The sequence below is a fragment of the Xenopus laevis genome, chromosome 5L (assembly GCF_017654675.1).
Source record: "Xenopus laevis strain J_2021 chromosome 5L, Xenopus_laevis_v10.1, whole genome shotgun sequence".
Taxonomy (NCBI): domain Eukaryota; kingdom Metazoa; phylum Chordata; class Amphibia; order Anura; family Pipidae; genus Xenopus; species Xenopus laevis.
In genome coordinates, this window is record NC_054379.1 from 137449418 (window position 1) to 137521506 (window position 72089).

The window sequence follows — 72089 nt, forward strand, 5'->3', positions numbered from 1 at the left end:
TGTTGTAACCTATACAAAGTTATGCACAATACCTGAACTCTTGGGAAGACATGTTGGAAGAAACGCTGAATTTGCTAAATTTATAAATGAATAGTAATTTGGGGTTCGAGCTTTTTCTGTGATACAAAAATCTACAATTAGTACAGATATTGGAATATAGTTTATGTGAGTGTATGAAGGGGTCAGTGTAAGTGTGTGTATGTACAGTATGTGCGCTGGGTTTCATTTGAAGTGGTTGAACTTGAACTTTTTTCAGTCCAGCTTAACAATGTAACTATAGGCTATTATGATACTAACTATGTACCTGTTTTGGGCTAAGGTTGCAGGTATCATGCTATTACTAGAGCAAAAGTTGTTTCTATCACTCCTCCTTTTTATAAGTTTTGTACAGAACATTTTGTACAGAACATTTAAATGGTGACACTGGAAAATATATATATATATGTATATATATATATATATATATATATATATATATATATATATATATATATATATATATATAGTCAAACACAAGAGTCCTCTGCACTCAACCCATTATCAATATATTTAAGACAGAGACATTTTGTGCATACTGCTACTAAAAAATGCCTTACCCTTTAAACAAAACAGGGATTGTTTGTCCATATATTGCAATATATTTAAGCTGGCCAACTACGTCAAAGTCATCCCATATCTGGCCAGTCCTACGCTTAATTTTCATCGGATTCATTAAGAATTCTATTGCTTCATTATACATTTTACAAAGGGACTAGGTTTTACCTGCAACTTACTAGCACACAAAAGGTTTCAAAACACACAAAGGTTTCACAATGTTTTTCAAGAATAAAATGTGTTGTCCTTAAGATACTTGGGGATCCCTAAATCAAACATATCAGTACCCCTCTAAATTGTTTAATCATTGCAAATGGCTGCAGAATTAAGTATGTTGCACACATTTATCAAGTTGAGCTGTTGGATTCTGTGCATCCTATGCAATCAGTTTGGGTTGCTATTCCCCAGTAGCTCTGTTTTGCCGTTTCTAGGAAAAATGATTATTCCCTGTGTGATTAAAAGAATAAAGATAGTCCTGGATAAATGTAATTAGAGTGGCCCAGGGAGAACTTATTGAGGACACTAGCTAAGGAATGAATGAATTGCCAGGGTATGGGGTGACTGGATCATTCTTGCTTACATTAGAATCTGAAGTAGGCTGGAGTTATAGGTTAACATCTTTCTATATTAACTACACAGAAATAACAACATTTCCCTTAGTGTCTAGGGACTGAACCGTGGCAGGGAAATAAAAGAAAGCTGTGAAATATGGATTTGGTCACAAGTCAATGTAACAATCACTGTTTTTGGACTGCAGTCAAGGTTTTCAAGCTGGGAAACGAAAATATCCATGTCTTACACCCTACAGAAACCTTTTTGGCCAGAATGTTTATACTCACTCAGTGTTTCCTTTAGGTCATGGCCCATTTCAATGATCAGCATTCAGGAAGCAACAGTTTAGTCAAGTGTATTTCCCAATACCCAAACTGTGGTATTCCTTGGATGGCTGTATGCCACCCAGTCAATGGTCTTATGCTTCAGTGCCAGTTTTGTGAGATTCCCTATTTGTAAGGACACCCTAAAAACCTTGAAAGCAAGTTGAACTTTTATTCCAGCAATTAGTGTCTGTCTGCAATCTTGTATAGAGACTATTTTTTATATCTTGAATAGAATAAGTGGAAGAGGTCTACAATTGTATAAAACAATAATTTAGTACTGAACATACGTTTTCCTATTTTTAAGCTAAGCAGGGCTAACACGGAAGAAAGAAAAAAAAGAAGGAAAAGAAAAATAAAAGAAGGAGAAGGAAAGTCCAAATCAGTGAGTGGTGCCAGACCAAATCAATTTTGTTTTGTGAAATTAGCATGTTTTTAATTTCATGATTTCTATAGCATCCAGATGCTCTGATGTGTGAAGAAGCTAAAGAAGATTTGGTGGTGCTCTTATAGAAATGCTCTGGCCCTGTGTAGTTTTCAGCATAGAGGAGTACTAGCCTGGTGAATCAGGCAAGTTATTGTAATCACTTGGGGGGTTACCTAACTAACATTTGACACCCCCTGTGATTTCAACTCTCCTTCTGCTTTAAGATACTCCATTTATTGTTCCTGTGAGGCAGATAGATTAACAGTGCGCTGAAAATTCAGCTGCATAATGGACTTTTGCCTTTCTCTAAACTAAAACAGTCAAAATAAATAATTGAACAGAGGGTTTTTTATACAGAGCCCATTATCTTTAGTCACACAGACTCGCCTACGGTTGATGTTATAGGTATGAAAGCAACAGTTACTATTTTATAATTAAGTAAACATATGGACTATTTGAATCAAAAAGAAAGGTAGAATGTATCTTCTTCATACGTTTTATGTTGCTTTTTAGAAAAAAAGGTGTATAGTGCCCTTTCATGTTTGATCCCTGATCCACTTATGCCCCACCCACTTTCTACTTAGACATGTCCCCACCCTACCTAAGGGACAACCATATTTATATAATGGCCTGGGATTAAGGGGAGCCCTCACCATCTCTATGAAGTTTTGAATACTAATGTGATGGATAAAGAATGTATATGATTAAATTATTTGTACGTTTATGTGGTCAGGTTCTTGATATAATAAATGCACATTACATAATTGACGCCTTTTAATTGTTTGCCCTTTGAAACACTGATACTTAAAGGGCAGGTAAAGTCTAAAATAGAATAAGGCTAAAAATTCTGTATTTTGTATACTAAATATAAACATGAACTTACTGCACCACAAGCCTAATCAAACAAATAATTTATGCTTTCAAAGTTGGCTGCAGGGGGTCACCATCTTGTAACTTTGTTAAACATCTTTGCAAGACTAAGACTGTGCACATGCTCAGTGTGGTCTGGGCTGCTTAGGTATAGTCATAAACAAAGCTGCTTGAGTTCTGCATGGCTGGGAAGTAAGGCGGGGGCTCCCCCTGCTGTTCATAAGTATGATTGTTTCTCTGCTCAGCAGTTAGGGACCGTCTGACAATTCCTATCCACAGCAGTAAATGAAGGGAGAATTTCACTGCATACAGTCAGGTTTCTTATAAAAATGGTACACATTTTTTAATTAAAGTATATTGGAGATAGGTTTCTTTTTCATTAAAGAAAGTAAAAATGGGATTTTATCTTTTTGCCTTTGCATGCCCTTTAAAGGAACAGTAACACCAAAAAAATGAGTGTTTTAATGCAATGAAAATATCTTGTACTGCTCTGCACTGATCTGTTTGCTTCAGAAACACTACTATGGTTCATATAAACAAGCTGATGTATAGTTATGATGGAAATTGAAAAAAGGCTATATGGCATAGGTTAAATGGTGGATAACAGATTTGTTATCTGTTCTACAGAGCTTTTTAGCTATCTGCAGTGTAACCTGAGCCTTTTCTCCTTTGAATGGCTGCCCCCTTTGGTACACAGCAGCTTATCTATATAAACAATAGTAGTGTTTCTGAAGAAAACACAGCAGTTTTTCAAGTGCAGGGCAATGCTGCATTACATTTTTATTACTTTAAAACACTTTTATTTGTTGAAGTTACTGTTCCTTTAAGTCCTCTAATAATTTAAGAGTTTCTCTAGCACAGGGGTCCCCAACAGGGATCCCCAATCTTTTTTACTCGTGATCCACATTTAAATGTAAATAGTGTTGGGTAGCAATACAAGCATGAAACATGTTCCTGGGGGGTACCAAATAGGATTTTGACTTGCTATTTGGTAGCCCCTACGTAGACCGACAGAAGGCTCTGTTTGGCTGTACACCTTTATGCAAAACTTGACTCCTAGCCTGGAATTCAAAAATAAGCATCTGCTTTAAGGCCACTCGGAGCAACAGCCAAAGGGTTTGTGAACAGCAGGTTACACCTGTTGGGGACCACTGCTCTAGAATATAAAATGACTGCTTAGCCCTGAGTATAAAGGGAAGGTATGCAGACCTGGATTTGTGGGCAGGTCACAAAGGTCTGGGCCGAGGGTGGTCTGGGGGTGGCATGAAGCCTGCTGGCTGGAGCTGCACTAGGGACTGGCCAGAAGATTTTGACTCTTAAATCTCTCAACCACCTAGTTCCCAGGCAAGAAGATCATATTGGAGCAGGTGGTGGCAGTGATGGTTGGAGGGTGGTGCGAGCAGCCAGGAGGCCTAGGGGAGCACAATTTTTAAGGACAAAATGCCGGCTTGGAGTTGCCGGAGTATCGCGAGAGCTGCGGCCGAGACGCCACAAGGAAGGGTGAGCTCCGTTTTAATCTTTCACAACCCGTGTTTCTCCTGAGCACAATTTTTAAATCTGACCCTGAAGGTACAGCTAAATCTGTTGCCTAGCCTCGAATACATTTAACCTTTTTTGCCGTTTACCAGACAACCTACTTATTGGCTTGGAAAACATTGATTCTTTCTCATAGCTTGACACAGTTCAATGCTGGGCCAACAGGGTTTTTTGTTTGATTAGAGATATACAGAATCTAGGATTTCACTCAAAAAACCAAATCAAATGCTTTAAAGTTATGAGTCGACTGTTGTTAAGCAACCACTGTATAGACATGCAATGAAGATATAATTATTCCATAACATTCCAAAGAATTTGTATCATTTGAAGGTCTTATAAAGGTACCTGAATAAAGTAATCAGTTTAAAAGGCAGAGCTGGGTCTCAGCAGCCGGGGCTCGCTTATACTGGATGAACTGAATGAAGGTGCAGACAGGCGCTACAGACAAGCTACGGCAACTGGTTATTCATATTAAAATATGTTTTAGAATTTGTATCTCTCAAACCATTATTCCAACACAACCTTTATAATATATTTGAGGCTCTGGGATTTAATTTTCTTTCGAATTCCAAAGCGTATGTAATGTTATTCATATGCAAGGCGATTTCCTAGAATAATGCCTATATATAAATAGGCATAACAATTTTGCATAAAGGCATGGGAATTCTTCTATGGTTGCTTCCTTCTCCCCAGGGGAGTTTTATCAATTTGATTCTATGTAAAACATGCTGGAAAATAAGTCAGTGAAATATTCTGTAAATGTATTAGGGGTATGTCAGCACCTGTGTCCCATGGGTGTCTAATTAAATGTCACCAACTAGTTCTTCCCCTTACAGATGATGCATTATGGACCTGGGAGACTGGATGAGGAAAGCAAGCACTGCAAGGGGTTACATTTACATTTCTGACATGTAAACTCATAGTTACCCATAGTTAAAGGGGATCTATAGTCAAAAAGACATTATTGTTTTCCCCACAGCTAAATAAATTTACAGGTATTGCTCCTGTATAGAATGCACAGGGCCTGGGATTTTCCAGGTAAAGGGTCTTTACGTAATTTGAATCTCCATACCTTAAGTCAACTAAAAAAATAATTTAAACTTTAATTAAACCCAATAAGCTTGTTTTGCCTCCAATAAGGATTAAGTATATATATAGTATATATAGTTGGAATCTCATAAAGGTACTGCTTTGTCATTACAGAGAAAAGGTAATCACTTGAATTAATTGATTAAAATAGAGTCTATGGGAGATGGTCTTTCCATTATTCAGAGCTTTCTGGAAAATGGGTTTTCGGATAATGGATCGCATATCTGTGCCAGCAATTTTCTTGTATTAAGAATTTTGCACCTTTAAGGAGTAACAGTCTCTTAAATGGTGGAAAACTTGAAATACAAGTAAATTGCTGGTATTCTTATTTAAGTGCAGGAAACACAAACTAAAGATCCTCTTTAAATGGACAGTGCAATCTAGGCAGTCTAGAGTTTAGTCTAATAAAGGGCAGGACTACATTGCTGATTCAGCCTGCCATTTTGCGCAGCGCGTTGGATCGCGGCTGAATCGGCCATGTAGTCCTGCCCAAAGGGTGTTAAAAGCACTCAGCTTTCTCAGCTGTCCAGGCCCGGATTTGCGGCAGGTGACAAAGGCCTGGACCTAGGGTGGCATAAATAAAGGGTGGCATGCTGCCCAGCTCCACAGCCTGATCCAAGAGTGCTCGGCATTTAGTGCTGCGGTAAGGAAGGATACACATGGGCACGATCCTATAGGAGGGAGGGAGTGCCAGCAGATGCTGGCCTCCAGGCGCCCTTGGGGGAAATCCATCCCTGCAGCTGTTGCATTCATTTATAGGAAAGTTCATGCTTAAATTTAATTTTATTATGACTTGTCTTTCTATTAGGCTCTCCCCCACTATTTATTTTATTCTGTCATTCAAACTACTGCCTATTTGAACTGGAGAGCTGCAGAAGGAAATATTTAACAAAAAATGTCAGGAGCATTTGCACTCCTCTCTTCTCCGGCAGAAAATCCAAGATGCGGCGCCCATGGTGGATGCGTGCGTTGCATCGGCTTAATGATGTCTGTGAGATTCCAGGTAGCAGGAATCATGGCCACGGCACTTTTTGTACCACAGAATCAACACACAGAGACTTAATTCAGTCCAATTCAGCCTGCGCTGCTTTATTTGAAGCCGTTCACACAGACAGCATAAGCAGAAGGTTTCCGCAGGTTGAAATTAAGCAAATAAAACTTATCACACTTACTGATTCAGCTCAGTTTCCTCAGTGTCTGGTGTGCAAAGCAATGGCTCCAGGCTTGTAGTTTAAACAGGCAAATCTGTAATGGTATCTCTGTGTCACTCTCATCTTGAGTTCACAGCAGGCTCCTCAGCCCCTCACACACACTGAAATTAAACACCTGATTCATTTATGAGTAGGTGACTAACACCCACTACACTACACCCAGGTCAGTCTGGAATGGAATGGAAGGCCCGCCCAGATCCTTCCCTCCATTCCAGCCCTGGATACCTAAAAAAGAATAACAATACAGTTTATTAACATGCATTTTCCTTTTACCATATCACATGTCATTGAAGTGGCGCATGATGTCATCATGCTGCAATTTGGTGCTAAATTCAAAATAAAAGACACTGGCGTTCCTGGGTTCAATGCCCGGATATGGGTTCTACTTCCAAGTTGAACCATAATTCCTGATTGACTGTTTTCTGGCTTTTAAGTTGCCCGCTTGACTTCTGATTATAACTGCACTATTTCTCGTCAAACCAGTACACCAGCTGCCTCCTTGGTCCCAAATCTAATCTTTAAAGCTGCCAGATAAAAATTAATTTTAAGTGACTGTGTACTAAATATACTTTTACAAAAACAGACTAAATCTTACTAGTTCTTACTGATTTGCACTGTCAATGTCTATACAGATAAATATGCCGAGATATTTGCTTAAATAATGTGTTTTTTCATTCAATAGTGTTGTGATTCAATGCATCTTCATTATGTTTTGCTGAAGCTCAGCCTCATATGGTTGTTTGAAGTGGTTTCTTAGATGGTTTGGATGTCTTTATAGCTGATTAACAAACAAGAAATAATAAGTTAAGCATAGAGCCATGGGTTATCCCACAAAGGTAACTGAATATATTATATATTTTTCATGTTGAAGCTGCTGACATATTTCCTATTCAGTCAATTATAAAAATGAAAAACCCATATTATCCATTCAGATATAACTGCTTCTTTCTTCCTAAGCCCTTTTTGATTGTGTGACTTACGGCAATGATCCTCCGCATTTCTGGGTGAACTGAATAAAGCTCTCCGTGATCCATATCAGACATGTTACACTTTGCCTCCTCTTGCAGCCTGGCCATGAAGTGTCCCCTTTGTACATGGCTGCTCTCCTAAAGAGCCGAGGACTTGAATAAAATGTTTCTGTTTCACTGAAATGTACCTGAATATTCAACAATGAATTTATGTAATAAATGCTTGTGTGTGTGTGGGGGGGGGGTCCGTTATCCAGAACCCCATTATCCAGAAAGGCCTTCTCCCATAGATTCTGTGTTATCCAAATAATCCAAATTTTTAAAATCTATTTCCTTGTTCTCTTTAATGATAAGACAGTACCTAGTAGTTGATAATAAATAAGATATAATTAATCCTTATCGGAAGCAAAATCAACCTATATGGTTTATTTAATGTTTACATGATTTTCTAACAGACTTGGTATGAAGTTCCAAATTACAGAAAGTAATTTGGAAAACCCCAGGTCCAGAGCATTTTATATATATGTATATATATTCAAAACATTGGTTGTCAGTAGTCAATATTTACTTTGAATTGTGTATTATGTACTGTATATTCAATAAATGGTACTTATGAACTGCCTGTATTTCATTTTTAGTTACCTAATTATTTATTTCTGCAGCTTGACCCATAAAGAATGTAATTGGTAGGTGCATTTTAATGTCACACACCTTCAATTGAAGCAGAAGAAAATATTTATTGTACATGGACATTCTTGATTAACAGACATGGGGTAACTGGTCAGGTCAGTCATTATCACAGCTATTTATTTAAAAGGCCGCATATAGGTCATTGTTTGGAGATGCCATATTCATCTCTGATAGGAAGGTAGATAGAAGCACATTAGAGATTCTTTCTTCTGCTAAGATGTTTGCGGAGTTAGTCCCCCTTTTACTCAAACACTTGTCAAATGTAACAATAGCTTGTGTGTATGTCGGCACCAGCTAAAAGCTTCAGAGAAAAAGAAGACCTTTAAGACGAGATTTGCTTCTGATTTTATTTTCTGTGCATTGACATGTCTAGATAATTAGAATAACACTGATAAAAGGCCAGTCAGGAATTATAATTTTAAAAGTTTCTCTGAAAATGTTGGCAGAACGTACTATATATTTCAGACACACAGGGAGCAGCATAAAATGTAGGATCAATTATGGCTTTGCTGAAGGGTAGTGATAGGCGAATAAATTTGCCAGACACAAATTCACCGCGAATTTCTGCATTTTGCCACAAGCGAATTAATTTGCAAAACTGTGGCGACAATTTGCTTGTGAAAAGTCCGCTGCATCAAAAAAATTGACGCCCATTGACCTTTGCAAGCATTTCGACCAAATAGTCGCGCGTGTAAAAATTGTCTCTCGCGTCAAAATTGTTTTGCCCATCACTACTGAAAGGCAATGTGTAGTAAATGCGGCTTTATCAGAAATACTTTATATGACCCCTCTCTTTTGTCCCTTATATGTTACGGTGTTGCGGAGGTTATTCAATTTGCTCGTTGAACAAAATGCCTAAATGTGTATAAATATATTGCTTTAAGAATGTGCAGAGGATCTACATTGGTGTGCAGCCCCGCTTCTTAATTTAAAGACATTTTATAGAGAATACACCTTTCCTGCTGCTATGAATCTATAAAGGAGAAGTGTCTAGCTCCTCTTTGTAGTATTCCAGTCTACTTCTGTCAAGTCATCCCTGTGGTTCCCAGTAAACAGGATAAAGTACATTTGGGGGGTTATTTAATAAAGGTGAAGTTATGTTTTTATTTTAAGGTATTTTCACTAAAAAAACTAGAATTTTTCAAGATATATTATGCCCCTAAACTGCTAAAATCCCAAATCCAAAAAAAACCTGTCGAATTCTTGTAAAAGTCAATGGCAGAGCTCCCTTTAACCAATTGAAGATGTGTTGTTTAATTCTCGTTCGAAAACTCAATAAATTTAAGATATTCAAGGTTTTTTAGCTTATAAACTAGATAAATTCGAGGTATTTGAGTTTTTCCCACATTGCACTCAATTGAGATTTTTACATTCAGATTTTTTCATAAATAAGTAAACATTTGAGTTGTAAGTTTATTCGAGGTAGAAAAAACCTCACAAACCACACAAACTTGACCTTTGATAAATAGCCCCCTATCTATCTATTCTGGGTTTTACACAATGTCTAAAATGGTTTTTATGATTACTGTACTAGGGCTTTTGAAATACATACAATATGCAAACTTTGTTATGTTTTCAAGGGCCAAACTATCAGCACTAGGTGCGGTATGTGTTCCGTAGACACGTAGATCCCTTATTTTGATGTAGCCCTGCCAGTTTTCTTGGCAAATAAGCTTATTACCTTGTTTGTGGCTTAATATTCACTGTTATTCTAAGAGCAACAGCAGTGTAAATGATAATGTGCAGAGGAAGTGGAAAAAGGGAAATCTTCTAAAGCAGTGCTGTCCAACTTCTGTGGTACCAGGTGAGGAATTTTTCTGGCCTTTGTGGTGGAATGTCGATAATGGAAGTCAGTATTGGCCACTCCCCCTTTTAAAGAACATACCTACATTAATGGTGGTAGAGTATGGCACAAACAGGGTGCATAGGGCAGGAGAGTATGGCACACACAGGGAGCATAGGGCAGGTAAAGTATTGCACACACAGGGAGCATAGGGCAGGCAGAGTATGACACACACAGGGAACATAGGGCAAACAGAGTATGGCACACAGGGAGCATAGGACAGGCAGAGTATGGTGCACACACAGGGAGCATAGGGCAGGCAAGGTATGGCACACACAGGGAGCATAGAGCAGATAGAGTATGGCACTCACAGGGAGCATAGGGCAGGCAGAGTATGGCACACACAGAGCATAGGGAAGGCAGAGTATGGCACACACAGGGAGCATTGGGCAGGCAGAGTATGGCGCACACAGGGAACATAGAGCAGATAGAGTATGTCACACACAGGGAGCATAGGGCAGGCAGAATACCACAGGAGAAATGGAAATTTATCAGGACCACTCTAAAATGAACAGTTCATACTGTGTTTCATACAGTGATACAGTTGGTGCCCCTTTGTCAGAGGTGTGAACAGGTGAATAATGTGGGTACTTTCAGTCTGGGTCTGAGGTGTGAACAGTACAGTTATGAACAAAAGAGGTGTTAGAAGTATGAACAATGCAGGGGGGATTACAAGTGTGAAGAATACAGGGGATTATAGTCTGAATTTGAGGTGTAAATAATGCAGGGGCCAATTAATCAGTACTAGAAAATACTTCAGCAGCACTCCGATTATGGTGAAAAAATTGGTACTTTATTCGTGCCTCAAGCTAAGCACGAATAAAGTACCAATTTTTTCACCATAATCGGAGTGCTGCTGAAGTATTTTCTTGTATGTGAACCAGACCTGGGCAGACAGGGTCACAGACGGCACCCGACGCTGCAAAGAGCGGTGAGAGTGTGTGTGTAGCACTACTTTGTGTTTGTTGAATTAATCAGTACTGATACCTTTTAAAATCTTACACAAGGTAAGCAGTCACAGCAGGCAGACTTTCATGTGGGAGCCGCACAAGAGGGGGTCCAAATGTGGTCTGCGGGTCGCCAGTTGGACAGCACTGCTCTAGACTAGAGAAAGGATGAAGAAAAAAAGGGCCTGAGGAGAAAATTGCTGAGAGCTGCTGGAAATTTCTGATAAAGGCCAGTGTAAGCATACTGTAAGGGAGACAACAGAGATCCTCCTGCACAGTTTTGGAAGCAGACTGAAACCCATCCAGAGCCTTCCCAAGCCTCCAGCTCAGTATTGAGAGTTTGGGAGTGAGATCTGTAGCCTGCAAGCAAGTTTATGAGTATCAGACTCTCCTGCCTCACATCTCAGTAGTAAGTGTGCAGCAGTACTGAGATACAGCTAACCAACTGGGATTGACTGTACAATTTAGTTCCCCTCAGACAGACTCTGCAGGAAAATTCTGTGGCATTTGCTACAGGAGACACTCATTGCACCAAGCAACTGTGGGGTTATTATTGCTGACCAATACAAAGTGCAGTACAGAGCCAAGGATAACTACATTTAAAGTCGCAGTTTACATTTAAATCTATTATACAAAGCTCAGTAATCCTGGGAGCCCCAACACTGCCAGCATTTAGGACCTTAGGGAAGCTCCCAAATATACATATATTATATGTCAGGTGCTTCTTTACCTTTATTATTAAATTCAAAAACGTATGTGGACTTAAAGAGGTGGTTCACCTTTAAGTTACCTTTTAGTATGTTACAGAATGGCTAATTCTAAGTAACTTTTCAATAAGTCTTCATAATTTTTTTTTTTTTTTAGTTTTTGAATTATTTGCCTTCTTCTGACACTGGCCCCATTTAAAACAAATGCTCTGTAAACCTACAAATGTATTGTTATTGCTACTTTTGATTACTAGTCATCTTTCTGCTCAGTCCCTCTCCTGATCATATTCCAGTCTCAATGCATGATTGCCATGGTAATTTGGACCTTAACAACCCGATTGCTGAATTTTCTACATAAAAAGCTTAATTACTCAAAAACAATAAAAAATGAAATCCATTTTCAAATTGTCTCAGAATATCTCTATCTACATCATCATAAAAGTTAACTCAAAAGTGAACAGCCCCTTTAACCAGTTTAAATTGCATTACATTTGCTAATGTTGACCATTTACAGTAGATTTTCTGCATTTAACTACCAATTCACTTCAGCCCAGTTCATGTGTAATAAATCTGGGTTCACTTTTGACTGGTGGTTAGTGATGGGCAAATTTGGGGCGTTTCACCGAAAAATTTGCAAATTTCCCTAGAAATTTGCATAATGGCGAAAAATTCTCGAAACTACGCCGGCGTCCATTTTTTTGACCAGGGAACTTTCGCAGCAGTTTCACGAATCTATTTGCCGTTGGCAAATTGCGGGAATTCGCCGTGAATTCACGCCTGCCAAATAAATTCGCCCATCACTACTGGTGGTGATATTTACTGGGAATCATGGGTAGGTGACACAGAAAACCCCAGGTCCCAAGCATTCTGGATAACAGGTCCCATGTAACTTTTGTTTTTTCTGCAGTCTTCAATAATACTTCCCTGCCTTCCGTTTTGACTACGAATCCCCTATGCCACATGTGCAATCAACTGCAGAAAAGAAATACAGGTACAAGATCCATTTCCAGTATGTTTGGTACCTGGAGTTTTCTGAATAATGGATATTTACGTAATTTAGGTCTCCATACCTTAAATTTACTAAAAACACATATAGGATTGTTTTGCCAACGATATGGATTAATGCAGCTTAGTTACCATCAAGCACAAGGTACTGTTTTTATTATTACAGAGGAAAAAATCATTTTTAAAAATGATTGGCTTATAATGGTGTCTATAAAAGTTGAACTTCCTATTCTTTGAAGCTTTCTGGATAAGTTGTTTCTGGATAAGGGATCCCATACTAGTATAGTATTATACTGGTACTATAATGATATCCACATCCTCTGCACGGACTATGCTGCGATGCAGTTGTGCGGAATACTTAGAATAATGTCAGGAGACAGTGACATCTAGTGGTGCGTTTCACTACTGTGCTGTGCTGCTGGATTGGATTGACTTTATTAATTACTTTCCCTGGCCTGAGGAATTCTGCATGCATCCCACCAGGGGTGCTTCGCCAATGAGGCAAGTTGAGGCTATCGCCTCAGGCAGCAGCACCCCACTAGGTACCAGGGGCAGCAAAAATGCTGCTCCTGGTACTTTAAGAGCAAATTTCCGGGGGAGGGGGGGCAGCAGCAACTGCTGCTGCCTCAGGCGGCAGATGGGCCAGGATCGCCCCTGCATCCCACACTGCAACCAGCAGAAAGTGTTTGCTCTGTACAACTTTCTATATTGTAATGGCGACATCTAGTGGGTTATTTATGTATTTTCAACTACCTAGAATATATTAGGGCCATGGCATCACTGATACTTGTTTTTGCTATTTATTCATTGCTACCTGTTTACTGGGATTGATTTTATCTTCAACCCTTGCTTTTAACATCTTTTAACTCTTTTACTTTAGTCCAGGCAGAGGGACTTGAAGGGGTTCTAGTATAAGAAAATCACTTATACTGCATACATATACCCTGTATTAAAAGGGAGATGGATTCACAGGAGGAAAGGGTTATTCCACTGTATAGAGCACTGGTAAGGCCCCATCTAGATTATGCTGTACAGTTTTAGTCTCCAGCTTTCAAAACGGATATTATTGAATTGGAGTGGGTCCAAAGAAGGGAATTAAGCTGGTAAAGGGTAATAAAAGTATCAGTTATTAATAAAGAAAGACTGACCAAGTTGGGGTTGTTCACACTGGAGATAAGACACTAAAGGCGAAATATGATAACTATGTATAAATATATAAGGGGGCCAAACAATAAACTTTCTAATGCTTTATTCACCAGAAGGCCCTTCAAACACAACGGCACATATTTTGATTAGAAATAAGGAGGTTCCATTTTAGAATGCTAAAAAGGGTTTTGTTGTACTGGCAGATACATTAGTTAACTTCAAGAAGGAGTTGTCTTTTTAGCAAGTAAGAAAATACAAAGTTTGGTGTTGATGTATAGACTCTACGGGACTGTTTGATGCATACAGCTGGGTTCCACCCTCCAGTGGGCAGATACAGAATTAGTAAACCCAAGACATGAATTGGGGCTAATAGATTCTTACTTAGCCCTCTCTATTTATAGTCCCCCCAAAGCCATGAGAGGTCTGCTTCCCCCATAGTTATGCCGCTGCTGTATATTAAAGGGGTGGTTCACCTTTAAGTTAACTTTTAGTATGTTATAGAATGGCTAATTTTAAGCAACTTTTCAAATGGTCTTCATTATTTATATATTTTTTTAAATTATTTGCCACCTTCTTCTAACTCTTTGTCGTTTTCAAATCGGGGTCACTGACCCTCATCTAAAAAAACAAATGCTCTGTAAGGCTACAAATATATTATTATTGTAACTTTCTATTAATGATCTTTCTATTCAGGCCTCTCCTATGGATAATCCAGTGTCTTACTGATATCAATTCATGGTTGCTAGGGTAATTTGGATCCTGCTGAAACTGCAACCTGAAGTGCTTTTAAAAAGCTAAATAGATCAAATAAAAAAAAAGAAAGCCAATTGTCTCAGGTTTTTCTTCTCTACGTCATGCTAAAAGTTAACTCAAAGGTGAACAACTCCTTTAAATACTGCACAATCCTTCAAAATCTTTAAACAGCAATAGAATGCTTCATATACTCCCAGCTTGTTTTGAAATAGGTTCTCGCACTGAACAGCTAAAGCAGCTACTGTTCATGTAGGCAATAATATACAGTAATGTTCAGACATTTTAAGGTAAAATACACCATGTTTACAGATATTTCAAGCTGATTTGTGTTCCAAGCAGTATCATATGAACCATTCAACTTACAGACATATATAGTAAGTACTAGTGATGGGCGAATTTATTCGCCAGGCACAAATTTGAGGCGAGTTTCAATGCCGGAGAATAATTTTGCGAATTTGCAGCGAAATTTTGCGGGTGTCAAAGTTTTTTTTCACGCCGGTGACGGAATCTACGTCGGCGATAATTTAGACACCGGCGTTGATTAACGGACGCCCAATGGGCGCTGACGAATTGTTGCCAGCGTCAAAATCTGCGTTTCGCAAAGCATTTATCATTTTCAAACTCAGCACTGCCATTGTGCTTTATTAACCCTCAAAGCACTTGCTAACCATTTGAACCATTCATATGCTTTCATAAATGGTGCGTTTGTGAGCGTTAGGACAACCAAGGGAGTGTTTAATTAGTGTGATAAAATTCCTACTGCTGAGATTTCTGTAGTATTCCCAAATATTTGAGAATAATCTCCTTTAGCCCAGATAACTGTATAATATCTTGTTTCCTCTTGTGTTACATTTAACCACATGCAGGCTTCAGTTCAGCAGCTGAAAGTAAATACCGGTAAGTCATGTGTGAGTTCAGCAACTGTGCTACTACGTCTAGGGCTAACAGAGAGGAAGCGTGCAACATATCCAAAAGCAAGTCTGATCATATCTTCCAGTAGTAGAAGATTCAAGTAGAGCAATACAGATTTCGGAAAACACTCGGAGGAAATGCCAGCATACTGAAGCATGGAATGCAGCCACCACAAATGGTGAAAATCAAGGTTAGTACTATTTTCAATGGAGGGCTGGTGTGACTAAAGCATAGCACTGAGTTCTATCCCACAATGAACCTGCACAAAGAAATCTAAAACACAAAACTGCAGCACCCCAGCAGGTGTGTGTTTGTATTTGTGCCACAGAACAGGCGATGTTTCCAGTTTTACTACTACACTTGTGCAGTAGGGTGAAGGGCATCGATATCAAATCCACCTCCCAGTGTGAAAATCTACCATCACATCCAGATCTGTCCATTATTGTAAAATTCATTTTAAACAGACAAGAGCTCATTTACAATACACCATGAAGTGTGCAAAGTGCCACAATTTTTATTTTTCAGTTTGCATGGTGCCTGTTGCATTGTGCAAATAGTCGCAAGCCTCTGAGCTCCGTTTAGTCAGCAATGTATTAACAGAGATGGGCTGGGGTGGCACGCACCACCTGTCCCCTACCTTGCACATTATTTCACCTATGTTTGGCATAATCTGGATCCTGCTTTCTGCACTGAATGTTGGATTTTTTTATCCAGTGCTCAAATGCAGAGAGCAGCTACCTGTGAGCACATGTGCTCTATAAGTGGGCACTATTGGGCAGGCTCTTGTACCCCTTAGCACCCTTGTACTTGCACCCTCCAGGCAGGGGCGCTTCTATAATGAGGCGGCCTGAGAATCTCGCCTCAGGCGGCAAAATTTGGATCAACACAAGGGGTGGCATTTTAGCCGCTATAATATCTGCAAAGTTGTACTGTGTAAAAAATAAAGTGTGCAGTTAAGGTCCTATGTGGAAAAAAACCTGCTTGTGACACAGTGATAGAGAGTAGAATAAATATGCGCATAATGCGCCTTCAGTCAGCCCCCTCCTGCGGTCCTCATTGTCCAGTGCTCACCGCTCCTCTGCTCTGCTCTGCTCTGCATACATCCGCACAGCTCCGCGCGTATCACGTGAACTGGATGTTGGCTGCCTTTGGAATGGACGGACCTCGGGCACTGCTAACAATGCTCCAGTATGGCATCTTCCCCCATCATGCCTTGCCTGAACTTGCCCGGTTATAACCTGAGGCAGCAGGTGAAAAGACAGAAGGAAGGGCCTTTTCTCACCTGCCAAGCACCACTTTTTGGGGGTTCTGGCCACCCCAGGAATCATCCATCTACGTTACAGGGTTAAAGCTGACCTCATGTCGGCATTTGATTATGGTTAAACAGTGTTGTTGGAATATATGTTTTTTTACAAATAGGGCTTTAATCTGTCCTATATTATATATATATTTGTGTATCTTTTTGTCCCTCCCCTCATAAAAACATGTAGATTCCACCCAGTTGGACTTAATGTCCAATTCTTTATAATCCCACACCATTTCCAGCCCCACAACTCAATCCCTGTCTCTAATAAGTGTTCATTGGATCCTTCCTGCACATTACTTTTAAAGCAAACTTAATTTTAACCCCTAGTTAGCATATATATATATATATATATATATATATATATATATATATATACACTCATTCTTGCAGCTGGAGCCCTCTTAATCCATTAGGCAATTGCCCGGGTGCAGATTATAATCAATCATACATAGAGCAAACAAAAAACCGCACACACAGGACTTATGAAGTGCAAAAAAAATAAAAAAAATTTATTGCAACGTTTCTGCTCCTGTACTCGAAGAAGGCTTGAGTACAGGAGCCGAAACGTTGCAATAAATTTTTTTTTATTTTTTTTACACTTCATAAGTCCTGTGTGTGCGGTTTTTTGTTTGCTCTCTATATATATGTATATATATATATATATATATATATATATATATATATATATATATATATATATATATATATATATATATATATATATAAAGCAATTTGGAATTTAGATATATATATATATATATATATGTGTGTACATATGTTTCTTTCCCCTCCCTTCCACAACCTCAATGTTGGAATTGTGATACATTTTCGGTTTTTTTTGGTTTTATTGTACATAGATTTGTAAACATAAGATTTTTGGCCTAAGATATTTGTACATATTTGGCACTGTAGCTATATTTATTGAGAATTCTATACGGCATGTTTAAAGGAAGGCGATGCACAGTCCCACGGTTGCTGCCAACATGCACACAACAAAAAAAAAACAAAATGGACTTGGCATCATGGTTCTGAAATGGTGAATATTTTTAAAAAGAATAAAAATCTTCAATGTGTAAAATGGGATTTGGCAAGTTAATGATGTATATACCATGAGAAAGATCTCGGGATATTTCCTATTGAGTCGCATCTGCGTGTATTGAAACAAGGAATAGGATGTCAGACACACAGCAGTAGAGAGTGAATGAAGTTTATCAGAGCACGAGTCACATGGCAGCTGGGAAACTGACAATATGTCTAGCCCCATGTCAGATTTCAAAATTAAAAAAAATCTGTACACAGTACACAGTAGCTATCTACAAAGTATCCATATACTTTATTAACTTTAGGAACAGCATGGTAACACATTATGGGTAATGTACCTATCCTGTATGAGAAAGGCATGGTGAGTGGGGCGTGACTTGAGGTGTGTGGCTTGGGGTGTGGCTTGGGATGTGGCACAGAGCGTTGCAGGGGCGCAATGCCATGCTTCGCCTCAGGCAGCAGAAAGGCCAGAATCACCCCTGCCTCCAGGGTTTGTATATAACATATATTTGCACGTCACCAGCACTCAGAGCACGGGTCACACAGGGGGGGAGGAGTGTTAGTTTAGAATGTAGTCATTTTAATTATTGGTTTCACACTACCGAGTGTTATCACACTTAGGGGCAGATTTATCAACGGTCGAGGTGAATTTTCGAATTCAAAAAGATAGAATTTCTAGCTATTTTTTGTGTACTCCGACTAGGGAATAGTGCAAATTCGATTTGAATTTGAAAAAAATTAAAAAATTCAAATATCAAAATGTATAATTTACTGTCTCTTCGACTTCGCCCATTCACCATCTAAAACCTGCCAATTTGCTGTTTTAGCCTATGGGGAACCTCCTAGAACCTATCTGGAGTCAATTGGTGGACTGCTAGGGTCCAAATTACCCTAGCAACCATGTATTGATTTGAATAAGAGACTGGAATAGGAGAGGCCTGAATAATTATATGAGTGATAAAAAGTAGCAGTAATAATACATTTGTAGCCTTACAGAGCATTTGTTTTAGAAGGGGTCAGTGAGCCCCATTTGAAAGCTGAAAAGAGTCAGAAGAGAAAGGCAAATCATTCAAAAACTATTAAAAATAATAATAATAAAGATCAATTGAAAAGTGGCCATTCTATAATATACTCAAAGTTAACTTAAAGGTGGACCACCCCTTTGCTGGGGAAAACAGCAAGCGTAAGAGTAATAGTCCCATCTGTGTCTGGTGTACTTGCTAAAGAGAAGGGAAACTCAGTGCACTTTTAGACTTAATACTAGTAAAGAGTTCCAGGTTCAATGAACGTATTGGTTCTTATGAAATGTGGTTTCTCAGTATTCTTCTTTTGAGGTTTTTGAAATCTTACTTCCACAATTTAGTCAGTTTCCTTAATCTCATGACTCCCCTTGTGTACATTATGACTCAATTCTCACCCTGACCTTGAACTGGGTATCTCTGATCCTTTATAGATCCACTGGTTTTTGCAGAACTTGGCTTTGACTTTGAATGTTATTCCCCTCTTCACTTGTCACCGCTTTTCTACATTTACCTTACTGGCAAGTGGGTTGCATCTCCGCCAGTTCCTTCCCTATTCCCAACTCTGCAGTCTAGCTGTTGCCTAACTAGTTTGGGGCCTGCAGTTCACTGTATCAACTGGCATTGCTAGATATTATTATTATTATTAACATGTATTTATGTAGCGCCAACATATTGCGTAGCACTGTAGATAATGCTGACTCTCTCTCAGCTCTGTCTCCCAAAGCAAATAAAGCTCCCTGAACTTTTCTTTGAACGTGAAGTATATCTTCAGCCTGTAATGTGGTGTCCAGTCGTGTATATCTCAGCCGACCCTTGTTCACACCACCATTACCATCTTTTGGTAATGGTGGTTATAGTAAATACTTTGAAGCAATAAACAGAAGGTTGCACACTATTCAGTTGAAGTCAGGAATATCTCTTTATTAGTCACCTGTTAAGCTTCCACATTGATACACACACAATCTTCCCCAAGGAGTCCCAAGTCACCTGGTCCCACCAACTACCTACCCTCCCTGCCTACCTTCCTTGCCTCCTCCTTAAGTAAAATGACTAGACTTTCAGCACCAGGGTCCATTGAAGTACTAGGCTCTGTCTACCATAGTAGCATGTCCTCTGGGCAAGGTACCACCAGGACACTGGTCCTTCTCTCTCTCCTCATTGCAATAATAAATCCTATTACTCCTTACAAATCACTAAAAACCTACCAGTCAGTTTCTCTAGTAACCTTTGCCTGCTCCTCAAACTAATCTGGTTTGTCCATTATTGCCTAACAATCCCTGGAGAAAGTCTGACAGTCTCTATGAATAATGCTGGTTAATTAAGTCTCTGGGGGTCATTATATCCATACATAACATATGGTTATGCTAGCGACCTAAGGGAAAAATAATCTTGCAAATCTTTTCCTATTTATTGAAATCCTCTAATACTTTTGGCATCTGTCATTGCAATAGCATCCTGTTTGGCTAAACAGTGTATACTGACTCGGACAACCTCAAAGTTCAACTTTCAGGGAATACAGTTCTTAATCATGCTGGTAGTAGAACAAGTCTGTAAAAGACTAACAGATGTCCGTCAACTGAGAGCAGATTATTATAAAGGCAAATCCCTTTGCATTGAAAATAGTCATAAACTATCTGTATGTATCACTGTTTTGCAGTGCTCATTTCTGCTACTTATGTACTCTGCATTCTCAGTATCATATGCAAAGTAAATAGGTAATCAATATACATGTTATAACAATATCTGAGAAAGTTTAAGACCTGTGGCACATGCTGCAGTTTGGCCACAACATTGCTCTTGGGAGAACTTCTACCTGTAGCCATTTCCCATTACGTGTTGGACAGATGCACAAAGGACCCATCAAAGAATCAGATGTCTAACTCTATCTGTGGCTAGAAAGAACCTTTGCCATCCAAGTGCCTCCACTGCTAACCTAAAAGACTGATGAGAAGCTACTACCTACCCTCAAGTCAACCCTACCCCTTGTTTGCCTGGCACTAGTCCAGAGAAGCACCTTTGTGGCTAAGGAAATCACAAGTGTTAGCATATTAACAAAATGCCCATTTAAGATGATTGGTGGTTGGTTCAGGTGAGCAGTAGAGATGCTGCATTTTAAGTGGCAAACAAAGTGCCACCTGTGCTATAAATCTATACAGACAATATCAAATATTAGTATCAGTCAGTAATGTTCAGCAAATGCCAGTATAAGGCTGACTATAAACAAAGGGAAAGTTGTGCTCACCTTTTGTTATAGTTTATACAGCGGTCAGCTTTTCATCTTCTGATTCTGTAAGGTGACTTATGTACTGTCCAAATAAAAAGGCAACTGTTTTTTAACTACGAAAAAAATGCAGGTAAAATGTAGTCCTGTGAAAAATGTATAATTAAGCAGAAGAATTCTTAAGAAGATAAAGAGAGTATAGGAATGGCACAACTGGACAGCTTGAATATATTGCAATATATAGACAAACAATCCCTGTATTGTTTAAAAGAGAGGGTATACTTAGTAGCTTAATGCACAAAATGTCAGTGTCCAAAACCTATTGACACAGGGGGTGCAGAACATTCATGTCTTTGTATAAATATAAGGCTGATTCTCATTATCAGTTGGCCCAGTCATTGCACATTCTCCACAAATTCTACTCCGTTTTCAAATGAAAACTAAGGAGGCACAATTTCAGGAAGTAAAAGTAATACTTACAACGGAAAAATGAATTACTTTTTATAGCTTAAAAACCAACCTTTACAACAGAAGGATTCATTTTAAACTGGCAGTCTCTATACATAGACCAAATTCTTAACCTACCATGTGTTTTATAACCCAAATCTGGGCTGCCAAGCCGTTAACATTGGGTCATTATTCTCTATTTAAGTATAGTTGAATAAACTTGTGTATGAATAGTAATTTCATAGAGAATTTTGGCAGCAATTATATATTTTATACAGAACTTATTGTACCAGCCTTGAGGTTCATTAGCCCTATAATAGCAATAATCTGTGTCACCCATGGGGAGCTCTCCACAGCAGCCCCCACATTGGATCTTGTTAGGTCATCTTTTGAGTGTCAGTAAAACATGCTCAGTGTGCTCTAGTAACTGTCAGTTTTGGACTGGCCAGTCAGCTTACCAGGATTTGCCAGATGGCAGGCCTTTCCCCCCTTTCTCCAGTAATAAATCCAGAGGAAGAAACATTAGAAAAATTACTTGTCTGATGGGATTTCTAAACCTGTTTGAATGATATCTGGCCCACCCATCAGTGGACCCCATATATGGGCCAAAAAGCTTCTGACACAGTCTAGAACAGGGGTCCCCAAACTTTTTTATCTGTAAGCCACATTCAAAAATAAAAAGAGTTGGGGAGCAACACAGGCATGCAAAAACTTCCTGGGGTGCAAAATAAAGGTTGTAATTGGCTATTTGGTGGCCCCTATGTGGACTTGCAGCCTTCAGGAGACTCTGTTTGGCAGTACATCTGGTTTTTATGCAACCAAAACTTGCCTCCAAATCAGGAATTCAAAAATAAGCACCTGCTTTGATGTCACTGGGATCAACATCCAAGGGGTTAGTGAGTAACATGTTGCTCTCGAGCTACTGGTTGGGGATCACTGGTCTAAAAGAACAGAGTCAGCTATCATGGGCCTGTGCATGGCCACATTTTTGTTTATCTGGGGTCAGATTGAAGGCAGATCAAATTAATTTTGGCAAGCCTGTCAGTTAATAATTGATGGTTTGTTTAGGAATAAGCCTGTTTGGTCTGGGTTAAGCAATCAGTATTTTTGCAATGGTATTCAAAAATAAACTACTAATATAGCCACTTAAAGGGGCTGTTCACTTTTGACTTAATGTTTAGTATGATGTAGCGAGTGATATTCTGAGACAATGTGCAATTGGTTTTCATGTTTTATTTGTGATTTTTGAGTTATTTAGCTTTTTAGTCAGCAGCTCTCCAGTCTGCAATGTCAGCAAGTTGGTTGCCAGGGTCCAAATTACCCTAGCAACCATGCATTGATTGGAATAAGAGACCGGAATATGAATAGGAGTGGCCTGAATAGAAAGCTGAGTAATAAAAAGTACCAATAACAATGCATTTGCAGGTTTGTAGAGCCTTTGTTTGACCCTCATTTGAAACCTGGAAAGAGTCAGAAGAAAAACTCTAATAACTAAAAAAAACTATAAAGAAATAAATAATGAGAACCAATTGAAAAGTTGCCTATAATTGGTCATTCTATAACATACTAAAAGTTAACTTAAAGGTGAACCTCCCCTTTAAGTACCATCTGAGGCCCATTATGTTGTATTCCGAGACCAGCACCCATACCCACATCTGCAATTTATTCTAGCAACCCTCTAAATACCTGGATTTTGTGTGTAATCCACAAGTACCTGGGCCTCTGCAGGATCCTAGTTTTAGGTAGGATCCCCTGCCTTTGCTACAGCTCTTCAATAGGGATCCAGTGGTCTACAACATTATATAAATAGTGTCATATATGCAACTGAGCAGTGTTAGTAAGCAAAACTACAGTACGTGTGCCGCATGTCTGGGTGTGGAGTGCAGACAGTACAGGAAACCATTTTCATCTATATTTCATCTATATTTGCCCAGTATTACTCATACAGGGCCATGTGTATGTACTAGTGCAGACAGATCTCCCCAAGCATAATTAATCCCTTGTTTCCTCTTTAGAACAGTGTAGCGCAGGCCTGGGAACTGTATTGATCCATTCCAGGAACCTGCTTGGGGTTTTCGTGATTTCTTGTTTTTGGCCCTTGGACAGCCACATATTTAGTATTATTATGATAGATTATTCTTTGACATTGCTTAATCTGTGTTTGTTTTAGAGGAAATAAGAGTAATTCAACATAAAATCAATTACAGTCAAGGAGACCCCTAACAGTGCAGGAAACCATAGACCTTCATTTTGGAATATGGGGGATTTATGGTGGATGTCTTTGGATTGGGACAAGGGCAATAAAACATTGTACTAACGTTCACCCTGCAAGTGGGAGTGACAGAAGAAGCATTAACCATAAATCTTACTATTTGTGTTGATTTGGGGACCTATGAGATAAAAGGTTCAATTCCAAACTGTGAGATAAGTCGCCTAGGGAGCCCAAAGCAGTGGATCGGGCCTGAAAGCCGCCAGTAAGGAGTGGGATACAGAGTTAAGGCGTATTGCTGCCATGGATGCTCCTGGGTATAATGTAGGTTGAATATGGCAGTGGAATCTAAGTGGCCTAAGCAAGAAAGAAGTCCAAAAAAACACTTCCTATTTTAGACAGATCAGAATATTCAATAGCTCCACTGCAACTGTTATTGCTGTGCCCAGGAATGGACATATACCTTTATGCATTTCTCACTATGATGGGTTTTCTGCATTAGCAGTCCACACTGGTGCATCTAGAACTGTTCTCAACCAATCAGATCTTTGCTTTTGTTTTCTAACTGCTGATTGGTTGCTCTGGGTAACATCACTGGTAATGCTTCACTCCACTATTTACGCAGCATGATAAATAGGCCCCTTATTAAATGTTCCTATACAGTGTTAAGAGACCTGAAAGTAAGAAAGGACAAAGAAAGCCCCGTAGAGTTACTATACTGTGAAAGAAATTGGGATATATTTCTCATGTCAAAATAAGAGTAATACACACTCAGGAAACATGTGCATTTAATATACAAATTCTTTCCATGTCAGTATTACTGTGCCTTTAACTATTCCAGCATTGCACAACATTGCCCAAGTGTTTGCACAATATAGTTTTACACATTCCCCTCCTGTCTGGGGATTGGCTCACTTACTCATTTTCCAAAGCCCTGCCTGGCTGTAATTCTACTTTTCTGTCAGATCTAAATGCACGATGAGAAGGAATGGTACAGACTGGCAACACCACTACAGTGTGGGTGTTTTCTACCACAATATATATCTGTTTCTGAGGTCAGTTTTATCGACAGCACAGCTGAATCACGTTCTGCATTGAGACTGTGATACAGGACGGCACTTCCTTTTCAGACTTCAGCTTTCATGAAGGGAACTTAGCACACAGAAGACAGGCCTGGGGGAGGCTTTGGGCCTGAGGTAAGAGATTTCAACTTGATAATGTGCGTGTTTGTTCAATATACAATGTACTTGGTCGCTGCTCTTCAGGCTGCCCCTTGTGCCAAGGGTGGTAGAGCTTCTGTCTTCATTTCAAAGGTTACTACTTCCTTCTGTGGCAGGAATTCTGCAAGATGACATGCAAGAGGGATTTTTTGTTAACACAACTGAGGGTGCTTAGACATACTTACTTAGAGTCAGAGATGTTAAAGGGTCATGTATTATCTCATTGCATCAAACAGTAAAACAGAAGTCGCTTTCCTTTTGTACACTGAAGTTCTTTGTCCTTGTTATAATGCATGTGTAAAGTTACTGGGATGCTGGGAGTTGCTGTCCAACCATAGCCGGAGGGCACCTTGATATATACACTAAAACATCTATCTCTTGCTTAACAACATAATCATTTCTTCACCCCTGCATCTGTGAGTCTGGGGTTTCAGGGCAAATGCCCCCTCTGCTTAACCCTAATACTGGCCCTGCTTTATATCTCATTCATGTTCCTATTCTCTGCCCTTTTCATGCTTAGGTGTGTGTCTGCGCTCTCCCGCCATCATTGCTTGCCTCTGAGATCTTTAGCTTCTCTCTCAGAATTATTCTTGTCAACCTATGTCTCCCTTCTGCCCAGAGTCACCACACTCCTCTAATTTACTGTCTCCTGTAATTCTTCCACCTCAGTCACCTCCATTCTCATATCGCCATCTATATGATAAATCTGCAATGCTTCCGTTTTTTTTCTTTATCTCTATTTCCTTCCTTTCTCTAGAGCACCCTTACCTTCAACTCTTTACCCCTCTTGTCCTTTATTTCTTTCTCAGACTATGCTGAATGAGAACTTCCAAGCAGAGGCATAATGGGAAGAGGAGTTTAATGAATACATGAGATCGAGAAGGGTGTTAGTTGTACTCCTACATTTTAACAGCACTGCTTTGTATTTGTCTTATGTAAATTTAAGACCATGTAAAATTATTTTCTTCACACCTTATCTCCCCCAATTTCCTATCTTCTTAATGGATCAGCTTGTACTTTCAGCCTAGCCAAAATGTCATTGTCAAGATGGCTGGCCACAATCTTTGTTCTTACCAGTGGTCACAACAGGAGCTGGACCACAGGGCCTGCTTCCTCTATAGTTAGATAGAAACTATCAGCATCAGAAACTCAGCAGCTCCTACATGAAAGCAAATGAGAGTGCTAGCAGGAGGTCTGGAAGGTGGAGAGCCGGGTAGGGTTGCTGGGCCCTGCACTGAGCATTTATGTCATTACACAAAACCCTCCCTACGGTTTTTCAAGTACCGATTCCCCTGCACGTAAAGCCAAATTCCAGGGAACAATTCTCTTAAAAGCACACTGACATTCAATACATGGTTTTATTCAGGGCCAGAACTAGGAGTAGACAGAATAGGCACCTGCCTAGGGTGCAAAGATTGGAGGGGGGCTGGGCAGTTGTCTGCCTACCCCTAGTCCAGGCTCTCTTGCTCCTGCAGCTCTCCATGATCTTGCCCACTCACTTGCTAACTCCCCTTGCACACAATGTCATAGGGCAGGTGGGCGCACATAGGAGGAGGCAAGGTGGCTGGTTGGGTTGCCTAGGGCGACTGGTTGGCTTGGCCCACCTCTGGTTTTATTCTTCAGTAGTAAAATACTCACATCCAGATGTCACACACTATACTGTGCACATTCACTGACAGGCTTAAATCCACGTTGTCATACACAGTTTACATGCATATTCACTGTTCAGGCATACTCACTGACAGGCATGCTAGACATTCCACTAGTGAAACACAACATAAGTTGCCATAGACACACATCCCTTTCCATGACCTTGCACCACTTTCTGGTCCTAGCAGCCTGACGTACACTCTATCTATACCCCTCTGCCCTACTCTGGATAGGAATTTACAATGTCACCACCCCCCCTGGTCTTAGCAGTTAGGCTTATGCGTTATGCCCTTTTGCCTTAATTCCCTAGGAATTTTCTTGTCCCTGCTTCAGGATATATCCACTGACCTGCAACTGCCACTTCTGTCACTGTCTCTGGCTTAGCCATGGCCTCTAGGCCACTTCCTCCTTGTTGGGGTCTGGCTACCCATATTAGCTTTCCTGTCTATCTGAAGTACCTAGTACTTCTTACTGGGAGACCCTCTCTCTACCTGTATCTGTCTGTGAACTGAAGAACCCTGCCCTGGGTGTGTCTTCACCTTAAATACCCTTTGCACTCTAATGGCTGGGGTCTAAACTACAACTGAACTTACATTGTCTTAACACTATTGAAACCTAGTGGCCAATTTAACACATTACAAATATTCCCCATAGTTTTGTTTTAACTAAACATATATCAAATTGACCATGTTCACTTTACACCATTCTCACACATTCAGTTTACAGTGACATTCACAACAATTACCTGGTCTACGACCCTTACATACAAAGCCACCCTGCCCCCTCTTCCACCATCCCCTCCAGACTGCCTAAAAGCATTTGCCTAAGCCTGTGCACCAAATGGAAAACTGGCACAGGGGTAGGTGGCTGCCATGTTTGTCTATGACACTTCTTGTCTCTGGCTCTATTAAGCTTTCCCAGTCAAGGCAATAGGGTAAGAGTTGCCATTGCCATAGTCATACTGAAAGCAAACAGTTGCCACACAGAAAATGACAAGTTCCTCTGTGGTCACAGCATACAGCTCTGCTGACTGCACATGGGAACACTTACTTTACAAAACACGTTAAACATTGAGTTCTTTTTATCAGATCAAGACCAAATGGTACATGATATCCGTTTGAGAACTGGTGCGCATCCCGTTGTGTGATTACACATATACTTCTGTTGTTCCTATTAAGTTTATTAATATAATTTGTCCTTATCACAGCCTGTATTCTGTGTAGAACAGATGCACACAAATCACAAACTATTGTAAAAGGAATGTTGTTCCATTCTTCCAGCAAGTCCATCCACAGTGACTCATGTCATATTCAAATCTGGGAGTTGTGCTGGTTGCCTTACGTGCTCCAAAACATATTTCATCAGCACTTCACTTGTTGCACAAATAAATTATATTTTTACTGAACCGGAGTGCTGCTGAAATATGTTTTGGAGTTTGGATAGGACCTGAGCAGCCAGAGTCACAGCTGGCACCCGGCGCTGCAAAGAGCATGAGAATGATTGTGTAGCACTACTTTCTGTGTTTGCGAGTTGCCTTACGAGGAAACCTCAGGAGATTCTGGAAAACAAATCGCTACGAGTGCCATCCCGCCGGCGATTAGATTCTAGCCGGCGGGAAGGCATTGCGGGGAGATTAAGAAAAGGCACACTGGCACACAAGCTGTGAATGCAGGTGAACACCTTGCAAAGTTTTATTACCGGAAGTGCAACGTTTCGGGGCAAGCCCCTTTGTCAAGCATACTACTACTACTTTGTATTGCGGGGAGATTAGTCATCCGAAGAAGAGGCGATTTGTCGCTGGGCAACTAATCTCCCAGAATCTCCATGTGTGTCTCTGCCCTTACAAGTAAAAGAAAGACAAATCCTTAACAACAATGAGGGCTTGGAAATTTACCCCAAAGGGGGGATACTTTATCCCCACCATTCAGGAACTATCAAAAAACACCTACACTGGATGTGATATGAATATACTAAAACACATATAAAAATACATAAGCAGCAGGACAGTAATTTTGTCCCCTATATGTACACTTTTACCAAAACATGAAAACCAATATTCAAGAACCACATTTGAGCTTATGTTATTAAGCACTGGATTTAATGACATAAAATCCATGGGAATCCAGCCTGGATTCCCATGGATTTTATTTGCTGCTTTTATTATTTTGTTTTCCTGGTTTAATCTTAGGAAAATGAACTAATCGTTTTTTCTGAGCTTTGCTAGTGATGCCACTGGTCCAGTCACAAAGGTCCTGAATGTTTCAATATTCACATCACTATCAGGTTCATTTCCACAAAGGGTTGTTATGCATGCAGACTGTAGGATGGCACCTGGTAGCAGTAACATAAGGGGGCAAGTTGATAAAGAGGTGAGAGGTAGGGGTGTGGTATGGTAGGTCATAGGAAGATGAGTGGAATCTGATGGATTGGGGGTGGAACCGGGCAGGACAAGGGTGGATCAATATGCACAAATATGCTAGAGAGAGAAGTCTCACATACACTGAAGTTGCAAACAATGTTTCACCTATTTATTCAACCACAGAATTTTTAAAAAGTAACATTTCGGGCAGGAAAACAGTGGCTTTCCCCCTTAAACATTACTGTTCTTTTGCTCCTGTGTAGAACATCGTCATTGTATTACTGTGTGGAAATCCCTGCTGGCTAGTGATCATGTGCACCACTCACAGAGACTATTCCTTCTATAAAAGGAAGAATGCTAATGTCTCATACGTAACTTCAAATGACTAAATTAAGAAAAGACTGGACACTGAATCACTTCTGAGTAGGCCTATATGGAAAAACTCAACACTTTCCCATTCCCCCCTCAACCAGTTCCACTTTATGTGTAAGAGCATAGGCAGATATCAATTCAGAAAAACCAAAAGATTGTTGTCTAACACCAAACAGTCAAGTCAGCGGCTCACTATATGAATCATCATGTTTATTCAGCTTCCTTTAAAAGAGCAGATGTGATCTAGTGTTTGGTGAGTATAACTTTTTGCTATTTCCTGAATTGATTTCTCTTCCAAGCTACGGTCTTGGGGCCAGCTTACCTGAGCCAGACAACAAAAGTTGTGAGAAGAAGGCACAGGGCTCAGAGCACCCAAGCCACGCAGTTTAATAGGTGAGTTAATTCTTGGTCACCCTAAGTGACAGCTACAATTACTGGACACAGGCGTCTGCAGAAAATCCGGGGCAAGGGCAAGTAAGTTAATATTACATAGAGTAGCATCCCACTGAAGATGAACCTATTGATAACAATGCAGAAGATAAAAGAATTAAGGCTTGGATTGGGGCAGGAAGTATACAAAACGTTTTGTGTTGTTGGGAATTAAATTTACAAACAATTTCTACTAGTTTCTAACTAGCTAGAGAAGTCAGGGTGGGACAACTGTCCTATTTTGACCCCTTCTGAAGACACCCATTTCATTGGTTATTAAAAGGATTGTAATGCATACTGTAGGTTAAAAGGAAGTACGAGTAAACTCTGATATAGAATAAACTGCAGGTGTTAGTAGTAGACTAGAATTTAGGTGCACAGGTATGGGACCTGTTATACAGAATCCTTGGGGCCTGGGGTTTTACGGATGAGGGATCTTTCTGTAATTTGGATCACCACAGCTAAAATCTGATAAAAAAAAATGTAGATATCAAATAAGCCCAATAGTATTGTTTTGTCTGCAATAAGGATTAACAAATCGTATATTTAAACGATCATTTCGAGATAATTGTGGTCTCATGATATAGAAAAAGATCTTTTAAAAATCTTTATATCTATGGCCAACTTTTCTCTCATTCATTTATATTCTTTTTCAGAAATAATTTAGGTAAAGGATGAAAAAGATGTGCAAAAGAGTTTACACTTTACAAATTGCACCTTTAGTGTTAGTGATGTTTGTTTTTTTGCTCCTCCTTTTCCCTTTCATGCAGATATATTATATACACATCAGTCTCTTTCTCAGCTCTTCTGAAAGGGTAGATCTTGCGGTTTATGTGTAAAGTAACACCTAAAGTGACACCCTTGCCTTTGTATTTTCATTTTAACTAAATGTCCTGTGCCATCGGGTGATGTTTACCCCGTCAGTAACACTTTATTACGTGACTATTGATTAGTAAAATTCATTATTGAACTCCGTGATCCAGCCATGACAATATATAGGGGCATAGATTTGCATTTCTTGAACCATTTGCCTAAGGTTATGAGTTGAACTTGAAAGTGAAACAAGTGGTAGAGGGCAGTGTGATTGTCAGGGCAAAGGTAATACAGATCTTGAACCGTTCTGGCATTTTATTGTAGTAGATCTATTGCTGGGAATCAGGATTGTAATGTACGGCGCAAAACCAGTTTTTCTTCTCCGCCTTAGTAAAATATAGTTATTATTCTGCTCATTTATTGCTGCAAATGACATCAGTCTCTTTCCAAGCCTACAACAAGCACAAAATAGAAACAATCTAGTTGGGATTTCAGGATTTCAGTTTGCCTGCCATGCTAAGGGAAGTGTTATATGTAAAGGATGTTATATGTTACACTATACATTGCTGACATGTTACCCAACACTATACAGAGATTGTTTAACATTCACATCAGGCCCTGCCCAATGGAACTTACAATCGATAGTCTCCATCAGGGAACATAAGGTGGCCCTGTTAGTATCTAGTATCTGAAGACCACGCACACTAGAAACCAGACCTGGACTGGGTTCTGGCAATGCCAGAGGGGCTGCTGTATTATTCCATAGAGAGTTAACATATAGTGGGCTGATATAGGGCTATTTGGGCCTCTGTGTACTTGGAATGGCAGGGCCTATTTTGACTCCCAGTCCAGGCCTGCTAGAAACAGACATGTTAGTGAAGCAGTCAAGGATTTCCCTTTTATAGTTCTTTCTCCATTTAGAGTATAAACAACAGGATTTGAGATTCTGCCAGCAACTGACTAATATTTCATGATAGAATACCGCTGTTTAGCTCTTAAGTAATGCTTGTACTTGTTCCTAAAACACCTCATTCATGTAATATTGGCCAATTTAGCTGTACATTTAAAGGGAAATCAAAGAGAAGTTGCTAAATAAGAAAAAGACTGTTGGGAAACAATTTCTATGAATATAAGACTTTGAGTGAGAAATTTTACATCTTTATTTGCATATGTAAATTAGGAGCAGGGAGGGAACTCATGTGACTTTTTGTCACAAAACAAGGAAGTTAAAACATTTTTTTAGGGGCATGAAAGGAAAAAGTGGAAAAACATTTAGGATTCGGATTAGGTTTGGTAATCGGTTGAACCTTTTCACCGATCTCCGGCAGACGAAAAATGTCGGGACTCTCCACACACAGTCCGAAAATTGGATTGTTGCGTCTATGGCCAGCTTTAGTCTGAAGGGGCTAAATGGACAGATTAAATATGTCTGTGCTTTATACAATTTAGCTGAAATATGCAGCCAAGAATCAGCCCCTATGCAGGCATTAGTCTTCTGTGCTGCCTGCCCTACACGGGCAATAGTCTCCTGTCCCACCAGCATCCAAGACCATTGTGTCTGCTTAGGTTTAGGCACGCAGTGGATTTCGGTGAAAGGATGTGGTGGCGGGGGAATTGCACCTGGGCCCACATGCCCCTGGGGCCTGCCAGAGACATGGAAAAAGGCAAATTGAGGGCCAGATAATTTTTTGTGGGAGCACAATGCACAGAGCAAAGAGCATAAGTTTGTCAGGAGGAGGGTCTCGGCAGGGGGCCCAGGTGCACATTCTGCACCCAGGTCCAGGCTTCATTAGTTACACCGTTGAGAAAGGTGGACTATATCGTGTTTCTTTGTCGAAGAATGTGCCAGCACTCGAGTCAGCACAATGGTTCTGGGTGCTGGCAGGACAGGAGTCTAATGCCTGTGTAGGGGCTGATTCTCAGTGTGTGTATCTCAGCAGGCCAATTTCAGCCTCATGTGGCATTAAGAAACTGACACCAGAAATTAAACTCTTTTTTACATCTATCATAATATTGCCTTTGAAAGCTACTTATAACTTTGCCATAAAGTATTTGCACAATGCTTTTACATTACCTGTCTGATGCCATATATGTGCAGCAGGAGTCTGTTAGCATTAGAAACTTTAACTGACAGGCTGAGATGGGACAGTCAGGTTTAGGAACTTCAACTAACAATTACTTACAAAAACAAACCTCTCAACAAAAAAAAATCAAAATGACCTATAGGTAACTTTTGCTCATCCTGGGCATGAGTAGTTGCTGTGAGAGAGGGAGAAGCCACTGTTTAGCAGTTATAATTGGAGAAAACCTGTAATAGTTTTCCATGGAAGTGTTTCTTGGATTGCAGTGTTGCAATAGTGGATGTACCTGCTTACTAGAAATGGATGTGGGTGGAAATAAATAAATGAGTCTGGCCAACACCCAAGCAACTCTAATTGACCCTGATTTATTAGAAACATTGTTTTCCTGTTTAACAGCAAGGCCCAAACCCCCACTAAACACCTGTGTAAATAAATGAGTATTTAGATAACATCAACATCTGGGACTACAAATATATTAACCATGTCAACTACAAAAAAGCAACAGTAGCAAGGAACTGTAACACCTAATAACAAAAGTGTTTAAAAGTAATGAAAATATAATGTACTGTTGTGCTGCTCTGGTACAAACGGTGTGTTTGCTTTAGAAACTCTAATATAGTTCATATAAACAAGCTGCTGTGTAGCCATGGGGGCAGCCATTCAAAGCTGAGAAAGGAGAAAAGGCACAGGATACACAGAGGATAACTAATAAGCTCTGTAGTCTACAATGGCATTCTTCAGAATTTATCTATTTACTGTGTATCATGTGCTTGATGGCCACCCCCATGGCTGCACAGCAGCTTGTTTATATAAACTATAGTAGTTGTTCTGATCCTAACACACCAGTTTTACCTATGTAGTACATTTCTTTGTCATTCCTTCAAACCACTTTTTTGGTGTTACTGTTCCTATAAAACACTGTTTACAGACCACTTCTTTCTTTCTTTTCATTCAGTATGGAACCCATTCCTTAAAAAGCTCCAACTTACCCGTCTCTGTCATTATGACTTGGCTATAGAAAGACTGCGGTGATATATTATGTTTTTTGTTGTTCCCTGTACAGGGAGGTGAAATCTTTCTCTAAGCCTTTGCCATGTTTCTACTATATAGAAACCTCCTGTGGAAACAGTCTCCAATGAGGATTGGGTGGGAGATTTTGACATTTGAATTTCCCATCTGCTCAGTACCCAGTGGAAGAGATTGCAGCAGAGCAGAGGAAGCAGTGGCAGTTAAGAGAAACTCCAAGAGGTGGGTGGGTGCAAGCTGTAAGCCTCGGGGTGCAACGTTTTTAAACCTGGGTGAGAGAGTCTGCAACTAGTGATGGGCGAATTTATTCGGCAGGTGCAAATTCCCGCGATTCCCAACCGGCAAATAAATTTGCGAAACTGCAGGGAAAATTTGCCAGCATCCATTTTTTTGGCAGCATCTGTGCGCCGGCGTCCAAAAAACGGACGCGGTGTCAAAAATGAGACACCAGCGACATTTCGCAAATTTTTCGCCGTTTCACGAATTTGACAGGAAATATTGCGAATTTTTCAGTGAAACACCCCAAATTCGCCAATCACTATCTGCAACACTCCCCCCAGCAAACTTGCACCCCCCCTTCTGTACAGAATCATCTTCTACTTTAACTGGGAAATACAGTGAGTGCAAATTGTGTTTTTGGTTATTTCAACAAACCAAGTCCTGTCATGTGAAACACATATTCATTATGCTTGCTGATTCTTAGCAGGAATTAATAAAGGGCATTGTTCCTCTTTATAATTACTCTAGAATTACTGTGCATATTTACCACTACCTCCTTCAAAAGAAGCATTCTATTCCTAAAAATAGTCATCAGCTTCTTAAACTTGCCTGCAGGGCGATAATGTGAAATTTCGAAACTTAAATGCAATACTTTTTTTTTTTTTTTTAACTAGTTTTTATTTAAAGATCGTTACATAATGGTTATGCAGTCATGGCTATACAGTAGATTTCTGTGCTGTTCCGCTAACATTATGTATCTGCATTCTTGTAACATTATCATAACTGTAATAACAGTATAAATTTGCAGCTCAATTGACAAGCAGTCATAAGACCCTATTGAGGGTTTTAAATGCAATACTTTAATTAAGCTTTTGCATTTTCTCGTCCAGGAGATTAGGCCAAATGTGATTGGCTGAGCATATTCAGATATTTTTATAGGTTATAGAAACAGGGATAAGTCATGTATACTAATATACTGTATAAATCTGAGATCTGTAGATTTATGTTATATAGCATATCTGCCCAGGGTTCGTTACTTTTTACTACTGCGCCTTCCTGCATAATGTTAAAATTGATTAATTGTTAACTAAAGAATACACAAAAAATGTTATTATAGACAGAAATATACAACGAAACTTCTACCTAAGGAAGAATTATTTATGTAAACTTTGTACTCAGTGGGTGTGTGTATAATGAGCCTATAAACCTGTACAAGTTCCCTCTTGTGTTTTACAGAAGAAGAAGGAAATATGTACAAGTAGACAGTACATTAAAAAAATTGAATGCTCTGCTCGCACTTCGGCGTGCATATAAATAGATAAAAATTCGCAATGTTTAAGTTCTTACTAGAGAAGTATGTGCCACTGGTTTGGAATAAATGTTCACAACAGATGCTTCATGGCTTTGACAAAATATACTTAAATTATTTAAAATAGCAGTCAATGGTTCATTTACTTATGCCAAACAGTATATTTATGAACCTCCAAACTTAGATAGAATTGACACATCATCTTGCTCTGAAAGTCCCCATGGCTTTAATAGAGCAAAACCCGAATATAAATAGACCATGTTTCAGAATAGGAGGTGAGATGTTTAGGGGACTGAGAGTTTTAAGGTGTAAACATGTACATACATTGGAGGAGGAAAAGGTCCATGGCCACAGAAGACTCCTGAGTCAGAACTTTTACAGTTTCTTTATCACTTGAAGGGAGTTGAAAGGGGTCTGGAGCTAGAAATTAAATATCCCAACTTGAGTTGGATGTTGGCACAATTAGGCTTGCTAATCAATAGCTTGCTATCTGGCCAGAAAAAATGCCAATGATAATAGAGGAGAGAGACTTTTTTTTACAGGAATGGTGGCCAGCACTGGTAACCCCAATTTGGCTATATAAGCCTTGTCTAGCTAGGAAAGGATAAATCATTGGTTATATAGGACTCTAGTAACACCTAGTATGGTCCTTCGCAAATGGGAAGGTATGAAGGGGAAAGGTAGTTAAACTACAACTCTGTTGTGACTGAAATAAAGTATGCAAGGAGGTTCTTGCAAATGACAAGAACCTTGTCTTTGCACTAGCGGAGCCTAATTTCCAGTTTAAAACAAGAGGCCGCTTTCTGCCGCCCCTTGTAACTGACCACTCGCTGCCGCCTGAGGCAAGGTTCTCATCTTGCCTCATGGCAGGAGCGGCCCTGGTTCACCTTCTAGATTCCCAGTGCCTCATGTGTTCTAGATCCCATACAGCAGAAATGGACCAAAGAGATAAACTAAGCCTGATTCCATATTAAGTACTATGACCCCTTCAGTTAGGCAATCAGAGTCTAGGAAGCAGCTACTTCTTGCTATCAATCCTTGTTGGAGTATAGGCTGCTCTTTCTGGATAACTCTATGTCTCACTTTTCTAGAAAGTGCTATTACATGAAATAACCTGTAACTGCCTAAAGCCTCACTTATTAAAGGGGATATCCCTTTTGACCAGAACAACTTTACTGGGCCTTGTTGATCCCTGGCTCCCAGGAACACATCCAGCTGGGTCTGTAACTAAATGCCAAAGAGGAAAGACCTCCCCTTACCAAACACTATATTAAAGTGTGACAGGAAGTGGTCATAAGCCTAAGTGCAAATTACATACATATGGTAATAAGCAAAACTAGGTACATCTGCATCTGCCAAACAACTAAGAAAATAAGGAAGTGTATAAATTTAAAGCTATAGGGCAGTGCTGTCCAACATCTGTGGTACAGAGGTCCCCTCTGTGCCCAACTCTTTTTACTTATCCTTGTGCTCCTGCACATGCGCGTGAACGCAGGCTCGTGTCAACTTGAGCATGCACACGTTTGCGACGATTTGCACAGGAGCTAAAAAAGAAGTAAAAACAATCTTTCTTTCACATGCGCACGCAGGTGCCATCATGCGCATGTGTAGGAGCCCTAAGCCGCTGACGCATAGGCCGGCTTACCTTGGGCACCTGTGCATCGCGGCCCGGCCCTGCCATTAGCAGTTTGTATGAGTGTGAACAGGTAAACAATGTGGGCACTTTCAGTTTGGGTCTGAGATGTGAACAGTACAGGGCTTTAGAGTGGGAACAATAGGCGTATTACAGGTGTGACAATGCAGGGAGATTACAGATGTGAACAATGCAAGTTTATAGTCTGAATTGAAGCTGTAAACAATGCAGGGTACAGTTAATCTGATACATTTTAAAGTTTACACAAGGTAAGCAGACACAGCAGGCAGACTTTCATATGGGGGGCCACACAAAGTGGGGTCGCGGGCCACCACTTGGACAGCACTGCAGAGGATATATTAACCCTATGAGTCCTTACTGATGCAAGAAGGGTCAACAGTCAGAATAATGGAGGTGAGCAGTCATGGGAAAAACACACAAACCTCACTGTGTTAGCGCTTATCCTGTACAAAAAGAAAGTCATATCTAACATGTGCTTTTCTTTTTACAAAGTTGATGAGAATAAAATTGCCTTTAATGGTAATCAGCTGTTTCTTATTTTCTTCAGCTATGTTGATGCTTCTGGCTCCTGAATGTACAAGCCACTTGCCATCCATTCACTTAATACCCCCTAGTCAAGTCCAAAGCGTTTTCCTTCGGCAGCTTTAACTAAGGACAAATAAAATGTAAGTGTCCCTTATCCATGAAAACAATGTTGTTTTCTCCTTTGTCACTTTATTTAGTTTCTTGTGTAACTTTAACAAATTTCCTCATTTTTGACAGGATGGCATCTTTAAATCAGAAAATCCCATATCCTGTAACAGTGTTACCATCTTCCACTGGTAAGATCATTTATATAATTGTATTTTAACTGCTTTCGAGTTGCATACTGTGGTTGACAAGGGGAGTAGCATAGGATATAGTTTGCAGGGTCCAATTCTAGGTGGATAAGAGAAGACACTTGTCTTTTCCCCTAGGGAAATGTTGATGTTTGGCAATAATTAGATATACCCCTGGGTTGCCAGACCACTGCCTCTGTCAGATTTTTATAAGGGGATTGTAATATACTAGGAGGACTATGTGAAACAATAAGGTGGTTTGTGTCCAGCCAGCCTGAGAACACAGTGATGTAGACAGGACTGAATCTGCAGACAGAGGCCTAGATACCTTGATTATACTTTCAAATTGGTAAGTCATCTAAGCCATCTGTTTGCACATTTACATTTATATAACATACAGTTATTATGGGGTGATGCCATACACGAGTGATCCCCAACTAGTGGCTCTTGAGCAACATTTTGCTCACCTACCCCATGGCTGTTGCTCCCGATGGTCTCATAGCAAGTGCCTATTTTTGAATTCCTGGCTTGGAGGTACTTTTGGTTGCATGTGTACTTCCCAACAGAGTCAGAGTCTCCTGCTGGCAGTCCATATAGAGGCTACAACATGGCCAATTACAGCAATTATTTTGCACCACCAAGGAACATTTTTCATGCTTGCATTGCTCCCCAACTCTTTTTACATCTGAATGTTGCTCATGGGTAAAAAGTTGGGGACCCCTACTATACACCATAAAGACTTTTAAAGTGTATGCCAGTAGAGGGGACACACAAGCCCATATAATTGGTCTGTCGAAAATCGCCGCAATTTGTAGTTCTATTTGGCTAAAAAAAAGTCCTATTTTAAATCAGAACAGACCCCTGTGTTTATATACTAGAAGACAGAATTAAAAAACATACTAAACTAAAGCTACTAAACTTTGAAAGTAACCATATCAGCCTTTTTTTGGATAGCATTTATTATACAGAAATAATGGAATTTCTAAAGCCGATCGCTGGTCGTTAATGGCAAAATACTAAAACTTGTGTAGCCTGTGTTTTTTCTTATTGGGGAACTAGATCGCATCCATTTTAGAATTTACATATGTTTATTGTTCTGAAATACAATTATGTTTGTTAACAGTATTGCTGAAAATTGTAAGTATTGGGCAGTGCTAAAGCCTGGCAATCAAAGGGATCATGGTAAAATTTTAAGGCAGACAGGCCCCATCCGTTTTCAACTTCCAACTTTCAACCTACTAACCTATGTAAGCTGATTCTTTTTCTGAAATGTTTAGTACCCAGTAAGATCACAGCCCAATGAGATCAATGGAATGTAAAGGTCCTTGTTTGTCATCATGAAAATAATTAGATTGGACCTCATCATAAGTTCTCTTTAGCCTCCCTACTCTGGCATGGCTTTGGTCAGCTTTGGATATCTGTTTGTGCATCTCCAGTTTATAACGTACACTCCATTCTTGTGAGAAGAAAGTCCCACATAGGTTAAATGCCCTTCTATCAGTGAAGTTTATAAACTTCGTTTATTTGTCTTTTACAGTAAATTCCAATCAAACCTACAATTGCACGAAGATAATGGAGGAAAGAAACGCGACTCTGGCTATGTTTCAACTGGTCCTTTTAGCTTTGATCCTTTTATTTGGAACATTATTTAACTCATTTGCAGTCTGGGTTTTTTGCTTCAAGATGAAGAAATGGACAGAGACAAGAGTTTTCATGATGAGCCTATTGTTCAGTGACTGTTGTTTGCTTATTACCATTCCATTTCGCATCTATGCCACACAGCACCGATGGGACCTCCCCAGAGACCTGTGTACCACCCTTGCCTATGCTTACTTTCTGAACACGTATTTGAGTATTGCCATTATTACACTGATTTCTGTGGACAGATACATAGCAATAAAATTCCCCCTGCGATCAAGATCATTGCGTTCCCCAAAGAAAGCTGCCCTAGCTTGTGCTATTGTTTTTGCGCTCTTGTTGACTACACGGATTTTCATTTTTATCACCTCTGATTCCAATTTTTCGTCTCCTGGATTCTGCTTCCGAAAAACTTCACCCAGACCATTAAAGAGAAGTTTGTACTTCACCATTACAGGCTTTTACATTCCTCTGCCCGTAATCATATTTTGCACACTAGAAGTAGTCAGGTTCCTGAAGACGAAGGATAAAGCGAGTGTATATGAACACGAGTGCATTCAAAAATCCATAAAAATAGTGTCTGGCAATCTCATAATTTTCCTGGTTTGCTTTTTGCCTGTTCATATTGGAAATATTACCAGGTTTGTGATAGAGAGTTTAAGACTGGATTGTGCACTGATAAAACAAATCAATGATTATGTTTATGCAGCACAAGTCATCGGTGACCTAAACTGCTGCCTGGATAGCGTCTGTTATTATTTTGTAGCCAAGGAATTCTGGGAGTCAACGTCACAGTTGCCAAAGTTAAACCAATTAACACCATCTCCGGTAGAAACAGAAGACACAAATCTTTAGAAACAAATTGTTTCATTTAAAAGTGTTCACAGATTTGAACTGACATTTGGGAACTAAAAAGCGCCTACAATGTGACATTGCTTTAAATTTTGTAGGACGAGCACTTCAGAAATATACAAGGCAAAACAGTGAGCTATGGATATTTGTGGACAATATATTATAAGTCAGATCATCTGAAAGCAGAGGTCAATGTTCAGATGAATTTGTATTAGTTGCAATGTTTTTTTTTAATTGTTACGTTATTGTAATTTGCTATCTTTGGTGAGTCTGAATTTAATTATAGTAAAAAGGTACATGAAACATCTGATAATGGATATATGGAATATATTATGAAATATTGTCTACATGTTACTCTGATAAATAATTTAAGATATATTTACATTATTTACATATTACCCTTAAAGAATCTAGGGCTGCACTTATCGACACAGGGGAACCCTGGAGCTACCGCTATCTCCAGTCAAGGCAGTAGCTCCTTGATCTAATAGGGTGCACACATCACTTGCACAGCGAACACCACAAACGACACCTGGCACACTTCAAAAACAGTCAACTCAACTGATTGTGCAGTGCAATTTCATCAAGAGCATCGCCTTCAGTGACCACAATGACTTCGGAACTCTGGGGGGAAAAACATGAAGATTGCAATTAAAATTGCACTTTGCTTACGCCACTTGCGGTTGCAAATTATTTATCGATTTTCCATGATATCGAAAAAAAAAATGAATCAAAAGTAAAGATTTCATTTCTTTGCTTTGATTTTGTATATTTAAAATAAATCTCAACTTAATCCTAATTGCAGGGAAAAACGTGATTTTCATTTTGCTGAAGTTGTATTTCCCATCGATTTCGATAGTATCTTGGTAGGTGGGGAGATTTAACATTTATTTATTTTTTTTACAAATTATTTGTGAAAAAATATTTGCTAAATACAGCTGCAGAAAAAAAACTTTCTGATTTGTGCAAATCGCAGCAGAATCACAATCTCGACTGTTGATAAATAAGCCTTTGAAACTTAAAGCATTTCATGCTTGATAAAGGGTACACCATTCCTCTCCAAACTTGTGTTGTACGCTTTGAAGTTATAAAGCTGAATTGTATAAAAAGGCAGAGTAGCAATGGGTTGTAGCAGAGAATTTTTAAATACCGGTATGGGATCCATTATCTGGAAACCCGTTATCCAGAAAGCTCCAAAATAGACCCCATTTTATACAAATAATCCAACATTTTTAAAATTAAACAGTACCTTGTATTTGAACCAAGCTCATATATAATCAATCGTTACTATAAGCAAAACCTGCCATTTTGGTTTATTTCATGGTTTTCTAGGAGACTACTATGAATATCCATATTGGAAAGATTCCTTATATGGGAAAACCCCAGGTCTCGAGCATTCTGGATAACTGGTCCCATACCCGTAACCCATACCAGGGACTGCCAGGCGTAGGAATCGCTGTGGGCCAGGCCCCTTTACGCCACTGCTCCTAGGCCATTTACAACCTTGAAACATTTTACAGTGCATTAAACTTGGCAATAAAAGTGATGTATTTAACAGAAACTACTCACTTTCACTATAACTTTGAAAACATCCTGAAGATTGTTCTTACTTTTTATATTTAAACCCTTGCCCTCACCCCCATTGCTTCCCTGTGTCCTCAGTTAATTACATATGCCCACTTAAAGGGGTGGTTCACCTTTATGTTAACTCTTTAGTATGTTATAGAATGGCTAATTCTAAGAAAGTTTTCAATTGGACTTCATTTTTTTCTTTTTTTTTATAGTTTTTGAATTGTTTGCCTCTTTCTTCTGACTCGTTCCAGCTTTTAAATGGAGGTCACTGACCCAATGTTAAAACAAATGAAATGTACGGCTACAAATTTATTGTTATAGTGATGGGCGAATTTATTCATCAGGCACGAATTTGACTATTTGATTGTCTTCGCTGGTGCTCTCCACTGTTGTGGGTGTATAGTGACACCTAGGGATCACTTTATACACTGCTTCTTTAGTTCTGGCTGCACTAGAGGTTTTGGTGAATTACAAAGAATTACAAAGAAATACTGACACCAGAAACATATGGGTTTTTTTGGCATCTATCAGAACATAACCTTGAATTTTAAGTAACACTGCTTTCAAAAGTCCAACATTAGTTTTTATTTATATATTTTTTTCAACATCACTTCAAGTATTAATTGGCCCTATCTATCCTTACGCTTCACTAAATGGTTAAGTGTTTAAAAGCTCCATGGAATGCTGAGAAACACTGGCTTACTCATAAAAACCCCCACCCGATGCCATTTGTCTTTTAATTATTTCAAAATGGACATTTTGGCAGCTGCAATTTTTGAGGCCCAAGAGCAGGCTGAGGAGCAAGAACAGCTTGTCCGTGCTAGGATCAGGCAGCCTCGTCACTTCAGGAGACCTGTACTTTCTTTTGACGAGCTGTCTGATGATGAGGTTGTGAGGATGTACCGCTTGAGTCATGCCGCCATAGTGCAAGTTTATGGTCTCATCAGTGAGGCCATTGAACCTGTGATGGCACGGTCTCAGGCAGTGCCTGGGATGTGCAAGCTGCTTGCCGTTTTGCATTTCCTGGGCACTGGCAGTTTCCAGCAGGTCTCTTCATGCCTCATTGGAATGAGCCAGACCACCGTTAGCAGGATACTAGCACAAGTGCTGAGGGCACTAACAGCTGCACTTGCGAAGGCTCATTTCCTTCCCCTCAACGCAGGCAGAGTGGATAAGATTGAAACAGTAGTTTTTCCTAATTGGCCAATTTCCAAATTGCCTAGGAGCTATTGATTGCACTCATGTTGCGCTCACACCAACTCGCCATCAACAGGAGCGCTACCGAAATCGTAAGCGCTCCCATTCCATCAATGTGCAGGTGGTGTGTGATTCCAACATGCGCATCATGAGTGTGAGATCTGGCTTTCCTGGAAGTGTCCATGATGCCACTATCCTGCATCAGTCAGCTCTCCATGGCTTCTTCACCTGAGGAGAAATGCCGGATGGCTGACTTATGGGTAAGTTCTATTTTCAATTTAATACAAAGACACTTCAAATATTCTTTTAAAGGTGATATGTTTGTATTTTCTAGAAATGTTTCCTTATTTGCAGTCTGGCTACAATAGATGCACTATCTTGGGACCTGTAGTTTACTTCAATCAGCTAACTTTGTCAGGGATTTTAATTATTGGCATCTGATTCTGTTTAACAGATCTGCACACACACAATTCTTTGCATTTGGGGGGGGATTATCTCTTTTATTGTGCCACCAATGTTGGTTGCCTAACAAAAGGGGTAAGGTAAGCACCCCAACAGCAAAGAATTTGTGTGTAGATCTGTTTGTAAAGATTTTACTACTACACAATGGACATAACTACAGCACTGGAATAGTCAACACAACTGACAACTGGAATCAGCCCTTAAAGAGAAAATAAAAGACTACTACATCCCAGAAGTCTGAGCAAGCCAGACTGATGAATGTCCTCAAGTACTTTAGCATACACACAACCTTTACATGTAATTACTAAATATATTTTTGTTTTAAATTTTTAGGAGACGCAGGATATGGGCTTCTGCCTTGGTTGATGACCCCTGTGAGGTTTGCCCAAACACCTGCCCAACGTAGGTACAATCGTGCCCATCAGAAGAAGTGCAATGTCATCGAGCGCCTCTTTGGGGTGCTCAAATCGCACTTCCGATGCCTCTCAGTCACTGGGGAAGCTCTGCTTTATTCCCCCCAGAAGGTTTCAGACATCATCACTGTCTGTGCCATGCTGCATAATGTGGCAAGGCAGCATGGATTACCAGCAGACATTGATGATGACCTGGAACCTGAGATTGAGGGGTATGTTGGTAGACAAAGGGACAACCAACCAGAGGGAAGAAGAGTGTGTGAAAGGCTCATCCGTGCCCACATTTAAAAGTTTTTATTTATCATTTTCAATACAAACAATAAAGGCAAAAGGAAAAGAAAAGATAGAAGAGAGAAAAGAAAATACAAGACAGCAGTATGCACCATTGTACAAGACACACAAATTAACATACATTCCATTCCATAATACAGTGAGGGTTAGTGGTCCAACATCACTGCCACAGACCCAAGGAGAACTGGAGTAGAAGATGGAACTAAACCTGTAGCTGAAACAGTAGTTTAATTGCCCACATCCTCAATATTATGAATGTCTAGCCAGGGGGACCATATTGCGTCAAACTTCCCAGAGGAACCTCGGGCTTCATATGTAAGTCGAACAGAAGGGAGTATCTTATTAACCAGGTTGACCCAGTGATCCACAGTTGGTACAGTATGTCCCATCCAGTTTATAACAATTATTTTCTTTGCATAGAAGAGTAAAGTTTTAGCAAGCGTTCTAGACCTGTTTAGCGGGAGAAGGTCGTCTACTAGGCCCAATAGGCATAGCTCAGGGCTACAGACATTCGGAAAGGCAATATTATCGACAAGGTAGCGTAGCACACCCTTCCAGAACTCATGGATTAAGGGGCATTCCCAGATGAGGTGTAAAAAGGAGGCATCAAGCCCTTGACATTTAGGACAGACGGAATCCAACCTCACCCCCATTCTCTGCAATTTTAATGGGGAGCAATACAACTGATGTATCAATTTAAACTGGATCATCCTATCCCTGATCGAGATAAGATCTCGATACAAACCATCAACAGCATCATCCCACTGCTCATCACCAAGGTGGGGAATAGTTAGCAACCATTTTCGTTTGGCTCTATCAAAGGGGGGAGGGACAGAGTCCATCAAAGAGCTATAAAGACGTGACGTGAGCTTGCCCGTTTGTGGATTATGGAGCACTGTTGCAACTGACGGGGAGGAGTATTCGATGGGGAGCGAGCCAAATTGTGCATGAAAAGCATGGCGCAGCTGCAAGAACCTATAAAATTGTATCCCAATTTTATCTTGTAGTTGCGCAAAGGATGGAAACATATTGTCAACAAGGAGATCGTCTAGTGTCCGAACCCCCAATCCAGGCCAATATTGGACATCCTGTAGTGTCCTAAAGTGAGGGAGATGAGAATTACCCCAGAGCGGTGTAAATGGGGACTGAACAAGTGAGGGGTGACCGGTTATACGACATGCGAGGGTCCATGCCCTAAACGGGGTAGTGATTGTCGTTGGACAGGCTGCATAGTCACACAGTTTCCTATAAGGGAGATGTCTCAATGCCTCCCATGGGCCTAGCTGAAGGGCCAGAAGTACAGTGCCCGTATCCGTTTCATCCATGTGTATCCAGCTGTGCATATAATACATTTGGCTAGCCAGAAAATAGAGGTGTAAATTTGGAAGTGCCAGACCGCCTTTAGAAATTGGAGCGGTGAGCATTATCCATGAGAAACGCGGGACCTTATTGGCCCATAGAAAGGGTATAAGGATTGAGTTGATCCTTTGAAAGATAGATTTGGGGATCCAGATTGGGGAGTTATGAAGCTTGTACAAGAATTTAGGGAGATAGATCATCTTAAATAAATTCACTCTGCCCCACAGAGTCAAAGGCAGAGTAGCCCAAACCCCCATAGCACTCTTGAACTGGCTAAGCACAGGCTGTATATTGTCAGCGATATACATGGATGAATCAGACGTGATGAGTATCCCAAGGTACTTAAATTTGGACACCCACTGAAGGCCTTGAGTAGTACTAGGTGGATCAGGAATTGTGTCCAGTGGCAGAATGACCGATTTATCATTGTTAATGACAAGACCTGAGTAGACCCCAAACTTCTGAAGTGTCAGTAAAGCTGTTAAAAGAGAGGCCTGCGGATCCGCTAGGAACAGGAGAAAGTCATCCGCGTACAAGGCCAGCTTATCCTCTAGGGGACCAGTCCTATAACCGTGTATGTTCTCATTCTGTCGTATAAGTAGGGCTAGTGGTTCTATGGCAATAGCGAAGAGGAGGGGGGAGAGTGGACAACCCTGCCTAGTGCCACGCGAAAGGGGAAAGAGTGGGGAGAGCAGATTTCCTATTTTTATCTGGGCCGAAGGTTTCTGATATAACAGCCGAATCAGGGATACAAAACGTGGGCCGAAGCCAAATTTCTTGAGTGTTTCCCACAGGAAGGGCCACTCGACAGAGTCAAAGGCCTTGGCTGCGTCGAGCGAAACCATGATCCTTGAAACGCTATTGTCATGAATAGTCTGTATGTGGGTGAATACTCTCCTAAGGTTAGTGGCAGTGGATTTCCCGGGCATAAATTCGGATTGATTCGGGTGGACAATGGAGGTAATGACTTTCATCAGCCTGGTCGCCAATATTTTTGCGAAGACCTTCGCATCTGAGTTGATGAGCGAAATAGGACGGTATGAATCGCAGAGTTCTGGATCCTTGTCCCCTATCCATGCCCACATTTAGTTGTAAGTTGAACAAACCACACAAATAGTTAATTTGTACTGTCAAGAGTTCTCAAGGGCCAAATAGCGGCACATATTTTTTTGGGCCATTATTCCTAAATTCATTTTTTATGATTGTTTGCAATCTTGTCAGTTACCTTTCAAACCATGTTATTCCACTGGAAATCTGGTAATTTGCTTAGCCTTTAGGCCTCTTACAGATGACCGTTTGAATCTGCGCTCCCCTGCGTTCTGTTTTTATGCGTTCAGCCGCAGGGGAGCGCAGGAGTAGACACATTCAGTTGTTTTCAATGGGGCTGTACTCACACAGGCGCATGTAGGTGCTGGACGCAGGTTGAGATGCAACATGCTGTATTTTTACTGCGTTCAGCACCTACATGCGCCTATGCAAGTACAACCCCAATGAAAACAACTGAATGCGTCTACTCCTGCGCTCCCCTGCGGCTGAACGCATAAAAACGGAATGCAGGGGAGCGCAGCTCGTCTGTAAGAGCCCTTAAAAATATGAATTCCCCCATTGTATGCGAGGTTTAGTAATCAATCTAATGATCTAGATCAACTCAATAATGTCTGAAACCCACTCATTCCTAGGTCAGTTGTTTGCCCTTAATATGTTTGCCTGCTGAATGATGTGATGGGATGAGAAACACATTTAACATGTGTACACACATATTCAAGCTAAACCATTATCTCTACTTGTCATTTCAGCTTTCTGGCCTCCTACTGTGTTATGGTTATACTTCACGTGTGTCAAACTCTACTTTATTTTCTTGGTACTTGCCCACAGAGGATACAGACATGGACACTGACTGATTGGCCACGCCTCTAACTCCGTTATTCAGGTATTTAGCAATTACTCTGGGAATCTAAAAAGATATTGTTAACAACTTACCATTTTATTTGTGTGACTCTGCAGCCTCTCCATGTGCAAAAGTTTTTCTGACCCACTAAATTGGACTCAACGCCTGCGACAGATGTGATGAACTGACGGCTGTTTTGCTCATTTGAACCTGAGGGGAGTCACCTTCAGAAAACATATTATCAGTAAGTGGCAGTGTTAGTTTAGCAAAGACAGGCTTTTGTGTGGCTACTTAAAATTAGTTTGATTTGTGTTAATGGATTCTTCTTGTTTGATCCACAGGTATGACTTCTTCTGTTTTCTTACTTGGAACGAAGTGTTAACTATGCTATAAAGGGGGTTTGGTATATACTCTGAAAAATGAAGGATGTGCTCTGCATGTTTGAAATGACATTACCCATGTTAATATTATTTTTGACAAGCGCCTTGGCAAAAAAGAAAAAACAAATTAGCGCCGTTTCGATTCACCGGAACATTCGTGAATTTCCCGCGAAATTCGCAAAACGTCGAAAAATTCGCAAAACGGCGCCGGCGTCTCATTTTTGACGCCGGCGAATTTTCGCGGGCGTTTCGCAAATTTATTCACTGGCAGCGAATCGCGCAAATTTGCGCCTGGCTAATAAATTTGCCCATCACTAAAAACAAACACACACACACTGTTTTTAACTGACACAATCTTTGTCAAAATCCAAAACAGTTGAACAACAATAAAAAGACAATCTATATCTGTATAAAGTTTGTTTGTGTTTGGAACACACAATAGTTATTTTAAACCATTAAATATGTACCTTAGCTGGAAGGCACACGAGGAATTTAGTCTCAACATATATTTTAAAATATAGCAGCCCCTAAAGACCACTAAAGGCAAAAGCTTTACAAAGCATTTCTTGCATGACATTGATAATGCACCCCTGTATTCATCATAGCCAACTTTACATTAAACAGTATCCAAAAATGTGTCCAAAACAATAACAATCAATATGATCTACAAATGACACTTGTCAATATATGACAATTTGGCCAGTTTAAAATGTATCAACAATATGAGATTAGTGCTGGCCAGGTAGAGTGGTGGACACCCAACAATGCAAAGTAACAACCAAGGATTTGTGCCTTTAAGGCATATCATACACCTTGGACTTGCTATTTAATGACCACAGGTGGAGGAGGAGGAGGAGGTAGTAGGCGTTGGCACCTATTAAGAGTGCTGGGTAGCCAAAGTAGGCCAGAGGTAGCATATGTTACGTTTGAAGTAACACTGCATTAGTGAAAAATACACAATCAAAAGTATAGTATTTCAATTCTTTGACCCTTACATGTAACATTTTGGGTCCAAGTGAATGTTTTGTCAAACACTGCAGCATTACTATAGAAATATGTTAGAGCAAATGCACTTTGATGCTTGTAAGTGCTTTTCCAGATCTTATTGGAAAGGGTGCCAATGGATGGTAGACATGGCACACCTTGGTGCTGATAACACCATAAATAGACAAATATGTTAGAGCAAATGCACTTTGACGTTTTGAGTGTTTCCAGGTGTTATTGGAAAGGTTTGCCAATAGATCTTAAAATGGCACCCCTCAGTGACGAGAATGCAGCATTGTCTAAACAATGGGATGTGTTGTTTGGAAGTCAGTCCTATTGCTGGGTAACGGACAAAGTCACACTGGAAGCGGGAATTGGGCGAAGTTCTTTGCCAGGATAAAATGGGCAAAGAGGCCAGTGTCAGTTGGAGAAGTTATACAGACTGGAGCTAGGGAACGTTTGCGCTTGTCACCTCGGACAGGACCTTGTCCCCTTCCACGCCCCCTTCCTCTGCGCTTTTGAGGAGATGCAGGGGGTGGAGGGGGAGCAGCAGCAGAGCCCTCTGGTCGGTGAGGCTGGGCTGCCACCAGGTCCTGGATGCTTAGATGGATGTCACGCAAGGTGCCATGCATGAGTGACAACCATCTTTGTATCCAGAGATCCTGGCGGCGGTGCTGGTGACCCAACATCCTCAGAAGCCCCATAAAGTCCCCACGTCTCTCACCCAGTCGCCGTTGTTCTTCCTGTGGTGGTCGCCCAGCGGCAGCAGGAGCAGCAGCACCCACATCAGGAGCAGCAGCACCCGCAGCATGACCTACAACAAAAATGTAATCGAAATATTGTGGGGGGATCGCTCTTAGCAGCAGCTCCTTTCACACAGATAGTAGACAGTACACAGGTTTCCAGCTGATCTCACGTGTGCATTTATTTAACACATCAGCTTAAACACCAACATAACAGTTCATCAGTGCCAGGCCAAGTCAGACAGGCACCCAAGGCAACCTGGTCGACTACATCGCCCCTTCTGAAGTACGAGCACGCACAGGCGCGTGTGCACTAGGGAGCTGAAGCGCACAAGTCAAGCACCTCTGCATGCGCAGAGGAGCGCACACGTCCAGGAGGTGACGATTGATCTCACAGGCTGGGAAAGAAGCGTCTGAACTAGGGGTAAGGTGGCAAAAGAGGTACGGTGCCTGGCGCCCCTCCACATTTGCGCCCTAGGCACCTGCCTCTTCTGCCTACCCTTAGTTCCGGCCCTGCAGTTCATACCCTTTGGGAAGGCAGTAAACAAAAATAGTCCAGCTGTACTGATAAATGAAAATATCCTTTTCCCAAAGGTCCCACAGTCTCCCACTTGGGCAATATAAGTCCAGCAAACAAAATTAACTGTTAACTCACAGTCCTTTGGAGATTCCTTGTGCTTTTCTCCTGGAAGCAGCCGCTCCCCAAACACTTAAGGCAGTATCTGGTAGCCAGTCCTTGCTACCAGATAACTTGTCTATTTCTGGAAACTTGTGCCCAGCAATAAAAGTCCTTATGCTTTAAACACAGGTAACATGCAGTTACTATGCAATCTTTTTAACACATCCCTCCAGTAGCTCTCCTTTCTCTCTCTCTCTCTCTCTCTCTCTCTCTCTCTCTCTCTCTCTCTCTCTCTCTCTCTCTCTCTCTCTCTCTCTCTCTCAAAACCTCATTTCACATCACTCTGCACTGCTTCATAGAGGATTCTGGGAGGGATATACTTTCCATCTATGATTTTCCCAACCATGCTACAATATAGATACATTTATTGCACATGTGCATAACCCATAACAAAACAAAGGTGGGAAACGAAGCTCACAAAGCTAATATTAGAAGTTAAATTGGTGCTGGGTGTGCTAGAATGAGGCATGAGGAGCCGGAGTAAAACTTGAGACGGTGGGTGGCTGGGAGGGAGGGGGAGCAAGGGAGCAAGGGGGACCATGCAAAAGGAAAAAGAAAAGTTTAGAGTCAGCATGTGAGAGAGAATGTACGCTGAGCAGAGCCAACAGTCAGGGGCAGGCACAAAGACATCAGCAGGATTTTAAAGCGGGGCTGAGGGAGAGTGAAATAGCAGCATACCTCCCAACATTTTGGAAGTAAAAAGAGGGACAAAATTTTTTTTCCCGCACGTAGCGCAGCAATTTATTGACCACACCCCTTTCTGTGGCCACACCCCCTAATTACCATGTTCGTTTTACAAAATTTGGCAGGTTATGAAAGTTTGAAAATATTTCTCCTTATCTAAACTGTGTTTTTGTGTCCCAAAATTGTTACAAAGTATCTTATTTGCACCTGTTAGCTGTTCTGGGCTCTCTACTAAAAGCAAATTAAGTGAGAAACTTTGGGGCAAATTCACTAAGATGCAAAGTTGCGCCAGGCGCAACTTCGCCGCACTTCGCCGCACTTCGCCAGGCGTAGTTTCGCCAGCGCTTCGCAAATTCACTAAAATCCGAAGTTGCGCTCCGGGGTAGCGTAAGGTTGCGGAGTTGCGCTAGCGTTGTTTCGCTATATAAAGCGAAGTTGCGCTAGCGAAGGCTAATTTGCATACGGCACAAAATTCAAATTTCAATGGAGGAACACGTATCTGCACTACAAATGCCTAGAAAACCTTCAAATCTGCAAATAAAAATTTTATTTTGCCCTATACATGTGCCCACTGTCTAGGTAAGTTGCCATGAGTCAGGAAATGTAGGGGGGAGGAAGGGGAGCCCCAAAAAATTATTTTCAGCCTATCAGCCATCATGTAGAAAACACGCCAGCGTTTTTTGGGACTTAGAAAAAATGTTGACTTTTTTTTAAACAATCCCTATCTACTCTATTGCGCTTCGCCAGGTCTGAGGTGGCGAAGGAAGTCTAGCGTAAAAGGTAGCGTTCACTACACTGCGCAAGTTAGTGAATTTGCGTAGTTACGTCGCTAGCGAAAATTCGCCAGCCGTAAGGGTGCGAAGTAACACTAGCGAAACAGCGCCAGCGTTCGTTAGTGAATTTGCGCAGTAGCGAAAATGCCAAACGCTATCGTTCGGCGCTTCGCGCCTTAGTGAATTTGCCCCATAGTTTCTTTTTCTGGCTGTTCAGTGCAGAGAAAAGAGGGACTTTCCAGTACAAATGAGGGACTGCAGGTTGAGCTGTCAAAAGAGGGACTGTCATTCCGAAAAAGGGACAGTTGGGAGGTATGTAGCAGTAGCGCTGTATGGTGATTTGAGGCTGCCAGTCAGAAAGACAGGGGTACAGGAATCAGAAGGGAGAGCTGCAGAGGCAGAGCAGCAGAAGAATCTGATCTAATTTACACTTTGGTCCCATAGGGAAATGACAAAAATCTATACAAAATCTGGCTTTAACAACCTACTGCTTCTCATTAACATTGAAGAGGCACTAGTCTCACAAAAAAAAAGTAGGCTGCATAAGGGACTCAATAAATGTGCTTTGCATGTTTGTGACACACACAGACAAATAAAGGAAGGGGTTAATAGGTAGAAACATTGCGCTTAAGTCTGGGGGCACCGCAGTTATCACGTCTGGTGACTGGGCGCGCCGGGGAGCTCGGTGTTCTGTAATGTGAAATAGGACATTAGTAATGTTGCAAACAATTTGAGGAAGCAACTACATTGGCCACAAACACAAACATGTCTGTACCTTGAGCTTGTGGGACTCTAGGGCTTTCTGCTGCCTCACCCTCTTCCTGGGGCTGCTGAGGATCAAGGTCCTGGTCACTGTCCGTGGTGGTGCTGCAATTGTTAAGAAATGTAAAAAAAAAAAAAAAAGGTATTTAAATTGACAATCATAAGCTGCTACAATTGTACTTGTTTATTAGGCTGATGGACAGACCTACAACATGTTTCAGAAATATTTAAGTCGTCCTTTAAAATATTAACTCAAATGTAATGGGCCAGGAAGGGAGATGGTAAAGTCCAAGTGGAGTGTATCAGGGCACTGCAAGGGAGATGCTAAGGTTGAAAACTTAAATACATGACACAAAGGCACTGTTTGCAATTATGTGAGCAGCAGAGAATGTAATGGATGACAATACAGCTGCTGTAGGCTCTACATGTGTTGCTTCACACTTCACTTTTACACACTGAAGTTAAAGGGGTTGTTAACCTCTATGTAATGTTTTCCAATGGTGCAAAGTATTATGTTTTGACTTTTAGATTTTTTTTTTCATCAGCTCTACAGTAGACAATCTCAAAAATGTGGTTGCTAGGATGTAAAGTACCAAAGCAACCATGCATTCACAGAAATAGGAGACTGGAATATCATGATATGATAGTCTAAAATGATAACATAACATACTTAAAAAATATAAAAAAAACCTTCAAGGTCAACCACCCCTTTAATTCACTTTTTAAACATTTCTGCTCTAGTGAGGAAATGGTTAATAAATGTTTGCCTTTTTGGCAATGTTACAGCTGCACTAACTACTACAAAACAACAATCCTGGAAACATAAAATGCTCTAATGGCAAATTGGAGCAATATTTAAGCAAAGAAGCGAAATGCTAAAGGGGAAATGAGCTATTTGGGCAAATGATAATAATGTGGATAAAAGCAGTAAGAAAGTTTTGTATTAAAATGTACTTACTTCTCCAGTCTGCGGTACGGTATCAGCCTTCCAAACCTTCACAGACCTCCCTCATCCTCCTTGGTATCATGTCTCCTCCTGGTGGTGCTAGTTCCAGCCCTTGATGAGGTGCCAGACCTGCCACTTGTCCCCGATGTTGTGGGGGACACGTGGCATGCCCTGGGGGAGCTCCTACTCCTGCCACTCCCAGTCCTCTCCTCTCCCCCTCTATGGGACCCTCCACCTGACATGGTCTCCTCTCCTTCAGCCCAGGAACCCCTACCTCTGACACTCCAGCCCCTGTCCCCCTCTCTCCCCCTCCTGTGGTGACTTACATCCACCGTAGTGTGGGATGTAGCCACCCTGGGCACCTCATCAGGGCTGAAACAACATTCTCCTTCCTCCTCCTCACTCCTTCTTTCCATTTTTTCTCCAGAAGTTTGGCAGCCTCCTCCACCTGGCTCATCCAAATATCAAGTGCGCATTAAGGCCGAAAATGCACCTAAAATGGCCTCCAGAGGACTTCCAGTTTGAAAAAAATGGCATAAAGGAAGTGGGGCATGAAAACTTCAAATCGATCGATTCGACTAAAATTGGGGCAAAGGCCACCTTCGATCATCTTTGACTATTCGCTACTTGCAAACCTTTGCATCGAAGCGTGGAATCAATCGATCGAACGATTTTTACTTCTATCGAAAGCGGCCGTATTCGATCGAAAACAGCCTTCAACTATCGTAGCACACCAATTCAATGGTCGAATGTCGAAGTATTTTAAATTCAATATTCGACCCTTGATAAATCTGCCCCCTAATCTAAATCACACTGGCAAAGAAATGGTATATGTGCCATACTCCTTATCAATTCTATTTAAATTTCATTTAGGCTTTATGTAGTTTCATTTTTGTGAACGTTGCAAAGGTCACCTCCTCTACCAACCAGTTATCTCTAAGTTGTATATTTATCAAAAAGTGAAGTTAGAGATCGTCACTGTCCTCTAGAGCGAAATTCCGCCACTCTCCATTCATTTCTATGGGATTATTAAATGAGTACTTATCAATGGGTAAAGTGAAAAGTTCTTCCTTTGATAAATACGCCCTTCAAAATCCCATAGAAATGAATGGAGAGTGGCGGAATTTCACTCTAGAGGACTGTGGCGATCTCTAACTTCACTTTTTGAGCTTCAGTAGAGAAATAAGTAAAGGTATGGGACCTGTTATCCAGAATGTTTGGGACTTCCATACTTTGTCTACTAAAAAAAATCATTTAAACATTAAGGGGCTGATTCATCAAGCTCGAGTGAAGGATTCAAAGTAAAAAAACTTCGAATTTCGAAGTGTTTTTTGGGCTACTTAGACCATCGAATGGGCTAGTTCGACCTTCGACTACGACTACGACTTCGAATCGAAGGATTCGAAGTAAAAATCGCTCGACTATTCGACCATTCGATAGTCGAAGTACTGTCTCTTTAAAAAAAACTTCGACCCCCTAGTTCGGCAGATAAAAGCTACCGAAGTCAATGTTAGCCTATGGGGAAGGTCCCCATAGGCTTGCCTAAGTTTTTTTGATCGAAGGATATTCCTTCGATCGTTGGATTCAAATCCTTTGAATCGTTCGATTCGAAGGATTTAATCGTTCGATCGAAGGAATAATCCTTCGATCGTACGATCGCAGAATTTGCGCTAAATCCTTCGACTTCGATATTCGAAGTCGAAGGATTTCAATACCTAGTCGAATATCGAGGGTTAATTAACCCTCGATATTCGACCCTTGATGAATCGGCCCCTAAATAAATCCAATAGGTTGGTTTTGCCCCCAATAAGGATTAATTCTTAGTTTAGATCAAGTACAAGCTACTGTTTTATTATTACAGAGAAAAAGGAAATCATTTTTAAAAAATTTGGATTGTTTGGATAAAATTGAGTCTATGGGAGATGACCTTCCTGTAATTTGGAGCTTTCTGTATAATGGGTTTTCAAAAAAATGGATCATACCTGTACTATAAATATAAAAAAAAGCATAACTACACAGTCAGCCTGCATTCTGGCTGCTATTTTAGGTGACCATATACTGTAATAGTGAACTAAATTTATATTCTGTTGGCAGTTCTCTTTTACTAAAATTATACAGTTTTACAGAATTACATGTTTAAACTTCTGCTAAATTGCCCTATGTTTTTAAAATCCATTTATGATGTAAAAAATCGGGGTTCAGACCACTGTTTTAAATGCTGTCTCTCTGGCAACTGGATATAAGATTCGATATAAGATATTTCAAGATGTTTCAAATTTTGAGAACTCAGTAAACATTGTAAACGTTGTGGATTTTCAGTTTCAATTAATCCATTATAATCTTATGATGTATTGATGAAAACACCTTTAATTGTGAACAATACAGAAGAAATCATTTTAAATAGATCTTAATCTTATCAGATCCTAAGGAGGCTCAATTGCTGTTTTTATTGATTAATATTAACATTGATTAAAGGACATCATTTTTATTTTATTTTAAATGAAAACATTCTCCATAGCTGGTTATGGGATTTGAGAGTTCTGACTGGTCATCCTTTTGAGCGTCTGCTATATCAGGTCCTGGAAGGCTAAATGCAACGATTAAAAGCAATTTTTATGAAACTGATGAAATTGGAATTCTTAGGCTAATTCAATCACATTTCGGCAAGATTGGATGACTAAGTCACCCCTTTCAATCAATGATGAATAGAATTATCGGTAGAAAAAGCCTGTAGAAATGACTGTATGAAGACTAAATCACATGAAACAATCTGCTTTTTCTGTAGTTATTGATAGGGAACTGTGCAGAGGTGTTGCATCAGAAATGGTTTACTTTCCTATGGCTGTGGAAACATTTGCTGTTTAATCTCAATTCTTGAAGCTATCGCTTCCTTTTATGATGAAACTGATTACAGCACATCCTCATGTTATATTGGTAAACCCATTAGAAAAATGAACACACGCACAGAAACATTCATAAGGTAAGCACTAATAATAATAGTCTATATTCTTGCCCGAAAAACACACAGCCCAAAGGTTCTCTTTTAGATATTTAGATTGTAAGCACTTTTGGACAGGGCCCTTTTTACCTCTTGTATCGGTAATTGGTTGCTTTGTATGTTATTCTGTATGTTCAATGTATAAACACATTTATTGCACAGTGCAGTGAAATATGTTGGCGTTTATAAATACATGTTAATAATAACAATAGATTTTTCTGCCAGGGGCTGCAGACAATTTCTATACATTACAGGGGAGACAGACATTAGGCCACATGGTCTCCAGTGGGAAAATCTACAGGGTACCCAGTGGAAAAATGGAGCGATTAAGAGGGACTCCACTTTATTTCTGATTAATTACTGTTATGTAGGATTAAGACATCTTGATTAATTTGACATGATATTATAGCATATGTTATTATGCCTGGTTTTGCCTTTTTCAATTCATAAGAAGGCTACAGAACAGAAAGGCAATGACTACAATATACTGTAGTACGCATGTTTTATTGAGTATGCTACTAAAATACTGTATTTTAATTAAGCCTCAAATTATTTTCCCTGTGCCAGAACCAAGTAAAATAGCCATCAAAAACTGCCTGGTTTTCAAATAGTCCTATTAATACAGGTATGGGACCTTTAATCCAGAATGCTCGGGACTTGGGGTTTTCAGGATAATGGGTGTTTCTGTATTTTGAATCTTCATACCTAGGAATGGGCGAATCTGACCTGTTTTGTTTCAGCAAAAATTTGGCGTCAACGAAAATTCGGCTAAATGCATTAAAGTCTATGGGCAACAGTTTTTTTTTACCCGTCTTTTTTTTCCTTCCATTGGCGTCATTTCTACAGTGAAAATCAGTGAAAAAATTCGCCCATCCCTATTCATACCATAGGTCTACTAGAAAATCATTTAAACATTAAATAAACCAAATAGACTGGTTTTGTTTCCAAAAAGGATTAATTGTATCATAGTCAGTGGCGTAACTAGATATTACTGGGCCCCACAGCAAATTATTTTTCAGCCCCCAAAATGTCTAGAGATTGACCTGTTTGACCAATATTTATTGAAATTGTATATGAATTAGGTCCTCATGGGGCCCCTATACTGCCTGGGCCCCCCTGCAACCACTGGGTCTGCTTCCTCTGTAGTTACGCCCCTGATCATAGTTAGTTAGTATCAAGTACAAGCTACTGTTTTATTATTACAGAGAAAAAGGCAATATTTTTTTTAAAAATCGGATTATATATTGGAGTCTATGGGAGAACTTTCTAGATAACAGGTTTCGAGATAATGGATCCTATACCTGTACAGGTATGGAATCCATTATCCGGAAACCCATTATCGATAAAGTTCCCGAATTACGGAAAGGTCATCTCCCATAGACTCCATTATAATAAATAAATCGAAATTTTTAAAAATGATTTCCCTTTTCTCTGTAATAATAAAACAACACCTTGTACTTAATTCCAACAAATATACAATTAATCCTTATTGTATGCAAAACCAGTCTATTGGGTTTATTTAATGATTTTCTAGTAGACTTAAGGTATGAAGATCCAAATTACGGAAAGATCCCTTATCCGTAAAACCCCATGTCCCGAGCATTCTGGATAACAAGTCCCATACCGGTACTATTTAATCCATAATCCATTATTCTCTTCTAAATGTTATTGTTTATCTTTTATGAGACACAATTTAATTTATACTCCTAGAAAAGCTCATATACTGTCATATGTCAGTTCATTTCGCATTGATTCCGGCACTCACGGTAAAAGTCATTCATTTGCCTGGGTGCAGAATCTGCAGATAATCTCCATAGCAATAGAAGGATCCGCACTCACTCAGACATTATTTTATTGTAGAGCAAAAGACTGACGTTTCGGCCAACCAACGGGCTTTCTCAAAGTAAGAAAGGTCGAAACGTCAGTCTTTTGTTCTACAATAAAATAATGTCTGAATTTTAAGTCCTGTGAGTGTGGATCCTTCTATTGCTATGGATCATATGTCAGTTAATATAAATATGATATCATCTTTGAATCTGTAATTATAATGACAATTTGTACAGCTGTAATATATTGACATAATATTACAGATATGGAAAATGTTATCCAGAATGCTCGGGACCTGGGGTTTTCTGGAGAATGAATCTTTCCTTAATTTGGATCTCCATACCTTAAGTCTATTTAAAAAAAATCATTAAATAAACCCAGTAGGATTGCTTTGACTAATAATATCAAACTCATCTCTATCACTTGCGTGGGTGAGCATTTAGGGAATAGTGATCATAACATGGTCCCCTCTGAGATTACTGTATGTTGCAGAGACAACTCTATAAGGGAGTAACTAAAATACAAAATTTTAGACATGCAAACTGCGCAAAATATTAAATGGGAATGGCTTTTTACAGGGTTAGACGCAAGTGAATGAGATGTCTTTAAGATGTTGCTTAATAAATATACATATCAGAATATTCCCCTTGTAAGCAAGGAAAGTCTTGCAAAGCAAAACCTTTTTGATATCTGGTTTGATAGAGGTGTTGGTTAAAAAATGCCCTTTAAAGACACTGAAGTTATCTGGGACAGCTGAAATAATATGTATATAGTAAAAAAATGAAGCAAGATGGGGTGGTGTCAGTTCATCATTGAGAGAAGGGGAAAAAAAAAGGTGAGAATCTACACTTTTTTATTGTTTCTGTCTACACAATTGAGGAACCAGGGGTCAATCAGGAGAAGGATTCAAAAGAGACTAGAACATGTAAAGGTAAACAAAGGTTTGTGAGCGGATGGTATTCATACCAAGGTACTTAGCAAGCTTAGCTCTGTGATTACCAAACCACTATACTTAATTTTTCAGGATTCATTACATGGTGCAGAGAGACTGGTGAATTGCTAAAGTGGTGCCACTATTCAAAATTGATCCTGTGCTCAGCCTCAAAACTATCGGCTAGTTAGTCTGACTGTGATAATACTGTGACAGGGACGCCCGACATGTCCGCTTCCTTTGCGTGCATAATCCTACATGACCCACGCTCACGCAGATTCCAGTTTTGACGCCGGTGACGTCATTGCACTTGGCGTGTAATTAGAATAATTAAAGGGGCCGCGCAAACTTGTTCGCTGCCCAACGTAAGTTTATTTTCAATCGTTTTTAAAGTAAGAAATCCCAGTGTAAAGCCAAGAAGTTTATAATCCCACTAGTAGTACGTGGGGTCTGGGTGCTTATGCCCCAGACCTACAGCTTCAGGTGGAGGCATCCAACCAAAGGAAAATTAAATTATTTTTAATAGTTCCTGGATGTGATTTCTAGTGTTCTGGAGATCTGTTCTTTACCCTGCCTGTTCTTTACCCTGCCTGTCCCTGACCATGCTGCCTGATCTCAGATTTTATTTTTGTGCTAATAAAAAATGTATTTAATGTGGGGTGGGCAAGCCTTTTAAAGGAGGTGGGAAGTTCCATTAATGGAGGTGTGCCAAATGTTATGCACCCCCCAATGGTTCTAAACTCTTACATGATACCCCTGTTAGGCAGGAGCAATCGTCTTTCTGCTTCTTTGTGCAGTGTGCATGCACGTTAGAGTTAAAGCTGAACTTTGACAAAAAACAGCATTTCCATTCTAAAAGAAATGTAAGAAGAGGATGGCTCCGCCGGGCTCAACTGAGAATTACCCTTGGCCAGTGTAGTTTTATGCTAACAAGAGCACCAGCTCAGGGTACTTTTTATTATTACTTGTTATTTTATTCTATTATAATGACTAGGCAGTGTCTATCACTTTGCACCCCCCCCCCCAGTGATTTCACCGTTCCCTTCTCCTTTAAAGGGGATGTACAGGCATTCATTACTTTCTTTAATGAAAAAGAAACCTATATACTTTAATTAAAAGATATGTACCGTTTCTATGAGAAACCTGACTGTATGCAGTGAAATTCTCCCTTCATTTACTTGCTCTGACTGATGCGGGTGGGAAACTTCAGACGGTCCCTATCTGCTCTGCAGGGAAACGATCATACTTTTAAAGGCAGGGGGGAGGGACTTCCCAGAACTCAAGCAGTTTTGTTTGTTTCCCTGTAGAACAGCCAGGGACCATGTAGAGATTCATATCTGCAGCAGTCACAGCAAGTAAATGAAGGGGGAATTTCACTGCATACAGTCAGGTCTCTTATAAAAACAGTATACATTTTTTAATTGAAGTATATCGGAAAAAGGTTTCTTTTCCAGTTAATTAAGTAAAAATGAGATTTTGTTTTTGCCTTTACATCCTCTTTACTTTTTCCAACTCCAGCTGCAGGGACAAAGATCATGGAGCCAGATTTAACCCTTTGCCTGCCAAGCACGTACGGCGTACGTGCTGGCAGGCAAATGCTCAGGCTGCCAAGAACGTACATTGTACGTTCTTTAGCAGCTGAGCGCTCTCTCTGCTTCGGCGGCTTTTGCCGCCTCCGCAGAGAGTGGGGAGAGAAGACAGCCCCCTAGGCAACGAGGCTGGGGGGCTGTCAAGTCGGATCTGCGACTCGATTGTCGCAGATCCGACTTCAAAGTAGCAGACGCATCGCATGGAGCGTCTGCTACTACACTCACCTTCTTCCTGCCTGCAGAGCCGCCCACGCACTTCCTGCTGCGCAGCAACTCTGCAGACACGCTGCCAGGACTCCTCCAAAGAAGACAGCGATTCTCCTGCTCCAAAAACGGTAAGTGCACGTTTTTTTACACACTTACCTGCACCTACACATACTTACAGTACATTTATGCATTTTAGTAAAGATTGGAATTTTTTTAAATTTTTTTTTTTTAATTTTAGCACACTTGGTCCCTTTTGTACAGTTATTTACACTTATTTACACTTATTTACATGTATTTGCACACTCAGATAACTTTTATTAGTGCACAAATATGTATACACAAACAGGTGTTTTTTTTTTTTTTTACGAATTCATTATACTGTTATCTTTTGTTTTTTTTGCCTAAAAACGTGTTATTTTGGCAGCGTGACTATTGGATAATCGATTTCGGCCACTAATTACGCTGTCAGAACAATTATTTTGTTATTTCATTGATTTACGCTATTTTTGTGGTTTTATTGCAATTTTATCCCTGCATTATTGTTCCCTATGTATCTTTAGTATCGTTTTGCTGTTTGGTGCTTTGGTATAGAAAGATAGATTTTACTTAGTTTGATCCGCCAAAATATGTGCTTTCCAAAAATATATGGGTTTCTGGGGGTCTTTTTACAGTTTGGGGGTCTTACGGCACATAACGTACAGTTAGGGTTCTCTTTTCTGCAGCTTAGTTGGCTAGCGTGAAAATTCATAGTTACGTTTTTCATTTGGGGTCCATACACAACACATACTTTGGTAAATCTATACATATTGGGCATCAAACTATTTATTAGACCTCTGACGTCCATATTTAGAGAGATTTTTCTTTGTACGTAAAACATTGTGTCCGATAAATGCGGCAAACTGCAACATTTTTAGGCGATTTTCAGAAATGTTGTAAAAACCTATATGTTTAGAAAAGCTTTGCAGTTTGGTAGTTTCGTGTAGAAAGACGTCGTTATCTTTGTTGGAATCGGCAGAATGTGTACTTTCCAAAAATGTATGGTTTTGGGGGGTCATTGCTGTTAGGAGGGTCTTGAGGCAAATAATATGAAGTCAAGGGTCTATGTTCACAGAAGGCGAATGGGCAGCGGAGAAAACTCATATTCACTATTTTATTTGGGGTCCGCACATGCCAGCTGCCTTGGTATATCTATGCATATTGGGCATCAAACTGTTCAGTAGACCCTTGGCATCAATATTTATGGTGTTTTACAATTGTATGTAAGAAATTGGGTGAGATAAATGCGGCCAATTGCAATATTTTTAGGCGATTTTCAGAAATGTAAAAACAGTTGCTTTTATCGCCAAATTTAGGAAAGGCTTGCGACTTGGTACTTTGGAGTACAAAGACATGCATACCCAATTTGGATTCGCAGGAATGTGTACTTTCCAAAAATATATGGTTTTATGGGGTGAACGCACTTTTTTCTACCTTTGCCCCCCCCAAAACAATGTAAATGTGTTGATTTTGCAGTACCTGAAATGACAGACCATATGGGGGTCTTTGTTTTGGGGCCCCTATACGCCACGTGCTTGGGTACACCTATACATATTGGGCATCAAACTGTTCAGAGGACCCCAGGCTTTCATATTTGGGGTGATTTGTCTTGATACCTAAAAGTATGTGGGTAATACAATGCTGCAGGGTCGAAATTTTGAAGTCATTTTTGGAAATGTCCCCAAAATCACCAAATTTAGGAATGGTTTGCGGCTTGGTACTTTGGAGTACAAAGACATGCATACCCAATTTAGATCCGTGGGAATGTGTACTTTCCGAAAATATATGGTTTTCTGGGGTGAACTTACTTTTTTCTACATTTTCCCCCCTCAAAACAATGTAAATGTGTTGATTTTGCAGTACCTGAAATGACAGACCATATGGGGGTCTTCGTTTTGGGGCCCCTATACGCCACGTGCTTGGGTACACCTATACATATTGGGCATCAAACTGTTCAGAGGACCCCAGGCTTTCATATTTGGGGTGATTTGTCTTGATACCTAAAAGTATGTGGGTAATACGATGCTGCAGGGTCGAAATTTTGAAGTCATTTTTGGAAATGTCCCCAAAATCACCAAATTTAGGAATGGTTTGCGGCTTGGTACTTTGGAGTACAAAGACATGCATACCCAATTTAGATCCGTGGGAATGTGTACTTTCCGAAAATATATGGTTTTCTGGGGTGAACTTACTTTTTTCTACATTTGCCCCCCTCAAAACAATGTAAATGTGTTGATTTTGCAGTACCTGAAATGACAGACCATATGGGGGTCTTCGTTTTGGGGCCCCTATACGCCACGTGCTTGGGTACACCTATACATATTGGGCATCAAACTGTTCAGAGGACCCCAGGCTTTCATATTTGGGGTGATTTGTCTTGATACCTAAAAGTATGTGGGTAATACGATGCTGCAGGGTCGAAATTTTGAAGTCATTTTTGGAAATGTCCCCAAAATCACCAAATTTAGGAATGGTTTGCGGCTTGGTACTTTGTAGTAGAAAGACATGCATACCCAATTTAGATTCGTGGGAATGTGTACTTTCCGAAAATATATGGTTTTCTGGGGTGAACTTACTTTTTGCTACCTTTGCCCCCCCCCAAAACGATGTAAATGTGTTGATTTTGCAGTACCTGAAATGACAGAACATACAAGGGGGGGTCTTCCTTTTAGGGCCCCTATATGCCACGTGCTTGGGTACACCTATACATATTGGGCATCAAACTGTTCAGAGGACCCTAGGCTTTCATATTTGGGATGATTTCTCTTGATACCTAAAAGTATGTGGGTAATACGATGCTGCAGAGTAGATATTTTGAGGTGATTTTTGGAAATGTCACCTAAATCACCAAATTTAGGAATGATTTGCGGCTTGGTACTTTGGCGTAGAAAGACATGCATACCCAATTTGGATTCGTTGGAATGTGTACTTTCCGAAAATATATGGTTTTCTGGGGTGAACTTACTGTTTTCTACTTTTGCCCCCCCCAAATCGATGTAAATGTGTTGATTTTGCAGTACCTGAAATGACAGACTATATGGGGGTCTTCATTTTAGGGCCCCTATATGCCACATGCTTGGGTACACCTATACATATTGGGCATCAAACTGTTCAGAGGACCCTAGGCTTTCATATTTGGGGTGATTTGTCTTGATACCTAAAAGTATGTGTGTAATACGATGCTGCAGGGTAGATATTTTGAGGTGATTTTTGGAAATGTCACCTAAATCACCAAATTTAGGAATGATTTGCGGCTTGGTACTTTGGCGTAGAAAGACATGCATACCCAATTTGGATTCGTTGGAATGTGTACTTTCCGAAAATATATGGTTTTCTGGGGTGAACTTACTGTTTTCTACTTTTGCCCCCCCCAAATCGATGTAAATGTGTTGATTTTGCAGTACCTGAAATGACAGACTATATGGGGGTCTTCATTTTAGGGCCCCTATATGCCACATGCTTGGGTGCACCTATACATATTGGGCATCAAACTGTTCAGAGGACCCTAGGCTTTCATATTTGGGGTGATTTGTCTTGATACCTAAAAGTATGTGTGTAATAAGATGCTGCAGGGTAGATATTTTGAGGTGATTTTTGGAAATGTCACCTAAATCACCAAATTTAGGAATGATTTGCGGCTTGGTACTTTGGCGTAGAAAGACATGCATACCCAATTTGGATTCGTTGGAATGTGTACTTTCCGAAAATATATGGTTTTCTGGGGTGAACTTACTGTTTTCTACTTTTGCCCCCCCCAAATCGATGTAAATGTGTTGATTTTGCAGTACCTGAAATGACAGACTATATGGGGGTCTTCCTTTTGGGGCCCCTGTATGCCACGTGCTTGGGTACACCTATACATATCGGGCATCAAACTGTTCAGAGGACCCTAGGCTTTCATATTTGGGGTGATTTGTCTTGATACCTAAAAGTATGTGGGTAATACGATGCTGCAGGGTAGATATTTTGAGGTGATTTTTGGAAATGTCACCTAAAGCACCAAATTTAGGAATGGTTTGCGGCTTGGTACTTTGGCGTAGAAAGACATGCATACCCAATTTGGATTCGTTGGAATGTGTACTTTCCGAAAATATATGGTTTTCTGGGGTGAACTTACTGTTTTCTACTTTTGCCCCCCCCCCTAACGATGTAAATGTGTTGATTTTGCAGTACCTGAAATGTCAGACTATATGGGGGTCTTCCTTTTAGGGCCCCTATATGCCACATGCTTGGGTACACCTATACATATTGGGCATCAAACTGTTCAGAGGACCCCAGGCTTTCATATTTGGGGTGATTTGTCTTGATACCTAAAAGTATGTGGGTAATACGATGCTGCAGGGTCGAAATTTTGAAGTCATTTTTGGAAATGTCCCCAAAATCACCAAATTTAGGAATGGTTTGCGGCTTGGTACTTTGGAGTACAAAGACATGCATACCCAATTTAGATCCGTGGGAATGTGTACTTTCCGAAAATATATGGTTTTCTGGGGTGAACTTACTTTTTTCTACATTTGCCCCCCTCAAAACAATGTAAATGTGTTGATTTTGCAGTACCTGAAATGACAGACCATATGGGGGTCTTCGTTTTGGGGCCCCTATACGCCACGTGCTTGGGTACACCTATACATATTGGGCATCAAACTGTTCAGAGGACCCCAGGCTTTCATATTTGGGGTGATTTGTCTTGATACCTAAAAGTATGTGGGTAATACGATGCTGCAGGGTCGAAATTTTGAAGTCATTTTTGGAAATGTCCCCAAAATCACCAAATTTAGGAATGATTTGCGGCTTGGTACTTTGGCGTAGAAAGACATGCATACCCAATTTAGATTCAGGGGAATGTGTACTTTCCGAAAATATATGGTTTTCTGGGGTGAACGTACTGTTTTCTACCTTTGCCGCCCCCCAAAACGATGTAAATGTGTTGATTTTGCAGTATCTGAAATTACAGAACAAACGGGGGGTCTTCCTTTTGGGGCCTCCTATGCCACGTGCTTGGGTACATCTATTCATATTGGGCATCAAACTGTTCAGTGGACCCAGGATTTTATATTTGGGGTGTTTTACATTGATACCTAATGATGTGTGGGAGATATGTTGCTGTAGAGTGGAAGCTTTGAGGTCATTTTTCAAAAAATTCACCAATTTCTATAAAACACTATAACTTTAGGAAACAATTGCAACTTGGTGGTTTGGAGTACAAAGATATTTCTACCCATTTTTGATTCACCAGAATCTGTTCTTTCTAGTAATGGGTAGTTTTCTTGGGTAAACCTACTGTTAGTGGAATGTTTGGCCTTGAAATCAAAAGTATGCCGTTTGGGGAGTGTTGCTTTGGAAATTTGGTTGTGTACTGCTTGTAGATTTTGAGCTATACAAGTGAGAAATCTCCATAAAACTATATATATTTGGTATTGTCGCGTTCAGGAGACATAGACCTTTCTAAATCAGCTGTGTTCTCGTACGTAAAATGAATGATGTTTCTGATATATGTGATTGTTCTTCGTGCAACATGATTTTTTTCATTTTATTTGACACTTAGAATCCAATATTTTTTTAGAGAAGTAGAATTACACCAAAATTCTTGCATATTGTGAAAGTTCAGGTTGTCCTGAAAAAAACAATATATTGTTTTCCTGGGTTAACTAAAAGACCACCCCAGGAAAGGCCCTTAAAGTGAAAGAGTGCAAAATATCTAAAAACTGCTTGGCAGTAGATGTTCGCATCTAGGACAAAACGGCTGGCAGGGAAAGGGTTAAACAGATAAACTGGTATTTGTTATTTTTCCTGCAGCCACTGGTTCTGGAGAGTTGGAGAAAGTTTGTATTAAACAATACAAAAACGATAAAATCCACATTAGATTACATGACAACATAGGACCCAATGCAGTCTGCATATTCTAATTATTGGTCAGTTTTGCTGTATCTGCTTCTATGGCAGATATTATTTGACTTGTGCTGTTTTGATAATTTATGACGATCCCTAAGCTTAGCCTCCCAACTGCAGCCCACACCACACTGAGCATGTGCATGGTCTTGGTCTTGCAAAGATGTTTAGCAAAGTTACAAGATGAAACCCCCCTATGGCCAACTTTGAAAGCATAAATAATTTGTTTAATTAGGCTTCAGGTGCAGTAAGTTCAAAATATAGCATTTCTAGAATTATTCTATTTTTTTCTACTTAGTTTTCTACTTTAAGGCATTGTATCAAAATAATTATGTGCACCACCCACCCCCATTGAAATAATATGACCTATTAGTGTATAGGCTGTAGATTAGCTACTATTACATTGAAAACTGGTAAAGAATATCCCAAATTGCACTACTATTAAGTGAGTAACATATTTAAGGGAAATTATATTGCTCTTTTCTGTTATCAATTGGGGACAGGAAAGGTCTAGGAACGCAGTGGGGAGTAGGTCTGGGTCGTTCCCGGTGTCCCAGTCTGACCCTGGCGAACAATTTGCTTAGTCTGATTCGACATTGCCCTAGACTAGCATCCTTCCAATTGTCCAGTGTCATCTACAGTAGTCGAATCTATTTTGGGCTCCTTTTTTGCCCATATATTTGGATAACATTGTAACAATCAACAGTAATACTTTGGAAACCAAAGGCTTCAAAATGTTATCCCTTTTAGTTTGGATTGTTACAAACAACTATTTTAAATGTTCTATTTTAGCTAGTGCTTCCTTTACACCATCTGATATATTCAGATTCAGCTACGGTTGGTTTTTGGTATTCTTTCCCCTTTTTCAGTGTAACCATATTTCCATTTAAGGTAAACTCATGAATCAAGCTTTTATAAACGTTATTGTTTGTCTCCAAAGAATAAAATAAATGCATTATTGAACTGATGTGGGCAACCTGGTTTCTAAGCAAAGAACTCACTGTATAAATAGGGGGTCACGTTTTAGAATTTATGTGAATGAATTCCAATTTTGCAAACCAATTACAGGCAGTATTATATATATATATATATATATATATATATATATATATATATATATATATATATATATATATATATATATATATATATATAGTCAACTACAAGAGTCCTCTGCACTCAACCCATTATCAATATATTTAAGACAGAGACATTTTGTGCATACTGCTACTAAAAAATGCCTTACCCTTTAAACAACACAGGGATTGTTTGTCCATATATTGCAATATATTTAAGCTGGCCAACTACGTCAAAGTCATCCCATATCTGGCCAGTCCTACGCTTAATTTTCGTCTGATTCATTAAGAATTCAATTGATTAATTATACATTTTACAAAGGGACTAAGTTTTACCTGCAACTTACTAGCTGCTTTCAAAGTAAAACTCCCAAACTTGGCTGCCCTTTTATTAGACACCAGTGGGATCACCTGACTATAGCTGGGAAGGGTGGGAGCTACAACATGGAGCTGGTCACTGCTCCTGTATAACTATAACAAACAAGGGAAAGTTGTGCTCACCACTATTTTTTAAAAACCATTAGGCGGGGGTGCAATGAGGGTGTGACCACAAAATACATATAGTCAACTACAAGAGTCCTCTGCACTCAACCCATTATCAATATATTTAAGACAGAGACATTTTGTCCCTTTGTAAAATGTATAATTAATCAATTGAATTCTTAATGAATCAGACGAAAATTAAGCGTAGGACTGGCCAGATATGGGATGACTTTGACGTAGTTGGCCAGCTTAAATATATTGCAATATATGGACAAACAATCCCTGTGTTGTTTAAAGGGTAAGGCATTTTTTAGTAGCAGTATGCACAAAATGTCTCTGTCTTAAATATATTGATAATGGGTTGAGTGCAGAGGACTCTTGTAGTTGACTATATGTATTTTGTGGTCACACCCTCATTGCACCCCCGCCTAATATATATATATATATATATATATATATATATATATATATATTATATATATATATATATATATATATATATATATACACATATATACATCATAGTTGAGCACATAACTACATAACTTTATTATACAGGTATGGGATCTGTTATCCAGAAACCCGTTATACAGAAAGCTCCAAAAAATCCTAAATTTTAACAATGATTTCCTTTTTCTCTGTAATAATAAAACAGTGGTTTGTACATGATCCAAAGATATAACTAATCCTCATTACATGATTTTCTATTAGACTTAAGGTATGAAGATCCAAATTACAGAAAGATCTATTATCCGGAAAACCCCAGGTCCCGAGCATTCTTGATAACAGGTTCCAATCCTTGTAAAATGTATCTGTTGGTTTTAGTACAGTACTCTGCACACGTGGGCATTAGAATAATGATTTTGTATCGATGATAAAATATAAAATAATATCAATAATAAATGTTATACAAGACAATTCACTGCGGTGAATCTAAAAGAAGGAAGATCAAGGTTGTTTTTTAGTCTAGTGCCAAAAGCAGAAGTTGCCTTATATTGTACCAAAGGAAATGCTAGTTATCTAATCTGCATCCTGTTATTTATATATTTATATTCTTTTTTAATTTATTTTTTTAGAGCAAAGGGGATTTTCTGATCTGTTCTGATGAACTGCTCCAGTTCAACCAATGTGACGGAGTCCTATCTACAGCTCCTCAATGTAACTGTCACCATCCCTCTGTTGTTTTTTGGCATCATGTGCAATGGCCTGGCCCTATGGGTTTTCTGCTGCAAGATGAAGAAATGGAAAGTCACTGTTATATACATGGTCAGCCTTATCATGTCAGATATTCTAATCCTATTGACCTTTCCCTTCCAACTATATACCTACTTCTCTGTTTCAAGATTGGAACACAACCTATGCAACGCATTAGTTTCCCTTTATTCAATGAACATGTACACGAGCATCTTTACGATCACTATTATATCTGTGGATCGCTATCTGGCAATCAGGTTTCCTGTGAAGTCCAAGCGTTGGAGGTCTCCTGGGAAGGCAACTGCTATGTGCTGCATGCTGTGGCTCTTCCAAATCTCTTTAACTGTTGTTTTGACATTGAAAATAGATTACATTTTCCCTGTCTGCTTCCAATATGTTGGCAGCACCCTCAATCCATTATTTCTGCTTTTTACTGTAGTTGGGTTTATAGTCCCATTGATCATTATAAGCTTCTGTACTGTACAAGTGATCAGAACCCTTTATTGGAAAGAAACAAAAGATGTCAATGAACAAAGGTCAGTCAGGAAAGCCATTAACATTGTCCTTTCTAACTTGGTGGTGTTTGTTATCTGCTTCTTGCCGGTCAACTTGGGATTTACAATTCGCTTTGCGGCCGAGACATTAGAAGCCACATGCTACACCATAGAACAAATACAACACTTCAATTCTGTAGCCCTGTTGGTGGCTAACTCCAACTGTGTTCTGGACTCGCTGTGCTATTATTTTGTAGCAGGAGAATTTTGGAAGGCTTCGGATCTGTCACCAAAGAATAGATTCACAAAACACTTGTAGCGGACTAGCTTACTTCCAACCTGTCCCACCATGCAACGTAGAGCCCTCCTACAGACCTAGCCATGGGGAATGCCGTGGAGCTACCTGGAGCGTTGCACTGACAGCCATTGTTTTAGGGCAAAGCAACTATGGAATTTGTTGGTGGTTAACCTAACAGGTGCGCTCCGCCAATGAGGCGAGCTGAGGCGCTCGCCTCAGGTGGCAGCGCCAGATAAGTTTCCAGGGGCGGCAAAAAGCCGCTCCTGTCACTTTAAAGAGCCGAATTTCCGGTTTTGAAACCGGAAATTCGGCTTTACTAGTGCGAGAGAGCGCAGTTGCGCTCTCCGCACTAGTGTTTCTGCGAGGGGAGGGGCGGCATTTAAGGAGCCGCCTCAGGCGGCGTCTTCATTAGAATCGGCGCTGTAACCTAAAAAGAATATTTCTCTACAAATGTTCTAATTCTGTTTCACATATACTATAACAAGCTCTTTGCTTTAAACAAAACATGTCCACATAAAAATACCTGCTGAAGCAACACAGACTTTCTGTTATTTTACTACAGGAATGGGATCAGTTATCGCGAAACCTATTATCCAGAAAGCTCCAAATTATGGGAAGTCAGTCTCCCATAGATTCCCTTTTATCAAATTAATCCAATTTTTTGTACTTGATCCAAACTAAGATATAATTAATTAATCCTTATTGGAAGCAAAACCAGCCTATTCGGTTTATTTGATGTTTACATGATTTTCTAGTAGACTTAAGGGGTAATTTATCAACGGTCAAGTTGTTTTTTCCGTGAAAATGTCGAGTTTTCGAGCTTATTTCTTTGGTCAAAAATAGATTTTTCGGGTTAAAAAAAAACTAAAAATGTTTGCGATTTATTATACCCCGACCCTGGAAATAGCTCAAATAGGAAAATACACCATCTAAAACCTGTCGAGATCATGTAGGAGTCAATGGCAGAGGTTCCTTGATCCATTTGAAGATGTTGAAAATGATTTTCAAGTTTTTTTCTGTGTGTTTCACTCGAAAACTCGATCAATTCAAGTGATTTCGCTCGAAAACTCGATCAATTTGAGTTTTTGGGTTGTCAACACCAAATTTGGCGATTCAAGTTTTTTCCATTTGAATTTTTTCTTAAATAAGGAACCATTCGAGGTGTGATTTCATTTGACTTCATTCTAGGTTGGATAAATAACCCCCTTAAAGTTTAAAGATCCAAATTATGGAAAGATCCATAATCCAGAAAACCCAAGGTCTTGAGCATTCTGGATAACAGATCCCATAAATGTACCTGCAAATGTATGGCAGCTGGGGCGTAATTAAGGTCACATGCACATGGAGGTCTACTTCCATCTTTACAAATGGGTCCAACACATATGAAGTTGAGTGCAATGTGAAGGTGCTCTGACTGTGGGGCCTATAGCACACTGTACTAATGGCAAATAGAATTCATGGGCATTTGAGTCAGAAGCGTATCTACGTACTATGCTGCATTCAAAGGCACTTGATGAGTAGCATCTACAAGCAGCCTGTCCTGTGTTTGACTTTATAGGCAGAGAACACAAGTTAGCTGTCAGTACCATATACAAATGCATTCAAATGCCCTGTATGTATGTATAAACATGTAGTAAGATATAGAATCTAGCAATATTCACTCTTCACTGATTAA

The 72089-nt window shown here is 40.0% G+C and overlaps 2 protein-coding genes across 4 annotated transcripts; both read left to right on the top strand.

Annotated features, from left to right (window-relative positions):
- The first annotated feature begins 24730 nt into the window (after window positions 1-24730).
- gpr35.L (G protein-coupled receptor 35 L homeolog) lies at window positions 24731-41058 on the top strand. 3 transcript variants are annotated; one of them, XM_041563462.1, is made up of 5 exons: window positions 24731-25015; window positions 33854-33991; window positions 37499-37616; window positions 37714-37772; window positions 39307-41058. In XM_041563462.1, coding segments are annotated over exons 3-5 (1017 nt in total). In that variant the 5' UTR covers window positions 24731-25015; window positions 33854-33991; window positions 37499-37614; the 3' UTR covers window positions 40263-41058. The 3 variants fall into 3 exon arrangements, with proteins under 3 accessions (XP_041419396.1, XP_018119409.1, XP_041419397.1); XM_018263920.2 differs by lacking the exon at window positions 33854-33991; XM_041563463.1 differs by lacking the exons at window positions 24731-25015; window positions 33854-33991 and adding an exon at window positions 28901-29813.
- Window positions 41059-69508: 28450 nt separating this feature from the next.
- On the top strand, window positions 69509-70651 carry LOC108716369 (G-protein coupled receptor 35). Its single transcript, XM_018262464.2, has one exon. It carries the CDS (start codon window positions 69533-69535, stop codon window positions 70433-70435), a length of 903 nt encoding a protein of 300 aa, XP_018117953.1. The 5' UTR covers window positions 69509-69532; the 3' UTR covers window positions 70436-70651.
- The last annotated feature ends 1438 nt before the right edge of the window (window positions 70652-72089 follow it).

Excerpts from the sequence above, each read along its gene's own strand:
- gpr35.L (XM_041563462.1), top strand. Across the intron at positions 37,773-39,306 it reads AGTGTTACCATCTTCCACTG|TAAATTCCAATCAAACCTAC; the intron begins GTAAGATCATTT and ends TGTCTTTTACAG.
- LOC108716369 (XM_018262464.2), top strand. The coding sequence starts at position 69,533 with ATGAACTGCTCCAGTTCAACCAATGTGACGGAGTCCTATCTACAGCTC.